At 44.4% G+C, this 72,089-nt stretch overlaps 1 protein-coding gene across 1 annotated transcript; it reads left to right on the forward strand.

Annotated features, from left to right (window-relative positions):
- Positions 1-26,870: 26,870 nt before the first annotated feature.
- Positions 26,871-52,765, forward strand: SNCG (synuclein gamma). The gene is made up of 5 exons (XM_077454613.1): positions 26,871-27,181; positions 35,909-35,950; positions 38,384-38,511; positions 50,306-50,377; positions 51,396-52,765. Exons 1-5 carry the CDS (start codon positions 27,061-27,063, stop codon positions 51,414-51,416), a joined length of 384 nt encoding a protein of 127 aa, XP_077310739.1. The 5' UTR covers positions 26,871-27,060; the 3' UTR covers positions 51,417-52,765.
- Positions 52,766-72,089: the final 19,324 nt, after the last annotated feature.

Below are 72,089 nucleotides of genomic sequence, written 5' to 3' on the forward strand. Positions count from 1 at the left end.
CCCAACCCACCCCGTCCCATCCTACATTCCTCCCCCCCCCCCCCCCCCCTCCCGTCCCTCTTCGACCTTTGCATAAGAATATGTGAATTTTACTTACGATTGACTATTCTTTCCTTCTATAATCAACGCCATGTACTGACGATCTGTAAAAGGATCGATAAGCTGAAGTTTACTAGCTTAGCTAGAGTTATATTTCACAAGAGAACTGTAATGAATGGAGACCTCACAATAGCATACATGACTCTTCTCCTTTATCCCCTCATTCATCCTTGTTCATGTCACGGATGTAGGGGATATAATCCGACCTGCAACGCTCTTGGGATTATCTCCTCTACATCTCTGTTTTCTATTCGAAGAGGCCAGAAGTCCCATTAGTATCATCATCAACCTCTACAGGAGGTCCTCTCCGGTCTAGATAATCCATCGTCAGTAATGCATATGAAACCTTACTATACCAATATATAACAAATTAATAAAGATGTACAATTTCTGTTTCTTTTGAACATGTTGTTGATTTCAGTTTATGTTTACAAATTGATTTGTAAGTGACTATGTATGCTACCCTATTTGTTCCAATAAAATCTTTGGAAAAAAAAAAAAGAATGGTCTTCCTTTTCCTTCCCCCACACCCAGTTCCCCCCCCCCCCCCCTACCCTTCTCTCACTCGATCCTTACCCAGGGGTTTCTTTTTAACTAACATTCCAGCATCTTCAAATAATTTTCAGTTTTTCCATATTGTATCCAAAGCCGCCACTTATTCTGGTACCTCCCCTCCAAATTATCCAATTTGTACATTGTTTCTTCAATAATTCGTGTCCTTTCTAATCTTTCTACCCACTCCTTCATCGAGGGAGGATCAGATCTTTTCCATCTTCGCGGTATCAGTGATTTAGCAGAGTTCAATAAACAAGAGATCAAAGAATACCCATACTCCCTCTCCCCTTTTTCCAGATCGTGAAATAAGCATACCCATGGATCCCTCCTAATCCTTTCACTTGTTATTTCAAAGATAGCTTCTATTATTTTCTCCCAAAATATCTGTATCTTGGGGCACTCCCACCATATATGAGCAAATTACCCCACCCCCAAGAAACCTCTCCAACATGTCAAGGGGGTCTCACTGCATATTTTATTTCCTTGTTGTGGGGTTATATACCACCTTGTTAAAAGTTTATACGACATCTCTCTTGTTTGTGAGTCTATAGCAACCGAGTAAGTTCATCTAATTATCCTATTTCTGTGATGGTCATTACTTAAGGGCCCAATTTCACTTTCCCACTTTTCTAAGTAGGGGGGGTAGTTTTGCTCTATTACTTCTATTAGGATTTTATATAGTTTTGAAATCCTTTTTTCAAGGCATTGACGGTTCGCTAATAGCTTCTCCAATGGTCTGAATTGTTCCTTACCCCGTAGTGGCTGTGATAAAGACTGAGTGAAATAATATAATTGATAATATCTCCATTTATCTAATGGCTTGTGACCCCATTTCCCTATGATTTCCTCATATGTGCATATCCTATTTCCTTCCATAACATCCTGTAATTTAATGTTATCTTTCTTAACCCATCTACTATAGTATAGATATTCCTCTTGACCTGGAATAAAAAATTTAGTGTCCAATAGTGGCATTAATGGTGAGTTGTGCTCCCAGTTATGTCTCTTATTTATTGTGTCCCAGATCCGAAGTGATTTTTTTGTCAGTGTACTTGTGCTATACCCTAATTCTCTATATTTTGCAGGTATCCATATTATTTCCCCTAATTCCCTTCTACTTAACTTAATTTCTAATTCCACCCAATCCTTTCCCTTTTTATTATGTATCCAATCTGGGATTCGTGAGAATGCTATAGCCTCATAATACTTTTTAAAATCAGGAATTGCCAACCCTCCTCTGTCTTTACTTCTTATCAAAGTGTTCAGGGCCACCCTCGCCGCTTTTTTTTTCCATATAAATCTTTTAATCATAGTTTTAAGTTTGCTTAAGTAAACCTGTGGTAACGCTATTGGGACCATTTGGCATGTATAAGTAAAAATTGGTAAGATAAACATTTTAACTACATTTATTCTCCCTATTAGGGATGAGCCGAACACCCCCCGGTTCGGTTCGCACCAGAACTTTCGAACGGACCCCAAATTCGAACGAACTTTAGAACCCCATTGAAGTCTATGGGACTCGAATGTTCGAAATTAAAAGTGCTAATTTTAACGGCTAATATGCAAGATACTGTCCTAAAAATTGTTTGGGGACCTGGCTCCTGCCCCAGGGGACATGGGTCAATGCATAAAATGTTTTTAAAAATGGCCGTTTTGGCGGGAGCACTGATTTTAATGACGATTAAAGTGAAAAAAAAAAGTGAAATATTCCTTTAAATATGGTGCCTGGGGGGTGTCTGTAGTATGCCTGTGAAGTGCCACGTGTTTCCCGTGTTTAGAACAGTCCCTGCACAAAATGACATTAAACGGAAATAACACCATTTAAAACTGCTTGTGGTTTTAATGTTATATCTGGTTCCTGCAATATGGTTGAAAATCATTGAGAAAAATGGCATGGGTAGCCCTCCCTGCCCATTACCAGCCTATTTGGGTCTTGTACGCATATTAAGGGGAACCCTGTACCCATATTAAAAAAAGGAAATGCGTGTGGCCCCCAGGCCCTATATACTCAGAACAGCAGTATACAGGCGGTGCAAACAAGACAGGGACTGTGTAGGTTTGTTGTGTTAAGTTGAATCTGTTTGTAATTTTCAACTGGTACATTTTTAAAGTGTAGCTCCAGTCAAAAAAACGATTTTTAAGCTTTTTGGAAAACATAGGGAAGGGTTATCACCCCTGTATAATTTATTTTGTCGTCCATCTTTTTTCATCTCACTTGCTGTTGTCTCCTTCCGTTTGCAAGTAGGAGATGTTTGTAAATTGGATGTTTGAAAGTAGGGGCCTGCCCTATATGCTCTGCAGAAATGGCGGAACAAGGTGTTGGTTTTGCCACAACATTGTAAGCCCTCAAAGTGACTCTTGGTGGGCGCTGGAGCGCCCTGCTGTGAACGATTATATCAAGAATTGTAATTACATGCCATTGTTGAACAGTGGTAGAAAAATTGACCTTTGGTGGTTGTGGTGCTGGTGCCACAACACTATAAGTCCTCACCGTTACTCTGGGTGGGCACAGGAAGGGGCCCTCCTGTGAAATATTATAATTGTATTATAATTGTAATTACATGTCCCTGTTAAACAGGGGCAGAAAAATTTGGCCTTAGGCACTGCTGCTGGTGCCACCACACTGCAACCTCTGCCATATACTCTAGTTTTATTGCAGGAATTAGCCCTGCTGCAAAGCATTGCATCAAAAATTGTACTTAAATGCCCCTGTTAAACAGGGGCAGAAAAATTGGGCCTTAGGCATCACCCAGAACCAGAAATGTTCTTCCAACATATCAGCGGAGGAGGAAGAGGATAGACAATCAACATAACAGGACAGTCACTCAGCATCAGCATAGGCAGTCTTGAAGGGATGTGATATTTAAAAAAAATTATTCTGTTACATCAGCTTCAGGTGCTTGGTAGCTGTGGGTGATCCAAGACTGATTCATCTTGATGAAGGTCAGTCGATCAACTGATTCGGTGGACAGGCGCACCCTGTGATCGGTAACAAAGCCACCAGCAGCACTGAAGGTGCGTTCCGAAAGAACGCTGGATGCAGGAAAGGCCAGTAGCTCAATTGCATACTGTGCAAGCTCTGGCCAGTGATCCATCCTCAAGACCCAGTAAGCCAGAGGATTTTCGGTGGGAAAGGTGTCCAAGTCTGACCTTGCCCCTAGTTATTCCTGCACCACGTAAATCAGACGCTGGCGATGGGTGCTGGAACCGATCATACCTTGGGGCTGCGGACTAAAAAATTGTCTGAAAGCATCAGTCAGACGGCCACCTTCTCCACCGCTCCTTCTGACCTATGCCTCAGCAACACGTTGTCCAGGACCAGGAGTTTGTAACCTCCCAGTCTCTGGGAACGCGTTGCACAGACCTTTCTGCAAGGCCTCCCGGAGATGTCTAATCCTCTGCTCCCTCTGCGATGGCAAGATAAGGTCGGCAACCTTACCCTTGTACCGTGGATCAAGGAGAGTGGCCAGCCAGTAATGGTCCCTCTCCTTGATCCGAAGAATACGAGGATCCTTCCGCAGGCTTTGCAGGATCAGGGAGGCCATGCAGCGTAGGTTAGCTGAGGCATTCAGTCCGGAGTCCTCTGGGTCACTAAGGACAACATGATCCGCAGCTACCTCCTCCCAGCCACGTACAAGTCCACGTGTTTCTTGGGACTGTAAATCATCCCTACAAGACTGCTGCTGCTGCTGCTGCTGCTGATGATGCTGAGTGCCAGCCTCCACCTTCATGCTGACACAATCATCCTCCTCCTCCTCTTCCTCCTCCTCCTCATCCTCTTCCTGTGTGATGGGTGGCACAGCAGGAACACTGTCTGGATAAAGGGGGCCTTGAGAGGCAAGGAAGTCCTCCTCTTCCTGCCTCTGTTCTGCCTCAAGTGCCCTGTCCATTATTCCACGCAGCGCATGCTCCAAGAGGTGGACAAGAGGTACAGTGTCACTGATGCATGCACTGTCACTGCTCACCATCCTTGTGGCCTCCTAAAACGGTGACAGGACAGTGCATGCATCCCTGATCATGCCCCACTGGCGTGGTGAGAAAAAACCGAGCTCCCCTGACCCTGTCCTGGTGCCGTAGTCGCACAGGTACTCATTGATGGCCCTCTGCTGCGTGTGCAGCCGCTGCAGCATGGCCAACGTTGAGTTCCACCTGGTGGGCATGTCACATATAAGGCGGTTCTTGGGCAGGTTCAACTCCTTTTGGAGCTCAGCCAGCCGAGCACAGGCATTAAATGATCGGCGGAAATGCACACAGACTTTCCTGGCCTGCTTCAGGACATCCTGTAAGCCGGGGTACCTGCCCAAGAACCGCTGCACCACCAGGTTAAGGACATGAGCTACACAGGGCACATGGGTCAGTTGTCCCTGTCGGAGGGCGGAGAGGAGGTTGGTGCCATTGTCACAAACCACCATTCCTGGCTTAAGCTGGCATGGCGTCAACCACCTCTCGGCCTGCCCCTGTAGAGCTGACAAAACATCCGCCCCAGTGTGGCTCCTGTCCCCCAAACAAACCAGCGCAAGCACGGCATGGCATCGTTTTGCCTGCGTACTTGCGTAGCCCCTGGAACGCCTACGAAGCACCGCTGGTTCTGAGGACAGAGCACTGGAAGAGGCCATGGAGGAAGAAGAAGAGGAGGGGGTGGAGGAGAGAGGTGTGTCACAACCAATAGTAGCATTTTGGAGGCGTGGTGGCGGAACAACCTCCAACACTACTGCACCTTGTCCTGCATCCTTCCCAGCTGCCAGAAGAGTGACCCAATGGGCCGTGAAAGACAGGTAACGTCCCTGTCCATGCCTGCTGGACCATGAGTCAGCAGTAATATGCACCTTACCGCTGACCGCCCTGTCCAGCGAGGCAAGGACATTGCCTTCCACATGCCGGTAGAGAGCCGGAATCGCCTTCCGTGAGAAAAAGTGGCGTTTGGGGACCTGCCACTGAGGAACCGCACATTGTACAAACTCACGGAAGGGGGCCGAGTCTACCAACTGAAAAGGCAGCAGTTGAAGTGCTAGCAATTTAGCCAAGCTAGCATTCAACCGCTGGGCATGTGGATGGCTGGGAGTGAACTTCTTTCGCCGGTCCAGCAGCTGGGGCAGGGACATTTGCCTGCTATAATCGGACGTGTGTGTACCGCTAGCAGAGTTCCCGAAAGCACTTGGCTGTGACACACCTAATTCTACACCTTCATTCCTCTCAGAGCAGGTTTCAGAGAGGACTGAAGGTCTAGTGGGGTTGGAGATGCCAGCTGATGAGGAGCAAAGAGAGGTCCGCTTTGTTCTTTGGTGTGGGTCTTTGAGGTACGCTTGCCAACGAGCTGCATGACAGGTCAACATATGTCTGGTCAAGCATGTGGTGCCCAAGCGGCTGATGTTTTGGCCACGCGAGATACGCTTGAGACATATGTTGCAAATAGCAGCGGTGCGATCTGCACTCATCTCAAAAAAGGCCCACACCAAAGAACTTTTAGAATGACGCGCAGAGGCAGCGCCCTGCACAGGCGGAGCTCTGCGGTGTGATTCAGTCAGTGTGCTGCCCCTAAGCTGGCCCCCAGAGGGCATCCTGCCTCGTTGGACATGTGCCTCCTCCTCCTCCTCCTCCTCTCTCCTTCCAGGCACCCACGTGGAGTCAGTGCCCTCATCATCCCCTCCCTCTTCATCGCTGTAGCATACCTGGCAGTATGCTGCAGTTTGTGGAACATGACTGCCAGATTGCTGTCCTTCTTGAGCATCCCCTCTCTCTGCGCTCACGCTACTGCCTTCCTCTAGCTGAGTGTCATCATCAGAGCCACACAAAACACTGGGCATCCTCCTGGAGCATGTACCCAACACTGTGCTCAAAGAGTTCAGGAGACTCCTCGGGAGGACGTGGTGGGTCTAGGGAAGGAGTCACTGATGATGACATTGAGAGGAGGGAAGACGATGCGTTGGCAGCTGTTTTGCTAGTACCCTGAGACTGGGTGAGAGAGGATGAGGAGGATGAAGAGGGCTTGGTCATCCACTCTACCAAGTCGTTGGCATGTTGCGGTTCAACATGTCCAGCTGCAGAAAAGAAGGACAAGCATGTCCCATGGCCACGTGCTGATGACAATGCACCGCGTCCACGACCAGCACTGTTGTCTCTAGACACAGAGCCTGCTTGCCCTCTTTTATCGGCTCGCGCCTGTCTGCCTCTCCTTGCTGGCCTTCCAGACATGGTAATGGCCTGAAGGGAGTTGGGTAAAACAGCAGTGTAATGGAGTCACACAACACCCACTAAGCCCTGCAGATGGCTCTATTAGAGAACAGCAATAAACGGTAGATACAGGTGTATATTGTGCTGGAGTCACACAACACCCACTAACTCCTGCAGATGCCTTTATTATAGAACACCAGAGATAAAGGGGTATACTGTAATTGAGTCACACAACACCCACTAAGCCCTGCAGATGGCTCTATTAGAGAACAGCAATAAAGGGTAGATACAGGTGTATATTGTGCTGGAGGCACAAAAAACCCACTAACTCCTGCAGATGCCTTTTTTATAGAACACCAGAGATAAAGGGGTATATACAGATGTATACTGTGCTGTGCTGGAGGCACACACAACTTCCAATAACTCCTGCAGATGGCAAGTGGGCTCAAATAGAGAAGAGCTATGTAGGTGGATATAGCGGTGTATAAAATGTATTCGCAATATCATCTGGCATATTTTGTATATCCCCCTCACCATTTCTCATTTTTGGGATAAAAGTTCTACTTTTCTTTTCCTTCACCCTCCTAGCCAACCATTTACCTGGTTTATTTCCCCACTGATACCTTTCTCTTCCCAGGATATGGTAGGCAGTTCTCCTATCCTGGAGTCCCCTTGGTCTCCTCATCTGCTCCAATCTCTGGATTTCCTCATACAGTAGGGTTTTCCTCCTCTCTCTCTCCCTCTTTTTCCCTGCTCCAATCCCTATTAATACCCCTCTTATTACTGCTTTATGCGTTTCCCATAATATAGGGCTAGAGGTTTCCGGTGTGTCGTTCAGTCTAAAAAATTGTTCAATCTCATGCTCAATCCTACCTACTGAATCCTCGTCCTGTAGCAGAGATTCATTCAATCTCCAATTCATCCTCGGTCCATGATCCTTCCCTATCTCCAACTGGATCATTACAGGTGCATGATCTGAGACTGTTCTTATTTTTATTTCTGCCTTCTTAAGTGCCCTTAGAGATGAATGTTCCAAAAAAATATAATCTATTCGGGAGAAGGAACCATGGACCGAAGAGAAACATGTATAATCCCTATCTTTGGGATGCAGTATTCTCCAGGTATCCTGTAGTTGGTATGAGGCTAACGCCCTTAAAAACATTCTCTGTTTGTATTCAGATGTCCTGGGTCCCACCCCTGTAGTATCTATTTTAGGGTTCATACTCCAATTAAAATCCCCTGCAAGGATTAATTTCCCCTCTTTAAAGTCTTCTATTTTATTCAGTACTTTCTTCAAGAATCTACCCGCATTCTCGTTTGGGGCATAAATATTAACAATTGTACATTTAAAGTTAACAGCATACCTTTTAGGCACAGGTATCGACCCTCCGGGTCCACTAGTCGCTCCTCTAGGTTAAACCCTGTTGTTCTCCTAAAGCCTATCGCAAACCCCTCTAGAGTAAGGGGATGGGGAGTCCCCATAAAACCATACCGGAAAATTAGCCGAATTCAATCTGACCCCAGAAGTGCATGTTATATGCGTCTCTTGGAGGCATACTATATTTTCTTCCATATATTGCAATTCATCGTTTATCCTATATCTTATCCTTTTTGTATTTAAACCCCTTACATTATAAGTAATAACATTAAATACTACCATACCTCCCTACCCGGGGTAATTCCCTCTCCTTTTTTGGAGCGTCCAGTGGATCCAGTGGTACCTGTCCTTACTAACCCTATGGGAGGACCGAGTGAGAGCCCCAAAAGCAACCAAAAACATCCCCCCTCCCTCTCCCCCCCCATCTCCCCTCCCCCCTCCCCCCTTGTCCTATAACGGAACGTCTTGTGAGACTGGGTAGGACTCCCCCCTTGCCGTTAGACCTATGGCACTGGTGGACCGATATTTGTGTTCGCCTCACCCCCATAGTATCCCTGGCGCTCGCACCCTTCTCCATCTGAGACTCCCCCAGCCTTCCCTCCCACCATCCCCCCCCCCCCCGCACTCCTCAGCTCCCAGCACATCCCATTGAGTCAACTCAACTTCAGGTATCTGCACCCACTTCCGGGATAGCTCTCTGCGGAAAGGGGCGTATAATACGCCCCTTTCCGCAAGTGCCCGCCCCTTTCCGCAAGTGCCCCGCTGCCTGCTGGGAAAACACACAGATCCCAGAGGCAGCGGGGACCGTCCTTATTGCGCAGCGCGGCTCGCGCATGCGCAGTAGGGAACCGGGAAATGAAGCCGAAAGGCTCCATTTCCTGATTCCCATACCCAAGATGGCGGCGGCAGCACCCAAGAAACGATCTACAGATCAGCTTCGGGTGCCGACATCGCGGGCGCACTGGACAGGTAAGTGTCACTATTTTAAAAGTCAGCAGCTGCAGTATTTGTAGCTGCTGGCTTTTAAAAAAAAAAAAAAAACGCGGAGTCCCGGTGGACTCCCGCTTTAACACCATATATTTTATTGCATTACTACAAGCTTAACGCCATTTATTTCATTGCATTACTACAAGCTTAACGCCATATATTTCATTGTGTTACTCCCAGTTTAACGCCATATAGTTCTGTGCGTTACTGCAAGTTTAACTCTGTATTGTTCATTGTGTTACTGCAAGTTTAATGTCATATATTTCATTGCGTTACTGCAAGTTTAACGGCATATAGTTCTATGCGTTATTGCAAGTTTTACGCCGTATATATTTTATTGCTCTACTGTAAGTTTAAAACCATATAGTTCTGTGCTTTCCTGCAAGTTTGATGTCGTATAGTTCATTGCATTACTGCAAGTTTAACGCTGTATATTTCATTGTGTTACTGCAAGTTTAACGCCTGCAAAGGACACTGATTTTAAGCTTTGCATTATCTGCTTTTACTGCAAGTTTAACGGTGTATAGTTCTGTATGTTACTGCAATTTTAACGCCGTTATATTTCATGTGTTACTGCAAGTTTAACGCTGTATATTTAATTACAAGCCTGTAAAGGACTTACACTGATTTTGAGCATTGCATTATCTGCTTTTACTGCATGTTTAACACCATATAGTTCTGTATGTTACTGCAAGTTTAACACGTTATATTTCATCGCGTTACTGCAAGTTTACCGCCATATTGTTCTATGCGTTACTGCGCATGTATATTGCAGTATAATATAATGTATCCATGGAGTGTGTCTGTGTCATGAATACTCAAATTAAAGTTCACCAAACACCCCTTTCCATTAATTAAAGTGCATCCACGTACACATTTACACATCTTTATTACATTTTGTTAATAAGCACCCCCACTCCCCCATCATGTCTTGGAGGAGAGCAAGTAGAGGCAGATGTTCCCATGGCACTGTAAAGGGGCCAGTAGCATATGTGTCCACAGGCAAAGGTGGAAGTGGTCACAGTCCTCAGGCATCATTTCCTCTGTTTAGTGATGTTGTCTGTGCTATCCAGCCACAGCATGCAGAGGAGGTGGTAGACTGGCTTACTAAAATGTCCTGATCCTCCTCATCCTTCGTCACCCAAGCAGAGACTAGTGCGCAGTCTCCTGCAGCTGCCAGAGTAGCAAAACTTGCCTCCTTGTCCACAGCTATACCTGCAATAGCCCCAGTATCAGGCATGGAGGAGTCAGCTGAGTTATTTGAACACAGCATCAGCCAATTGCCCCTTGACGATGCACAGCCATTACTCGATTCAGATGTTGGTTCTGACTCTGAGGTTCAGGAAGGCAGGAACATGACCCTACAGAGAGGGGAGAACACTGGTACACAAATTAGCAGTCATGTTCCCCCTAGCCACAGCGTATTGCCAAGTTATCTCCAGTGGTAATGAGCATGGAGGAGATGATGATGATAAGGTCACTGACTCCTCAACCTGGGTGCCGGATAGAGCAGAGGAGGAAAGTGAGGGTGAGGCACAGCCCCAACGAGGCAGCCATCATGGAAGAGTATAGAGCAGCCACCTTATTCTATCACATTGTGGAGCTGTTATCTCCCGGCCCAAGTCCCACTGCTCAGCTGTCTGGGCCTTTTTTAGTACATGTGCAGCCGATCGCACTGTTGCTATTTGTAAACTTTGTCTCAATCGCATCAAGTGTGGCAAAAAACACCAGCCATTTGGGTACCACATGCTTGATAAGGCATTTAACCTTCCAGCACTCAGCCCATTGGCAAGAAAACATAAAAGCCACTCAAAGGGGGCACCAATCTGTCCCTCCTCCTTACTCACCTCAGTCTGTCCCTGCTATACCTCATGACATCTCAGCAGCCTCCACTGACAGGGATAATGTTATAGCTCAGGGTGTCTCAGGTCCTTGTGGCACATCTCACAACAGCACACTACCAGCTGTAGACTATACCCAGGACATTTCTCTACCCCATCTGCTGTAGCAGCAAAAAAAAAAATACAGTTCCTGCCACTGACATGCCCAGCATCTAAATGCAAGATTGTCAAAGCTGCTGGCTCTACAACTTCTGCCTTTCCGCCTGGTGGATTCTAAGCCCCTTCTGTGAATTTTCAGAATGTGCTGTACCACAATTTCAGGTTCCCAGTCGCTATTTCTTTTTACGTAAAGCCATTCCATCTCTCTACCATCCCATGGAAGGTAATGTTGTGGCATTGTTGGACAAGGCAGTCAGCTGAAAAGTCCAAGTTACTGCTGACACGTGGTCCCGCAAGCATGGGCAGGGAAAATATATTTTGTTCACAACACACTGAGTAACTCTGCTAGCAACTTAGAAAGATGCAGGACAAGGGTCACTGCTGCAGCTTGTTGTGCCCCCACGTCTCCATACAGCTGGTGATGATGCCAGATTTGTCAGCTCTACCCCCTCCTCCTCCTCCTCTATGAATCTCAAGTACCCCCTAAGCGTTCAATGAGCTATTCAATGAGTCAGACTAAAAGGTGCCATGCAGTACTTTAGCTAGTGTATCTAAGGGACAGGGACCACACCGGAGCAGAGATTCTTACATCTCTGCAGGGACAAGCCCAGAGGTGGTTCACACCATGCCAGCTGGAGCCGGGAATGGTGGTGTGTGATAATGACACAAACCTCCTGTCTGCCTTTAGACAGGGAAAGTTGACACAGGTGCCATGCCTGGCACAAGTCCTCAATTTGGTGGTGCAGCATTTCCTAAACAGGTACCCAGGGTTGGAAGGTCTACTAAAGCAGGCCAGAAGAGTGTAGCCATTTTAGGCGGTCATACACAGCCAGTGCTCGGTTGACTGAAATTCAGCGGGAATTACACCTGCCCATAAACCGCCTGATTTTTAACATGCTCACCAGGTGGAACTCGACTTTGGCAATGCTGCAGCGGCTGCACATGCAGCAGAGGGCCGTCAATGTGTACCTGTGTGAGTATGGCACAATGACAGGCTCAGGCCGGCTCTGGCTTTTTTCCCCATGCCAATGGCTGCTCATAAAGGATGCATGCACTCAGGGGCAGGTTGGGCTGGGGGGCAGAGATGCAATTGCCACTGGGCTGCTCTGATATGCTGTGGCAAAGGCTGCTGTGCCGTCAGCTCAAGAGCACACATGCGCAGATCTTGAGCCGGCCGAGTCCAGTACTGTGATCCAGCGATGTCTTTATGTCAGGGCTGACAGTCTGTGTTACACAACACAGCACAGCCCCACCCAGCCCCTCCCTACTCCACACCATTGGCTGGCAGAGGCTGGACCTGCTTCTTTTCCCGCCCACACTCCGGGGCAGCCCGTGTGCTGTCTGTGAAGAGGATGTGTAGGCGGGAAAGTTCAATCTGAGCGGTCGGCTGTAATCCAGTGAGGCTCCTGGGAGGCTGAGACCATCCAAGTAAGCGAGCTCCACCCTCCCCTCTCTGCAGCCAAAGAGTTATTTTTTTCTAGCAGCCTGAGCAGAACCTTCTAGGTGGTATGATGTGGGCTCACACTGGCATGCTGCGGTTTGGCTGCAGTGCTGGTGTCCTGGCAGTCTTCCTGCATGTTGCCCCTGGTCCCATAGAGGCTGCACATTTTTACTGCATGTTCTGAAAGTGCACAAAACGTCCTACATGTTGCTTCTTTGGTGCAATTCCAGGAAATGCAGCAAAAATGTGCACCCTAAAAGAAGTCTGGGGGACTGTGAAAGCCGCCAGTTCACTCACACTGCAGCCAAACTGCAGCACACTAAAGGCTTGTATTAACTTGCAGCAGCCACTCCTCTAAAAAGTGATCCATGCTGAGGTCACTTTTCAGAGGCATTTGACAGGCAGTGAGGAGGTGATATTACATTTCATCCCTGCCTGTTTTAACCCTCTAAATGCCAATCCCTGTAGGTAATGATACGGTTCACTGTGAACTCCACCTCATTTCCATTACTCTCTGTAGGCATTAGATGTGCTCTCAACTTATTGTTTGCACATCTAATATCCAAGGGTACTTTCACACTGGGGCGGTGTGGGCAGTAGTGGTAAAGCACTTCTTATTTTAGTGGCGCTAGCGGGGCACTTTTAACCCCCGCTAGCAGCTTAAGAAAGGGTTCAAACCGCCTGTGTTGTTCATTTCAGTGGGCAGAGCACCTCTCCCAAACCGCCCCAATAATGCTGCTTGCAGGACTTTTCAGAATGTCCTGCAAGCGCACCACCCCATTGTGAGAGCACTCAGGCCTTTCACACTGGGGTGGCATGAGAGGCAGTTTACTATTTTTTAGCACTAAAACGCTTGTAAAGCGCCTTCAGTGTGAAAGGACCCTAAAAAGAGTTCTGGAAATAATGTGGAGATCAAAGTGAATTTCTACACCTAAGTGGAGCCCCCCTTTCAGAAGTTTTGAGGATATTATTAAACAGAGACTAATGGACTTAGGCCACCATAGACAGATTGAAATTCTGCCTGTTCAGCAGAAATTTCAATCAATCTATGTGCAGACTGGTTGCACAGAATTCGATCTATCAACTGACAATACAACCAGCGTGTCTTTATTTATTTTTTTGCAATCACTGCTGGCTGCTAAGCTGCTGGACACCCACACACAGCTCTTATGGATGCTTAGTAAATCAAGTGCCAGGCTTCCCTAGCATTACACCTGTGTGACTGCAACCAAGTCTGGGCACAAGCTAGCACAGGCATGGAAACACAGGAGGGTGGCTAGTAAGAGGAGAGCTGGGATATGACATTACTTGCCTCATATTCCTATACATCTGCAGCACCAGGCCCATGATGCCCTTAATCTGGCTGGTGCTCCGGTGTGCACCTGCATGTGCTTTTCTCACTACCCGCAATTGACACAGGAGGAGCCTGCATTCTGGTGAATCTGGTGGTCATGCCAGTGAGAAAGCAGGACTTGCGTGTTTAGCCTGCTGAACTCGCTGTGACTCTCGGCTACTCTGGTGGCTTGGCTTGCCCAGTGGTGTGGTGCTCACTCACCAGAGAAGCTCCAGACTCCACAGGTAGCACTTAGTGTGGCGGCAGTGACAGCACAGTCTTTAGTCTTCATCTTCCTGCAGTCTTATTGGTCTTTGTACTGGGTGTGGGGAAGGGACAAGCTCTTTTTCTCAGTCTCTCTGGGGGTAATCATGCAGTCTCTCTCTGAGAGATTGCTCCAAAATGATTGCCCCCACAGGGAGGGACTGCTTCACACTGCCTGTACAGAGAGAGTGACTGCTTCACACTGCCTGCACAGAGAGATTTACTGCTTCACACTGCCGGCACAGAGAGTGACTGCTTCACACTGCCTGCACTGAGAGAGTGACCGCTTCACACTGCCCGCACAGGGAGTGAACGCTTCACACTGCCTGCACAGAGAGAGTGACCGCTTCACACTGCCTGCACAGAGAGAGTGACCGCTTCACACTGCCTGCACAGAGAGTGACCACTTCACACTGCCTGCACAGAGTGACTGCTTCACACTGCCTGCACAGAGAGAGTGACTGCTTCATACTGCCTGCACAGAGAGTGGCCGCTTCACACTGCCTGCAGAGAGAGAGAGTGACCGCTTCACACTGCCTGCACAGAGAGAGTGACCGCTTCACACTGCCTGCACAGAGAGAGTGACCGCTTCACACTGCCTGCACAGAGAGTGACTGCTTCACACTACCCACACAGAGAGTGACCGCTTTACACTGCCTGCACAGAGAGTGACCGCTTCACACTGCCCGCACAGAGAGTGACTGCTTCACACTGCCTACACAGAGAGTGACCACTTCACACTGCCCGCACAGAGAGTGACCACTTCACACTGCCTGCACAGAGAGAGTGACCGGCAGTGTGAAGCAGTCACTCTCTCTGTGCAGGCAGTGTCAAGCAGTCTCTCTCTCTCTCTCTCTGGGGCAATCTGGAGCTGTCTCCCTCCCTCTCTGTACGGGGAATGTGGTGTAGATGGATGGTGAGCTCATTCGGGGTTCAGTGGGCAACTTGACTGGACTTGCCCCCCAGGCCTAAGGCTGCCAGCCCTCTCCTGCATGCAATGTACTGTCACCATTTTAGGAGGCCACAAGGATGGTGAGCTGTGACAATGCATGCACCCGTGACACAATCCCTGTTGTGTTTTTGCTGGAGCAGACTCTGTGTGGCATTATGGACAGGGCATTAGAGGCAGAGCAGCAGGACAAAGAAGAGGACTTCCTTTCCTCTCAAGGTCCACTTTATGCAGACACCATTGTTCCTATGCCACAGAACACACAAGAGGAGAGAGAGGAGGAGGATGCTGGCAGTTTTGGAGGCATTGAAGCAGAGGAAGACATACGTCAAACAGTAAGAGATGGTTTTCCATCCGCAGAACCCTTGGGAGTAGTACGTGGCTGGGAGGAGGCAGCTCCAGATACTATAGTCCTCAGTGACCCAGAGGAGTCTGCTTCTCTGCAAATTTGCAGTGCATGGGCTCCCTCATGCTTCAAAGCCTGCGAAAGGACCCAAGAATACACAGCGTAAAGGAAAAGGGTCACTATTGTTTGCCAACCCTCCTTGACCGCCGTTATAAGGGGAAAGTCTTAGAACTCACTACGTCCCCACAGAGAGTGCCGAAGATGAAATCTCTTAAAGGACACCTTAAAGAAAAGTTTATCGAATGATTTTCCTGACTCTGGTAGGTTAGTGTCATGGTAAACATAATTTTGAGGCTTCTGTTGGTCAAGAGAGGAGCGGTGGAGAAGGAGGCTGCCTAAGTGATGCATTTTTGCATTTTTTTAGTACTTGCTGCCCAGGGCAGTCAGCTTTCACATCCCAATTGGCAGCGTCTGCATCACATTGTGGACGATTATCTAGGGGAGAAAACAGAGCTGGAGAGCTTTCCAATTGACAATCCACTAGCTTACTGGGTCATGAGAATAGACCACTGGCCAGAACTTGTGCAGTATGCTTTTGAGCTGCTGGGCTGCCATGCATCCAGTGTGCTTTGCAAACAGGCATTCAGTGCTGCTGGAGGTTTTGTTTGTAATCATAGAACACTTCTGTCCACAGACTCTGTGGACCATCTGACTTTTATCAAAATGAATCAGTACTGGATTACAAGCAGCTATAAAGCCCCTGATGCCAATGTTGCTGATTCAGTGTTTTTGGGATGTGCGAACTCTGCAGGACTTCTAAGCTGCCTAGTATTGTGGGTGTTGATTTAATCTGGTAGAATGTTTTTAGTGTAGGTTTCATGGGCACAATTAACACCCAAAGACCAATTTTTCCGAACCTGTCAATATTATTACAATTATTGACAGCACGGCTAATTCTTTCTTTCATCAAGAGTACCTCTATAGGGTTATGGTGTGAAGGCACCACCGACACCCAAAGAACAATTTTTTCTGCACTTGTTTGACAGATGCATATCATTACAATTTTTGACAGCAAGGCCAATTCTTGCTTTCAAGAGTACCTATATAGGGTTATGGTGTGAAGGCATCACCGACACCCAAAGAACAAATTTTCTGCACCTCTTTGACATGTGCATATCATTATGATTTTGACAGCAGGGGTTAAAGTGTGAAGGCATCACCGACACCCAAAGAACAATTTTTCCACATTTGTTTGACATGTGATTTTTGACAGCAAGGCCAATTCTTGCTTTCATCAAGAGTACCGCTATAGGTCTACGGTGTGAAGAACGCCCAAAGAACAATTTTTCCGCACCCGTTACAGAAGTAGAAATCCAAAGTCTGTGGTAGAGACACCAGAATTTATCCAAAAAATCTCTAACCTTGTTCGCCGGGCACTACATTGTGACCTCATCATACAGACCTACAAAATAAAGAAAGCTTGCAGGGAGGGAATATGTCATTTTTTTGGGCTTTATAAATTCAACTATTGCTGCAGCAGCTTCTTTACACAGTATGGATGTGCCACTTTACAGGTGGACCCCCAGGCACTATATTGAAAGGAATATTTCATTTTTATTTTTATACAGTTTTTTTACAAACTTTTTTTTTATTGATACATGTCCCCTAGGGCAGTACCCGGACCCCCAGAACCATTGTATGCCCAATTACTTGCATATAAGCATTGAAAATGGGCACTTTTGATTTTTCACGTTTGGGTCCCATAGACTTCAATGGGGATTGTTATTCGGTTCTGAACATTCCAGATGTTTGAACGTTGTGGTGTGAGCCAAACAGGGGGTCTTTCGTCCTATCCATACTTGCAATACACCCCTTTCAGTACTGTAACTTCAGACCAGGCAAGGACAAAATTTCAATACTTTACTTAAGAAAAGTGCAACATACAAGTACAAGGTCTTTCCTATGTACTTACACTTAACTACAGGCTTGTGCTGCCCTTGCATACCTGCAAATGTGAAATCCAGAAATTATAGTCCTTCAGAGGCACTCTTGTGTAGATGTCAGTCCTTCAGACGCTATAGAGCTGGTGTCTTCAGGGCAAACCCCAGGTTCAGACTTTACATCCTGATGGTGATAGGTGACATTTTTCTGTTTCTTGCGGGTTTGATTCTTTGTCTCTCTCCCTTACGGGCACTGGTCTCAGCTCTCTTTCGGGCTCTCCACAGGGGGATAAGTCCCTGAACTTTCCCCAACTACCTCTCCCTCGCACTGGACTGTAACCGTTATATATCACAGGACCAGTGGGCAAGACCCAGAGAAGAACCCACCAAAAACCAAAGAACTGGGAAATGCATTCACTTTTACCCTTTTGGCCTGGACAGCGCCTAGCTGGCTATTTTATCCTGCTTACAAAAAATCTGATTTTCCAGCCTGCTTGCACCAGTATTTAATATTTATAAAAAAACAGCTGGAAGAGCATGTTTATTAATATACATGCAGTCTGAGAAGAGTGTGCTTTTTACTCTATATACAGCCTGACTGCATTACAGTAATAAATAATGAGGCTTAAATTGGGTTTTAATATGCACTGAAAAGGGTTTTATTTATTTTAATGTTAATATAATATTGTCTTTAAGCTATGTGTCCTTATCAGTCATTTAGAATTTAGGAACTAGTGTGTACTTAGGCTCCTCGGCAGGTTCACTCCCACTATTGCCCTTCCTCAGAACATAGACATAGACATTCTATGAGAGTTTCTTAGATTTCTACCTCACAGATAAGGAAATTAAGAAATGTACCCCTCTTTAAGGGAAGTTGGGGCTACTGGTTAGGAAACCTTGCAATTGTGGTGTCACCTTATTGAGCATGTGTCACTATTGGTTTCGGCCTATCTGTGTAAATTATGTGTGTATAAACAGCTTTATTTGGTTTATACAATACAACAGTCCAAAGAGCATTAGGTACATAGCAAGTAATAAGTAATTTCACTACAACTAACTGCTTGGCTACAATTGATGATGAGGTCCATTTGATTTGTTTTTAATGTTAATATTATATATAATCTAGAATGTGGGATTTTTTTTCTGTATAATACATCTTTTAATTGTCTATGATACCCCTCCCACTCTATATGACTGTATATGTGGCCACTTCCCCTTTACTATTTCCTCTGTGTTTTTGCTAATATCAGTAATAACATTTAGTTCCCGCTTTTATGAACTACATAAACTAGCTGGTGGGAGATGTGTGGGAGGGGCAGCCAAACATTTTTTTGTTTTCCAGACTGTTGCTGTGTAATGACAAAGCCTTCCTTTAAGCCTGACACTAGGAAGGATCCGGAGCTCCTGACTTCTGGTTAACATATTTGGCCACTCAGTATGCTTCCTGAAACAAAATGATGATATAAAGAAAATATGTGCATTGTCCATGCAAAACAACTGGTCTCTTTACTAATTTTCTTTGTTATGAGCGCTAAATGTATCGGAAAGGACAAAAAAAACAAAAAACTGGTAATATTAAGTATAAGGGAGAAAATTCATATCTCCCCCATGTGATTGGCCCAGCACTATCACATGGGGGCAGGAAGAGAGTCCTCAGCCCTGTTTAAATTCCAACAAAAGCGACACTGGGCTTAAACAGGCTTCCTTTTCCTTGTTTCCAGGGTTAGAGATGTAGGGAGCATTATGATTTATTTATTTATAGGCTTTATCCCCTTCCTGGATAAAGTACAGGTTTGCTTTAATCATCACAATGGAAACTGAAGGGTCAAACAACACTGTTGAGTTGATTGAATACTGTCATTGCTGACTTATAATTAATGATGGTGTGTACAGCTTTCAATATTAACTACTCTGATGTATTATAAGTATGAACCATATATCATTAGATTAGTAATGACCTATGTATCATATAAATAAAGTATCACAATTTTTAGAAGCTAAAAATGTAAAGAAAATCCACATTTACAGGACCTTTAAAAAAGCCTTTAGCAGGGATGTCATTTTCAGATATTCTACTAATACATGTAGCCATCTGAACCGATAGACAACCGCTTGCATGGAGAAGGTTTACCACACTATATGCTGGAAATGGATTTTAACCACATCTTCTGAAGCATTTGCTTAGTCACAAAGGTTTTATGTAAGAGATAAAGATGCAGCAAAGATACGGCTCCTTTCAGTGTAGTCAGTAGGTAATCAATATTGCTGGAACATCTGGAGTTGGGAAAGCTTAGAAGATCTGACCTTGAGAACGTCAATAGTCTTATACTGATGCTACTGACTAATGACAGAGTGAGGAAATTAACTCCCTTATGGGGGATCTTACCTAAATCACGTCACTGTGCATGCAAAGCCTGCTTTGAAAGCTGTCTGTGCACAAAATACTCAAATGTTTAATTTAATTTTGCTCACAAACATTATACAAGCACACAAATAAACGTTGTAACATTGAATAACAACAACACAGTGAATTTGAAATGCCTACATATTAATTAAATGCACGTTTACATAAAATACATAAAACAACCAATTTAAAACTAGCATTTCGTTGTTATGTGAAAGCTGGTGGACTGATACAGTCACTGGTTTCTTACAACTCACTGGGGCTCAAGGAGCAAATATCTTAGCCCTCGTACACACGGTTGGAGATTTCGACGGAATGTGTTTGATCGGACCGTTTTATCGGATATTCCGACTGTGTGTGGTCTACATCGGACTGTTTCCGTCGGAGTATCTGACGGACCTAGTTTTTTTTGTTGGTAAAATTTTCCGACAAAATGCTCCAATCGGACATACTCCAATCATGTGTAGAGAATTCTGATCGGACAAAGTGTCACGCATGCTCTGATCAAATTCCTACACCAAAGCTATTGGCTACTAGCGTGAACGTAGTCCCGTCGCAACGAAATAACGTAATCACGTCGGATTTTCCGACAACTTTGTCCGACCGTGTGTATGCAACAGTTTCAGACAAAATCTGTCGGACAAAATCCGACGGACAAAATCCGACGGATTTGGTTGTCGGAATCTCCGACCGTGTGTACATGGGCTTAGAGAAAGCTGTCATCCATTATTTTGATTTTGAAAAAAAATCTGCAACTTTATGACACATCTAAAGGATCTTCACCCTGCATTAAAAAAGCAGAGCTTTTTTTCAACTGGAACCTGGTGGAACTCAGTTCCTCCACCTTTGGCTCAGGCTCTCTGCTCCCTGCTCACTGCTATCACTTGTAAGCACAAAAGTCAAGCTTCTGTGTTTACAAGCGACAGCTTGTGGCACCAATAGCTTCCACACAGCTCCCACTGTGGAATGCAAGATGGGGTCAAGGGAAGTGCAGGTGCCCAGGGTGCAGTGTGGTCATGGGAAGAAGGGGGGATTGGTTGGTAGGCTGACCCCTCTGTGATCTCCATTTTTTCCCTAGTGCCTGCCCAAATAGAAAGTGCCAGGGCTGGGCTCAGCCCTCCCTTCTCAGTGCTCAGGTTGCACAGCTGTCGGTTAATTGCCAGCATCCATCATTCCACAGTGACTCACCTGGTGGTAATTTCCTGCTCGTCAGACAGCCCCTTTTGGCTATTTAAACTACCTACTTCATTCCTTCGATACCTTCACCTTTGGTCTAACATATCTGGAAACGCTCTGCTGTGTTCCTGTTGAAGACTTCCCTTCTGGTTCCTGATCCTGTCTGCTGCCTCCAACTATGCTGATCTTTGGCTTCCTGATTTACTGGTTTGTTCTGACTACCCACTTGGGCTACCAAACCCTGGCTATGTTTTGACTATGTTTATTATTTGTACCATTTTTGACCATTATATTAAAGGTGTGATTTTTACTACATTTTCTGTCTCCATCGTTTCATGGTTCCTGAGAGCAAGCAATTGAGCTGCAAGTTTGAAAATGACTTTCTAAGCTATTGCTAGACTTGCCAGGCTTCACAAATTTGTTGCACAATTGCAGAAAGTTTGCCTTGCATGACTCTAGATCAACTTTCCTTGCAAACATTCTGAAAGTCTGCTACAAGTTCTGGTTCAGTTATGTAGTGCAGTCTTATGTAGTGCAGTGACCCACAGGGGTCACCATGACTTACAGAGTTCTTGCTGTAGACTCACCACTGCAACTTTGCTCTTGCTAGAGAACTTGCCATGCAGATTTGCTACAAATTATAAAAGTGGCAACTAGAAGTTGTGCTTCAAGTGCTCTACAAGTGTACAACTTGCCAGTGAAAATGTGCAATGAGTTAACCTATAATACAACACTGCCACAAATTTGTGGAAAGTTATGATTGCTATCCCCACTAGATGATCTCACTGCAAGTGATAGAGGCAGAGCCACCTAAAGTGTATGGGGAGGTACTAGAGACAGCTGGGCGCTTTAGCTTAAAGCAGAGGGCCACCCTAAAAAAAAAAAATTATATTCTTAAAAAAATAAAAAATAAACCATTTGATTTTTTTTTAACTCACCAGAAACCCCTGTTGCTAGGCAGTCTTCCTAATCTGCCTCTTCCTATTCAGTGATGCTTCCTCCTCTTCGGCGAGCAGCCCCATTGCCTTCTGGGACATGTGTGTGTCCCAGAACACAACGGGGCCATTCACAAAGCAGCACGCGACTCGTGCATGAGCAGTAGGAAACGGCAAGGCTCCACTGCCTGTTTCCCTTTGTGAAGATGGTGGCGCCAGCAGCCGATTTGATAGACGGATCGGCCTCGGGGGGGGGGGGGCGACATCGGGGGCTCGCTGGACACATAAGTGTCCTTATTAAAAGTCAGCAGCTACAGTCATGGCCGGAACACCCCTTTAATATGGCAACAAAAGTAAGACATGTGTAAGATGGCAAAGCTCTGAAGGAAGAGGGGAATATGGGGCAGTGGAGGTGGGGGGGGGAGGGTTGGACGCAGAGGTTGTAGCTGAAAGAGGTGAAAGTGATATGGGTATGGGAGAATACAGAGGTAAACAGTTGTGGAAGAAAGCTAAACTACATTTTGTGTGTAGTGCACCCATGAACTCTGCACTCTGTACATAGCGTACCCCTGAACTCTGCACTCTGCGTGTAACCCCCCAAACTCTTCACTAGGTACCTAATGCACTTGGGGTGTTTAATGCCCCTTTACAACTCTCCCGCTGTTACTGAAATTTGGTTACACCCACTATTTAATGCAGTTTGGAGGGTGTGTGTGGCGGGAAGGAGGTTTGTAGGGAGTCATAGTTGAGTTCCTGCCCCTATTCCCTGAGAAAAAAAGCCCTGAAAAAAGTAAAAGTCAGCAGCTACAAATATGTAGCTGCTGTCTTTTAATAAAAGGACACTCACCTGTCCAGGGTTCCAGCGCCATGCTCACCCAAACCACTTCTTTGTTGGTCTTCAAGTCCCTGGCCCTAGCACGTTCACTGTAGGCAGCTGGCCATGATTCTTTGCAGCTTTACAGCCAGCTTCCCTCTGTGAATGGTCCCGCAGCCTTCTGAGACCTGTGGCATGTCCCAGAAAATTGCAGGGGGGGGGAGTGGGAGTGGGTACCTGTCAAAACCAGGTGTCAGCCCCTATCAGAAAAAAAAGTGCCAAGAACATAAGGGGGAGGGCATAACGTGATAAGGCACAACTTCCCCTTTAGGGATAAATTCTGCTCTAATATGACTCTGTTATTTAAAAAAAAGTAAAATGGAGGAGGGAGCCTGCCTGCCCATCACTATGATTAGTTACCTCCTTGACATACTGTATAGGAATATGTGTGACACAGGAGGGATGGTAAGCTCCATTACCACAATAGAGTGTATTCAGAATGGATGTAATTTGGCTTTAACAGATGCGAATAAGTGTTACTGCAGATATGTGCAGGTACCACAAAGTAACTGCACTTTAAAGCCCAACTCTGGGAAAACTAAAAGTCCCCCTTGCAAGTCACCCACATTGCAAGGGTTAACTGCTTATTTCTGTATATGGGTATGGACACTGCATCACTCTTGATGATTTCAGAGGATCTTAACTGCCAGAGCATAAGGGAGAACAGGTTTCAGGGACAAGAATAGAGCAAAGCAACCTGTGGGAACAAAGGATCAGTTAGTGAAACTGCTGTACTTGGTCCCCCAGACATAAACAAGCAAATAACCCTTGCATTGTGGACACAGCCCTGCTGCAAAGGGGACAAATCATTTTCCCAGAGTTCAGCTTTAAACCTAGTACCACTTCAACAAGCATAACAGATACTGTAAGTTCATGTTCTAGCTTAAGACATCAGAAGTGATCTATTTTGATAAACAATTAAGAAAACCTTTGCCTAGGACCTACTACTACAGTAGGCCCACCACTGTTAAAGGAAATCTATACACAGAGAAACATGGGGGCATTCATTCTTGACTCCATACTCATTCACATAGGGTGGGGACTGGGATCTGTGGGCCCCCTTATTAAAGGGGGCTCCCAGATTCCGATAAGCCCCCCGCCCACAGGCCCCGACAAACAACGGCCAGGGTTGTCAGGAGAGGCCCTTGTCCTCATCAACATGGGGACAAGGTGCTGTGGGGTGGGGGGCCATAGGGTTCCCCCCTTCCCTAAAGCACCCACCCCCTCATGTTGAGGGCATGCGGCCTGGTACAGTTCGGGGGGGGGGCCCTTGCTTGTCCCCACCCCCTTTCCTGACAGGCTGGGCTGTGTGCTCGGATAAGGGTCTGGTATGGATTTTGGGGGGTCCCCCACGCCGTTGTGACACCGCCCCTTGTCCTTATATAAGTGGCAGCGCAGCGCGTCCCTGGCATTGCGGCCGGAGAGAACGTCGAGCCAACATCTCCAGGAGAAGAAGAAGAAGAACGGAAGGCGGCGACAGAAGACCGGGCCACCGCCTGTAAAAGAGCTATAAGAAGGCGTGGTGGCCCGGCAGAAGAACCGAAGAGGGGGACAAGACCCCCGAAGTCGTAAGAAGAGGCCACGGCGACTAAGAAGAATGCCGGGCTCCTCCGCTAGTAAAAGAGCTACAAGAAGATAGCGGAGGAGTCCGGCGAGAAGACCCCCGAAGACGGAAGACCCCCGGAGCTGTGCAATAAATTATTTTATCTTGTGTGTTGTGTTTTTTTTTGTACTTTATTTTACAGGTGAATGGGTAGGGGTACATTGTACCCCATACTCATTCACATAGGGTGGGGGGCCGGTATCCGGGGGCCCCCTTATTAAAGGGGGCTCCCGGATTCCGATAAGCCCCCCGCCCGCAGACCCCGACAACCAACGGCCAGGGTTGGGGGCATGATCCCTTTCTCATGCTAGCACAGAAAGTGTGTTAGGACTACAGAACACCTTATCGATCTGCATATACGGTGTATTAAAGTATATCTAAAACTAAGCTTACTACTCCTTTTTTTTTTTCCAGGCTTTTTTACTTTTATTTTTACCTGATGATCAAAACAGTAAAATACTCCCTGTCCTGAAGTGACAACACTCAATGTACTGCATTTGAAGAGGAGCATTGTTCTTAGCATAGGGCAGGAAGTGTGTTAGAACTACAGAATATCTTCCCCTCGCCTCTTCTACGTTCTATAGTTTACTAAGATATCTAGGAACAATGCTGATAACAATGTAGCAGAGCAGACAGCACAGAAAGTTATCAGCTTACTGTATTTCTGTCAGGATCAGCAATTATAAAACAAATTATTTTAATGGTCTTTCAACAGACCAAAAAGGAGCAAAAAAAAAAAACATTATTGGGGTTCATATAAACGTTAATTTGTGTTTGGATATGCTTTAGAAACATAGATTTAGGAAAACCTAGATTCAATTAATATTCACATAGATCACCCTTAGGCCCCTTTCACATGGGGTGGATCCATCCAAGCGGATCTCTCTGATGATCCCTGCTGAGCAGGCGGATGACAGGTCGGTGTCCACCCGCTATGCAGAGTGGACTTGGGCGCAACCCACTCTCCTCTATGGGGAAATGCATGTCCATTTTAATCCGATCCACTGGACGGATGGTAAACATATCGCTATGCATCTGTTTTCAGTGTACTTTGTCGGATCAGATGCCCGGTGGGTGTCAGCACAACACATGTCCACTGGCATGTACCGCCCCATAGAGGACAATATGTGGTTTGATTGGGTTCGCCTGAAAAACTGATAGGCAGACCCAATCAGTCCACTGGTGTGAAAGGGCCTTAGACTGGTGTTTATTTTAGGAATAGATTTGATCAGATCACTAGCATATGATTATGTCTCAACATTTGATCTTCAGACAATTTAAAGGCATGATTCACAGGGCCGAAAGAATAAGGATTGTTTTTCACTGTTTAGGAATCCCCTTGTCCTCGAAATAAGGCAAAATATATTTTTAAGACATTCTTTCAATAATCGGCTTATATCTAGTATGTGCTTTTAACCTTCATTCAATTAAAAGCAACTTTGTTCACCAATGGGAGGCTCAGTTTTCTTGCAGAATGCATATATGACATCATTATGCAGCAAAAATGTATCTGACTTAGCAAATCTATATGATACATGCTTATACATTCACTTTTGGAAGAAGGATAGATTATGACATGCATATATAACTGCAGCATGTATTGTACTGACACTAAATGTACTAGTGTCCACATAACAGCAAAAGTATAGCTAGTAATTTATAATAGTTACTAATGATGTCAATACAGTTTCTAATTAAAAGCGAGGAACCCCCGAAAGAGTTCAGATTTATTTCCCAAAAATATTTATAATGAGTATAGCATTCACTGTATAAATTGGATCTGCAGAGGGGGTGGTAACTGTGCTAAGTGGGCGTTTACCGCTTTATCTTCTTGTAGGAATTGCAGAATCATCCACTGGTCAGTTGACTATTGGCCATTTCCTTTGAGCTATTATGCACTTTTACCAACAACTCACTTTGGCCTTGTGAATTAAACGTAGCGAAGATCTTACTAAGAAGAAGAGTAAAGAGTAAAAGCCCCTCTCTGCCCGACTATTAATGTAATAAACCTTTCTCAGACAGGGTACTTAATATGTTAGAGTGCCTCAGCTAACTTTTCTCTATTGAAATTACTGATGTTCCTTTTTTTACGCTAGTGCAATAACATATATGGATCCTGGATGCAATAGGTTAAAAGCACACTACTGCAAACCAGGAGCTGAATCCTCAAGCAGCTTGCAAGATGTGCCTGTACAGCATCTCTCTCTGTATCCGCAGCTTGCCCTTGAATGAATGTAGCATACTGCAGCACAGCACATCTCCAGCTTCAGAAGTGTCTGGAAATGTTCCAGTGGTCCTTTCCATTTCCAGATCCCCCCCTCTTGCTCTGCACTTACCCATCCTTTTTTTTTCAGCAGCCTGCTCCTCCCCTACAGTCCCCCTAACCCACCATACTGTACCACTCCAGCACATATCATTAATATTTTAGAGCTGGATACTCATGGTCATTGGTCAGACTGCAGTGCAGCACTTTGATAAGAAGCTGACGAAATCTCTGAAAACTATCACACTGCCACCGCCCTACTGAAGATCAGCAGAGCAGCTCAGGTGGGACGCAGGAAAGGCGAAAGGGTCTCTGAAACTTCCCCATTTTTACACAACTAGCATGGATGTCTTTAAGAAAGGTTTCTCCATGGCTAAGGAAGGTGTGGTGGCTGCTGCAGAGAAAACCAAGCAGGGTGTGACTGAGGCTGCAGAGAAGACCAAGGAGGGGGTCATGTACGTAGGTGAGTGAATAAAAGTTGGATAAATGCACATTAAAAAAAACTATGTTACATACTGAGCTTAATTAACATTTATCTCACTTCCTCTGCTTTACTTTGCCCAAGCATGCCCTAACCCACCTGCAGAGTTCATATATAGGGCATAACTGTCAAAGCTCAGTGATAGTAATAATTACTTGCTGAAAAATGTCTATATGAATTTTTGAAGAAATAATAATGTTTAATGTGATAAATTATAAAGCTTTCATGCTCAAAAAGAATGAAAATACAAGAAACATTATGAATATAGTAGATCACTGTTCTGTGATAGTTCAATTCTTTATTATTTTTCATATACATACCTAGGCTGGGACCAGTCAAGGCTAACACTTAACAGAGATGATAGCAAACATAGAGCATATAGATTTGTTCCATTGTTTAAATTACAAACTTAGTGCAGTAAGTGATAAACGATACATTTAATTAACTAACGACTTATAAATATGAATAAGGTCACAATGTACCGTGATTAGATACTTATATAATAGGACATCCGAGGTTAAATGAATTGCTGGTAATTGGAGACAACCCTGCCCATCCTTTTAGTGTTCTGGAGAGATTATAGAAGATGCTTCATTGATGCGAACAGATCAATACTTTAAATGGCATTTCCCAGCACAAGCTTACAGTCAGATCTAGATCTTATAGATTGGGCCTATTATTATTTGTTATAATATGAGCTGTCCATAGTGCTGATCTCTACCATCATATCAGGCATTTTCCACTTAAAGGGAACCTCTACTAACATTTATCTGTAGGTAGCCATTGTTATTAACATTATTATTATTTTTTATTCTATCTCTGGCTTCAGTAGTAGTAGAGTCTTTGACCTAGGAACAAGTATGCAACCAATAAACTAACAGTAAAGTCAAAACTCCTGATCTACATACCGCACTTGCTCCAGATCTATAAGCATTGGATCAGTATTAGAAACAGGCAACTAACATTTTCCAAAGGAATGGCCAACTAGTTTCTTAAAGAAAAGCTGCAATGGCAGAAATATACATTTTCTCCTACTGGAAATATTAGTTGCCTGGCTGTCGTCCCGACCCCATGACTTCAACAGTTTCACTGACCCAGAACCAGAATGCAGATTAGGTGTTTTGACTGCACTGGGTGCAGGCTTGTTCTAGTCAGCATTAAAATAATTTCATAAGAATGACAGCAAAGTCAGCAACAGTGACCTATGTATTTTACTCAGGTTACTTTGAGCCTGCAATTAAGCTTTTATTTCTTCTAAATAACTCTGATACATCAGCACATTTCTTTTATGCTCGAATTTGCTAGCTTTAGCCTATTAGTTGCTATCAACTACTTTTTTGGTACTTTCTACAAGGAAATGTAAAGTTGAAGAATGTTGCTAGTATTCATACTGCACAGCATGACTATACAATATTTTAACACTTGGTGGCAATGTCTTTATACAGTTAACAAGTTGCATGCTGCTTGGTATGCTATAAAATAAAATATCAAGGTAAAAATAGTATAAGCTGGCCTACAACTATATATTAACTGCAGGATGCCTATAAAGTAAATATGATTTTGCAAGAGTTTTCACTGCTATGTGAATTTTTCTCTTTTAATTTTTATTGTCTGACAATTTGTATTCTCGGTTAACACTATTAAGTAGCTACACTTTACTTACAATAGCGTTAAAAAAGATAAGACCGAGGAATCTGCAGGTTTCTTGTTTTGTATAGAATAAAGCAATGTATACTTTTTTTTTTTTACAAAGACTATGCATCAAGTCCTGTGCTGTACATCATACAGGCAGGTTCGTATCTGTTGTTGGGTGGGGCTCAGAGAGAAACAATGGCCGATGTGTGTAAAGCTGGGTGTGTCTGCATCACTGCAGTAATAATATTCTTTTTTTTTTTACATCAGAAATTTTCCACTGTGATAAAACCTTTATCTGAACTCAATACATCATAACTAGTACATGTTCAGGGACATTTAAAGGCCAAACACACTGCCATCCCATGGAAAGCACATTTAATATGCAACAACTAAGGCAGAAAACAGCAATGCTTTCAATGTGCAGTCATATATTCAGTCATAAAGTTTAAGTGTGCTTTTTCCTCATCAGTACAAATCTATTGCAAGGCATCACTTACGTACATAAAACCATTCTCTATATTGCATGTACCATGTACCAACAAGATTATTTTTTCTGACTATTTTATTATTCTGTATTGAGTTCTAGTGAAAAGACGATGAGATGTACATACATATAATCAGCTTATAAGGTCATAATTCAAGAATTTATGGAAGGCAGCAATATGGACAGAACAGGGGTAATTTAATATATTTTTAACCTTAGCGCTTTATAACTAAGATTGCTGAATGACATATACAAGACATTGGGTGTGTATGTGAACATTTAAGATATTAGCAGTTTCTATGCCTATCTTATAGGCATATGTTTCCCCGACACTATTCCAAACGAGTGGTACTACTGAAAAAAATTATTGGGGGGATGATGATAACATTTAATATCGCCAATTAAACTAGAAAGTCTAAAAATCAATATTATTTATGTAGTAAAACATAATAAATAGGCCTAGCCTAGCTCTGAGGAAGGGGGTGCGCCCCCAAAACACATTAGCTGTACCCCGTGTTCTGTGCATATCCATGCACTGTGTTTATGGCCTTTTGTCAGTTGCATTTTGTGAGTACCCACTTTTATACAAAAATGTCTTATTATTAAATTATCTCTGGTAATGCACTAGGTGTGCACACCTTACATTTCTGTTTTTCTTGTAGTTCCTTTCGGATTACCCCATCTGAGGAAGGCAGCATCCACCTAGTTTTGGGATACCATATATACCTTTCACGTCACCATTTTATCTGACATCAGTTACGCCACACCTTGGAAGACCTATTAGCAGTGGAAGTGACTGTGTTTTTTGTAAAATCATAACACTACAAACTTTAAAGCATGTGATGCCACATCTGCCCCATACACATTATTCAGTATTATCATTACTAGAATCAACGAAGATTGCTGAGAGTCTTTGGAAGGTGTATCTTGTTAGCCCCAATGACTATGTCAGCAATGCTAAACCACAAGAATGATTTGTGCTGAGTAATGCCTCAAGGAATCCATGCAATGAGTATAGTCACCTTGGCAAGAATTCAATAAAGCTTATGCATTAGTAGTAATTGTGGTAGATTACTAAAATAAGGTTTATAGTTATTAGCTTCAAATTCCTCCTAGATGGTTGTAGTGTATTTTTAATATGTTATTGTAAGTAGAGGTACGCACTAACCAAATGTAGTGTCTGATATCAAGTGACGCTCTTCTTCTCGGGAGGTCAGATAGTTAAGCAGGCATTAAATATCTGATCTACTGATAGAGAATGCACTTAGCTATCTATTCTGTGACTTTGTCTTGAATTATCGCTAGCTGGGCTCTACTCATTGCTTTATTTGTAGCTTAAATCCCAAAATCAATTCATGTCAAAATATGCTTCATGACCGGACAAGCCAGTTCAGGCGTCTTGGTGTTGGCTTGTCAGAGTATACTGCAGAGAATTGGGTGTGGCTACCATGCCCTGCTCAGTTCAATTATCCCCACACCTTAAGAAAATCTCATTAGTCTGGGAAAGTATAGCAATACAGGGCAGGGCCAGAATGGATGAGAATTAAATGCAGAAACTAGTTACACCTCTGGGATATCCTGCTGATACTTTTGGACATTCATTATATAATTAGACTGTCCTCATTAAAATTTAGATGGAATAAATGCACAAAAAGTCCCGGCGGAGGGTATATTGTTATCATGTGGTATTTTAAATTTAATATAAAATGTGCCCATATAAGAAATGAATTGATCTTACATCTTTGATTTTGCACTCTTCCACCAATAAGATGCATTTTCAATAGATGAGATTTAGGCAAGCCAGCAGACAGTATTGTTTTTTTTTCCACAATAAATTTTTTTTTCTTATTTATCTTTAATAGACTGTATAAAATTAGTATTGGTATCTGGATTAAAAATGACTGTTTACGCCTACGCCACATGTAGGCCAAGTCTGGCCCTCAATACTTTAGAATAGGGTTCAATACACCAGTCAGGTTGCCCTGAGCAAGAATCTTGATCACAATGGATATTCTACTTTTCTTATAAATCCATACATTTAGAAACATCACAAGCACACCACTGAGAAGAACGACGTATGTGATTTGGGTTTTGATCATCACCTGTGTCTCAGGTTCTTGCAGGATCCCTTTTTCACAGTGCAACCCACAGAAACAGTGGCAACTGTTCAAAGAATGGATAACCAATGAAATTTGATGGAAAATGTGTGTCATAATGACATCATAGCTTAACTACACCTCACAACCATGTCACAAAAGCCAATACATAAAAAGATATACAAAAATCGTACAGCTTGCAACAATCGTACAGCTGCCCCATACACAATAATGTGTATGGGGCAAATGTGGCGTTAGAGTTTGTAGTATTATGTTAGTCTAGGCCTCAGTCAAGCCTCCACCAGAACCACAACATAGCGGAAAGGGCACCAGTGGCTGATAATGGGATTCCTGTAGACATTTTTGGTTCAAGCTTGACTGGATCATGTGGCAACTGTTCAAAAAATGGATAACCAATGAAATGTGATTAAAAAATGTGTGTCATAATGACATCATAGCTTATCTACACCTCATAACCATGTCAAAAAAGTGAATACATAAAAAGATATACAACAGTCATACAGCTTGCATACATGTTAGGCTAGGCCTCAATCAAGCTTTCACCAGAACCAAATAATGGAAAGGGCACCAGTGGCTGACAATGGGATTCCTGCAGTCATTTTTGGTTCAAGCTTGACTGTATCACGTGTCAGCATATGCCCTATACAAGCTTGTATCAGAACCTAGTTTGTCCTAGCACAAAATACAGCATTCAAACCTATAAACATGTATGGGTTAAAAATGCAATATGCTTTTACATCCACAACATAGCCACCCCTCTTGAAACCTTTTAAACAATTTGATATCTTTGAATACATAGAGACATAATGGGGAACTAGAACACACTCAAGATAGGGGCAAAGGATATTACACAGGCAAGGTTGGGAGGTGAAGACAAGTTGATGTTAATTCAAAAATGTTATTAAAGCCTACAGGAATAGTGAACAGCATTCACAATGCATGCTTTATATGGCCATTGTTATTTGTCTTTAGCTTTTCAAACATTCTTCTAATGATTCTCCTCTTGGGTCCCATTATGGTAAAGTTTTTTTTTATTTTGGCCCTTAAAATAAAAAGTTTAAGAACCCCTTCTGTATGGGGCTTCATATAGGAGTTTTCCTCTCATTTTTTATCCCTAGTAAAAACGAACTTAGGACTTTAAATGAATGGAATAGGTGCCTCCATCCTGGCCAATTGAAAAAAAGGGGGGAATATGGGACTTTGAATGATGCAAATGAATGGAAGTTAATGTAGAATTAAAAACACAGTTTTTTAAAATCAGGTACACATGACATAATACAAAGTACAGCAAAGCTAAACATGTATCATATTTATGGTTGATCATCAACATATCAGTATTCCACAAGAGGGCACCAGTATGTGAAATTGTCAGCATAAATGAACATAAAGAATCAGGAAAAACCATAAAGTGATCATAACAAGGCAAGGGTAAACATATAATGAACATGTAGTGAACCATATCATATGTAAAAACATAACAAATAAGCATCACAGTAGGCTTGACGCATTTCGGGGACAGTAACTCCTCATCAGGAGCGGACACATATGGATTATCTGTAGAAAAATGTATATATGTAAAAAAAAAGCCAATATGTCATGTGTATCTGATTAATAACACTGCTTTTTATTCTACATTAGCTTCCATTCATTTGCCTCATTCAAAGTCCCAAATTCCCCCCTTTTTTGTAATTTTTTATCCCTAAGACACCAGGACAAGAAGTGAGAGGAAAGAGGCTTACTAGTAGGGATGATTAGCAAAATACACGTAGCAGTTTCCTGGTGGGCTTGCGCAGGTGGGTTCAGACTAGGATCCAGACACATCCAAACTCATCAACTATTCACTCAGACAGGAAGGCAACCCATAATAAAACCTCACATATGTATTATCTTTTCCCCACTCCACTAAAAAGTGCTTTTGTTGATTCCTTTGTCCCCATTGAAACACTTTCCCACCATTTCCTCTCCCTCTGGCCCCCTGTTACTGGGAGTGGGACATAATAGCAACAAAGCAATTAATACCTGACACTTGTTCTAACTCTCCTTTATCCAAAAATAATAATAATAATAATAATATATATATATATATATATATATATATATATATATATATATATATATATATATATATATATATATATATATATATATATATATATATATAACTTTATGGTAGAGTTTTTTTTTGCCTTTTCAGGAAGCAGAGTACCGTATTTGCCGGCGTATAAGACGACTGGGTGTATAAGACGACCCCCTATTTTTCAAGTGAAAACATTGGTTTTGGGCAATACTCGTGGTATAAGACTACCCCCCTTCTGAGGCAATACCATTAAAAAAAAACATTAGAACGATTAAAAAATACAAAGCAAGAATGCCAACTACTCATCCGCCATGCTGTGTTATGTCATAAAGTAAATCAAACAATAATAACACAAACAGAGATCTATTGAATGCCACAACTCTGGAAAGTAGAATTTTTCACTAACCAAACCTATACCACTTTTGGGTTACATTCTATGGGAATTGTCCACCAAAATGCATTTAATAACCCCCCTGTCATATGTCCCAGATTTACCTGTCCCTCTTGGGTGCCTGAGACCTCAAAGGCAAATAGCAGGATGTATAGTAGTAGGAGATCAGTGAATGGATTTACCCAGGGAAGTATGGTGAGCGGTGTATTATTTTAATGAATACAACGCCTGCTTGGATTGGCAGAGGCTGTAGCATCATCAGCCCTTGCCTCTCTCTCTCGCTCTCTCTCTCAAAGCTAATCCGAGCAGGCTACTCTATGTAACCTGCTCGGATTGGCAGTGGTTGTTACTCCAATCCAAGCAGGCTCTGTATTCATTAATGGAATACATCGCTCGCCGGGATTGGCTCAACGACGTATACTGTTTGTTGCTGAAGCCACATACAATATTAGCAGACATTTGGGGGCTGACATCCATCGGGCAGCATTGTATACCTGTATACCCGGCGTATAAGACGACCCCCAATTTTTGGGCATTTTGTTTAAGTGTAAAAGGTAGTCTTATACGCCAGCAAATACAGTATATCTATGGAGTTGAGAAAAAATGCTGCTTGGAGTGAAGATGTAATGGTGGGAAATATAGATACGTCATGACATATAAAGAGAGCTTTGTAGGCAGGGTTGGGGATTCACAGCCATTCACAGATTGGTCTGATATGTTGTTCAGCTGGGACCTGGCTGAATTTTGATCCTTGAATAGGCACCCTGGTTGTAATGCCCTGGTTGAAGTAGATTCTGTTCAGGGGTGAAACACTGAAAGAAGCCACCCTCTACTGTGCAAGTTGCTAGCCATGGGAATAAATTCATGGTGCTGGTGTGGGGACTGGGGTTTACTAGAGAAAAGCATTAAACCATGAGATGGAGACTATTAGTGATTATCTCATTTGAATTTCATTTTATTATCAAATTTACTGACACCAAATTCAGGAATTTATTTAATAGATTAGATAGATATTAATTAGATTAGATAAATATTTTTTGTCATTGTGTCTATTATTATTATTATTATACAGGATTTATATAGGGCCAGCAGTTGGTGCAGTGCTTTACAAAATTAGGGCAGACAGTACAATTACAATACAATTCAATACAGGAGGAATCAGAGGACCCTACTCATTAGAGTTTACAATCTATTTAAATTACAAAATCTAATATTTTCTTGTTCAATCTTTTTATTGAGTTTTATACAGGAAAAGACAAATAATGTCTAGAACATGAAATGAGAATAAACTACAAGCATGGGATATGATACAGAACAATATAATCAGAACTTCTTAGATATAATCACATTTGAGCAAATATAGATATAATATTTGACAACTAATATACAAAGAAGAAGGAATGTTAATATAACTTTAAATAAACATCTCTGAATTCCCAACCACACGTTCACCCCAATAAAATCTCATATTTTCAACAAAGATCGCCCAACTTTTTTAAATACATAGTTTGCATTTACATGCGTGTAGTGTATAAGCATAAACTTTTTGCTTCTGGGCTCCTTAGCAATTGTATATTCTGCTATGGCTGTAGTTATATCTCTCTACGACATATCTTTAAATACTTGAGTTATAAGGGGGTTGTTTGGTATAAAAGAAAGATATTGTGGTTTTCCATTATTATTTCTGTAAATGATCCAGATTTATTGTGTTAACAGTAGCAGTGTACAACCAGAATAGAAATGTGATTGAAACCCTAAATCTTAAAAATAATAAGCAATGTTTTCCTATACCATGTTATGGGAATACAGATGAGTAAGCACTAAGGTGTGTAAGTGAATGAATTTTGCTAAGTGTATGTGGCAAACGTGTAAATAATGAATATTGTTGCATGATCAGCCCTTTTTCAGTTTGGGTTGTCACCTCCAATTAGATGTAATTCATGTTTCAGAATTCAGAACATCTTACACAACAATGATGACACAATATATCAATTTTGTTCCACAGGTGCCAAGACCAAGGAAGGTGTGGTGCACAGTGTTAGCACAGGTAAAGCATGCATCTTTTATAGCTCTTCTAAGGTACAGTCTCAAGGTGTAGCTAACTTACTACATAAGTCTTAGGCTGGCCATAGGCAAAGATATTTTCTTTTCTGCAACCTGCTTTATTCCCCCATCAACACAGTCAGTGTTGACACGGGAATCCCTCCCGAGGGGGCATCTCCACAGGGAGAATACAGTGATTATTGCTAGCAGCTATAACAGCCGCTAGCAATAATCGCATGTGACCGCTGTAGCAGCAGGGAGGGAGCTCAGCTGCACTGAAAAAAGAGTGTCCATATGCACACTTCAATCTTCGTGCGTCACTGCACAAATTTATACAATGGATATATAAATTCATCACCTACACTGACATTTGTTGTGTGGAGGCACGTTGGAATTCTAAAGAGTGTCTTATGCCGCATACACACAACCGGACTTTCCGGCAGACAAGGTCCGACGGAATCAGAAATCATTTCAAATCTGTCCGATGGACTCAATTCCTATCGGGAAAACCATTTGTCTGTATGCTGGTCCGACAGACCACATACTACGCAAGGGAAGCTATTGGCTACTGAACTTCATTTTTTAGTCCCGTCTTACGTCATCACGTTCAAAACGAACAGACTTTCCAATGGAGTCTGTTTGTGTGTGGCCAAATCCGTTCATTTGGAAGTCCGTCGGAACTCTGTTGTGAAGACCGCCGGACCTAGTGTGCCGGAAAATTCGGTTGTGTGTATGAGGCATTACAGTTTTCTTCCCTGTTGTTCTTGCAACCAATGTTACTGGAACAGAAAGCAAGCAGTAATCCAAGATTCCAAGTTATCAGGGTAAGAACAGAGAATAAATGGTCCAATGGGGACACTTGTTCTGGTGACAACTGTTTGTGGGGATTTTCCTCAGAATGATGGATTCATTCTTGGGGAAAAACAATAGCGATCAACAATAAAAATCTGACTCGTCAGATCAGCACTCCTGCCTACAGGGCATCATAAATTGATCATTGATCATAAATGGTCAGAATAAACAATTATTGATATCCGTAGGCACCTTTAGGACCTGTATTATGTCAGGTCAGTCCTGTTATATATGCTATATTACCAAAAGTATTGGGACACCTGCCTTTACACGTACATGAACTTGGCATCCCAGTCTTGGTCTGTAGGGTTCAATATTGAATTGGCCCACCCTTTGCAGCTATAACAGCTTCAACTCTTCTGGGAAGGCAGTCCACAAGGTTTAGGAGTGTGTCTATGGGAATGTTAGACCATTCTTCTAGAAGTGCATTTGTGAGGTCAGGCACTGATGTTAGACGAGAAGGCCTGGCTCACAGTCTCCGCTCTAATTCATCCCACAGGTGTACTATCAGGTTGAGGCCAGGACTCTGTGCAAGCAAGTCAAGTTCCTCCACCCAAACTTACTCATCCATGTCTTTATAGACCTTGCTTTGTGCACTGGTCCAAATCATTTGGTGGGGGGGGGGGGGGTTATGATGTGGGGTTGTCTTTCAAGGGATCAGCCTGGCCCCTTAGTTCCAGTGAAGGGAACTCTTAAGGCATCAGCATACCAAGATATTTTGGACAATTTCATGCTCCCAACTTTGTGGGAATGGTTTGGGGATGGCCCCTTCCTGTTCCAACATGACTACCCACCAGTGCACAAAGCAAAGGTCCATAAAGACATGGATGAGCGAGTTTGGGGTAGAGAAACTTGACTGGCCTGCACAGAGTCTTGACCTCAACCTGATAGAACACTTTTGGGATGAATTGCAGCGGAGACTGCGAGCCAGACCTTCTCGTCTCACAACAGTGCCTAACCTCAAAAAAGCTCTTCTGGAAGAATGGTCAAACATTCCCATAGACACACTCCTAAACCTTGTGGACCGCCTTCCACAAGGTTTAGGAGTGGTTTAGCTGTTATAGCTGCAAAGGGTGGGCCAACTCAATATTGAACCCTACAGACTAAGACTGGGATGCTGTTAAAGTTCATGTGTGTAAAGGCAGGTGTCCCAATACTTTTGGTAATAAAGTGTATGTTAAAACTTGTAATATCACTATTTGGCTTTGTAATGAACACATTATCTGCACAGAACTGGGAATTTTGGTTGAGACATCTTGCCATTAGAGTCCCAAGAAATAAAAAAAAAACATAAAAAATGTATGTAAAGGTAAAAAATTGGTTTTGAGTAGAGTTAGTCATTAGCAATATTTTTTTGATATTAAAAGTCAAAAGGCAACTGCAACATTCTGTAAAAGTTTTCCAAATGTCATGTCACTATTTCTGTCTTTGTTGTAAGAATAACACTATTTTACAACACCATGCATAAAATAGTAAGGGAAATCTGTGTCAGTCAAAACATATTGTTTGAGGATGAAACCCGCTGAGTGTTGAGGAAGTAATTTCTTCAATATTTACTTTTTGCTTGCTTTGTTGTCATTTTTAGTTGCCGAAAAGACCAAAGAGCAGGCTCATGTTGTGGGAGGAGCTGTGGTTACTGGCGTAAATCAAGTTGCCACGAAGACAGTAGAAGGAGCAGAAAATGTTGTAACTGCAACCGGTGTTGTAAGCAAGGTAATTCTGTCATAGTGTTCCCTTACATACACAAACATCCTACCGTATTTCATAATATCAAATATTGGGATAGTGAGGTGGGTATTACACCTTCGATATTGTGTATTGCCAATATCAGTAACACTAAAGTTGGGTTTGAAAAAGAAAATGATTCAGGTATGTATTCTTGATCGAAAAGTACCTTTTATTGCTCTCAGCCTCTTCCAAATCTCCAAATTCCTTTTTTTTTGCAAAAAAAGGTATTTTTTCTCCTTCACTGATGTGAGTTGATGAGGCTGCACTGATGGGCACTGTTGGGCACTGATGAGGCGGCACTGATAGGTGGCACTGATGAAGCAGCACTGGTGGGCACTGATAGGTGGCACTGATGGGCATTGATAGGTGGCACTGATGGACACTGATAGGCGGCACTGAAGGGCACTGAGAGGGGCCACTGATTGGCAGCACAGATAGGTGGCACTGATGGGCACTGATAAATGGCACAGATAGGCACTTGTAGGCAGCACTTATGGGCACAGATAGGCAGCACTGATAGATGACACTGATGATAAGGCACTAATGTGCACTGATTGGCAGCACTGATGGGCACGGATAGATGGCACTAGTAGGCACTGTTGGGACTGCACTGATAATCAGGACACTGATTAACAGCGCCCTGATTATCAGTGGGGATGTCCCTTTAACACAAACCGGTTATCGACTCTCTTCTTCTTTCCTCACATTGTCAGCATGAGGAAAGAAAAGCTGATAACCGGCTTGTGTTTACATGCTGTAATCAGCTGTCAATGGAGAAAGCTTATCATGTGATAGAGGGCCACTGTGATTGGACTATTACCCTGATCTGTGACTAGGTGATCACAGAGCGTGCCATCCACATGCCTCAGGGGTGCACAGGTAGCACGATCACGGGAAAATGTCCATGTATGCCCTCCTGGCAAAGTAAGCCTGCGGTGTAGTCGTCTTTTGTGGTTACTTTTATAGTGGTTAAGTAATAAAACACAGCTTGCTGATTATAATCAGTGCAATAAAAAAATTTTTTGTTTAGAAATCATGTAAAAGAACACATGATTCTCAGACCAGGCCACCTTCTTTCATTGCTCTGTGGTCCAGAGGTGATGCTCATATCCATTGTAGGTGCATTTGGGTGTGGACACAGGTCAGCATGAGAACCCAGACTGGTCTATGTAGCCCCATGCATAACAAATGTGTCTTCTGACCCCTTTCTTCGAATGAACCGGACTCCGCGAGCCAGCCTTCACTCTATACATGCATCAGTGTGCTTTGGCCACCCATGACCCTATTGCTGGTTTTCCTTTCTTGGATCAATTTTGATAAGTCCTGACCCAGTGGTGGCTGGTGCACAATTTTTTTTGTGGGGGGCGGGGGGGGGGGGGTGCACAAAAAATGTTGAAGCCACTGTGCCATCAAAAGCTGCCATGGTGCCCATCAAATGCTGCCACAGTGCCCATAAAACGCTGCAACTGTGCCATCAAATGCTGCCACTGTGCCATCAAATGCTGCCACTGTTCCATCAAACGCTGCCACTGTCCCCAATCAACACTGCCACTGTGCCCTCAAATGCTGCCACTGTGCCATCAATTGCAGTCACTGTGCCAAACACTGTCACTGTGCCATCAATTGCAGTCACTGTGCCAAATGCTGTCACTGTGCCCATCAAACACTGCTGGTGTGTCATCAAACGCTGCCACTGTGCCCATTAAATGCTGCCACAGTGCCCATCAAACACAGCTATTGTGCCAAACGCTGCCACTGTGCCCATCAAATTCTGCCACTGTGCCATCAAACACTGCCACTGTGCCCTCAAATGCTGTCACTGTGCCATCAATTGCAGCCACTGTGCCAAATGCTGCCACTGTGCCCATCAAATGCTTCCACAGTGCCATCAAACGCTTCCATAGTTTCATAGTTTCATAGTTAGTAAGGTTGAATAAAGACACCAGTCCATCCAGTTCAACCTGAGTGAATGTCTACCCCTATCCCTGTACATTGCACACTCACATTGGTCCCTACCCTCAAGGAGCTCACAATCTAAGGTCCCCATTCATATACTAAGGCCAATTTTTGTACAGAAGCCAATTAACCTACCTGCATGTCTTTGGAGTGTGGGAGGAAACAGGAGTACCCGGAGGAAACCCACGCAGGCACAGGGAGATCATGCAAACTCCAGACAGGTGGTGTCGTGGTTGGGATTCAAACCAGCGACCCTTTTTACTGCTAGGTGAGAGTGCTAACCACTATACCACTGTGCCGCTCACTGTGCCATCAAATGCTGCTAGAGTGCCCATAAAATGCTGCCAGTGTGCCCATCAAATTCTGCCAGTGTGCCTATTAAATTCTGGCAGTGTGCCCTTGAATGCCCGCCAGTGTGACTCCCATCTGCTCGCCACTTGCCCGGGCACTTACCCTGTCTTGGTGGTGCAGCGGGTGACGGCAATGAGTGGGGTCCTCCATGCGTCTCCTGCCATCCTCATCTCCTGTCCTCTCCTCCTGATAGGCGTCCAATAGCAGCGCCTGTCATTTCAGCCAATCAGGTGACAGGTAACAGACCCAAGCACCTGATTGGCTGAGAGGCAGTTTAGGGTTAGGAAAACGAATAGCATAGCTCCCAACTGTCCCTGATTTCGAGGGATTGTCCCTGATTTGGAGAAATGTGCCTCTGTCCCTCATTCCTCCTCATTTGTCCCTCTTTTTGGTCTGATCTATGTAGATGTTTTTAAAATGCACTTTTTTAGCTATCAAAAAGTGTTTTCCAGCACTAAACCTTTCATGTGATTTCTAAATTGCTGCCACTGTAAATTCCAAAAGCCAATATAAAGGAATAGTAGTGATAGAAAAGCACTTGTGGGTTTAACCAATCTTGTTTTTTTTGTACAATTCTCTTTTAAGGGGGTGTGGCAAGGGGTGTGTCCTATGCCTGAATTCTTTTGCTGGTAGGTGTCCCTCATTCCCATCTCACAAAGTTGGGAGGTATGTGAATAGTCATTCGCTTTTCTAACACAGCTAAGTGACAGCTATTGGTGATAGAGGGGGTGGCAGAAGAGAGGGGGCAGCGCCTGCACCCTTAATGCATGGGCAGCCACTGTCCTGACCACTACATTCTGGTTTTATGACCCAGTCGTCTAACTCTTACAATACAGTCCTTGTCAAAGTCACTCAAATCCTTAGGCTTGCCCATTATTTCTGCTTTCAAGACATCAGGGACATGTTCACTTGCTGCTATATATATCCCACCGACTTTTAGATGCCATTGTAACGAGATAATTAATATTATTCACTTTACCTGTCAGTGGTCATACTGTTATGGCACTGATCTGATCAGTATATATATATATATATATATATATATATATATATATATATATATATATATATATATATATATATATATATATAAGCATATCGGATTTTGTTATGTTTCATGCAGGACTTTTAGATTTCAGACAAACATTCAAACATTTCAAAGTTCCGCTGTTAGCATACAATGCTAACTCCTTCATCCACCTCGCTTGTGTGGATTGAGGAATCCATTTTTTTTTTATTTCACTCAGCAGAAACGATTCATCTTTGGCCAGCTTAAGCAGTAGCTGAAGTGAATATCTTGAAAAGAAATGTAAGGCTTGGCATTATTCTTTATGAACAATAGAGGGCAGTATACATCAATATAATGTAAACAGCTTTCAATTCAAAGGAAAAAAACATCATATGTAACACTAAACAAAGAAAAATGCACCAACGTTTTTTATATAGCATGAGTTTTCACATTTACACCAGTAAATAATACACTTTTTTTTTTGTTTTTTCTGATTGGTAGCTTTTTAGGTCTCGTCCATAGCACACTTTTTTGTGCAAGGCTTCCTTTTGAAAAAAGTGGATATTTGCTTAAAGGGGGTTTTCATTTTATATTAGGGGGGTACATTGTTTTTATTTTGTGTTGCTGGGGGTCTTTATTTTAGGTTGAACAGCTTTTTTTGCGGCAAGGCTTTCCCTTCCCAATTTCAGACTTCCCAGTTTCAGACTGCTCATTTTAGTGAGACAGCTGCGTGACCCACTTACCATTCTGAGTGGTCCTTTTTATATATTTTTATTTTGTTTTTGTCCAGGTGCTCCCCTTAGTGTGTACACAACAATTTTGGTTGAATTGTCCATAGTTAAAGTGAAGACTGCAGAAAGAAAGTGCAGAACTAATGAAAATGGCTTTGTAACACATGATCACTGTGACCAATCACAGTGATCCTAAATTTAAACAATGCTGTGATCACATTTGTGAATGAGATCACATGCTTTAAATACAGGGCATGAGAGTGACTCTACCTTGTGATTGCTGTGGTTGGTCACAACAATCACACAGTACAGAGACACTTTCATTGGCACTGTACAAGTATAAACACTGGCTGCATTGTGCACCTATCTCTCCCCTTTCTGTTACACACAAAGCTCTTATTACAGCAGGAAGCTAAGTGCTGATCCACAGTGTATCCCAGTTTGCAGATCATAGTGGGTGCAGTGTGTCCAAGTGCATCTCCTGAAAGCAAAGTGCCTGTGTACAAGATCATGTGCTGAGCACCTTTTCTGTGCTCAGACTCATTTTAATCAATATCTAAATAGACTAAACAATATGTAATATTAACAATACGAATAAGGGTAATCTGCCTGGTTTTATAGCTAAAACTTCAAAACAGTGTGAACCTGATGAAAAAAAAAAAAATACTGCTAGAGGGCAAAGGAAGAAATGCCCCAGCATCATTGTGAGTAAAAAAAATGTCCTTGCACTAGTGGTGTTACTGGATGAAAAAAAATGCTCCTGCATTGGTGGTGTCACTGGAAGGTAAGAATATCCCCGCATTGGTGGTGTCACTGGAAAGAACAAATGCCCATATGTCAGTGGAAGAAAAAAAATGCCCCTGCATCATTGTCAATGGGAGAGTCCACAAAAAGGAGTAAGCAGTACAGAGAGGGCAATTGGTGAGGGCTGAGGAGGACAGATAATGATTCTACAGTCACCACAGAGGGGGCAGTTGATGGTGGGGGCAGGCAGTACAGAAAGAGGCATTTAATATTGGAAAACAGGCCCTACGTAGGCCAGGAGGAAGCAGTACACAGAGGCTCCATCATTGTCCTGAAGTCTTAATTGTGCCCCATCTTTGCCCCTACATTGACCTGGTCCTTGGGTTTCTGACCCTCAGAAACTGGAAACTGATTTAGAGTTTATTCCTGGTCTCTAGAGCTGCTCTATCTCTCCTGCCTTGACTCACATAGGTGCGGGGATGGAGCTAAAGTTCCAGGCTGACGATCCACCCAGTAAAATTTACCTACTCAAAAGCCTACAATTTCTCCTCTCCAAGCTGCACTGTCTAATCAAGCAGTGGGGAGGAAAGAAATCCAGTGTGGCAGCTACTATGCCTAGGCTGAGTGTCTCCTGGCCATACACAAAACTACTCTGAGCTGTATCCGCAATTGACAAGTGCGGCCAGCAGCTCAGGAGACAAGACAGTATCGCAGCTGTGAATAATGTTCGCAGTGAGTTAGTATATAGTCGGACTCATCCTCCTTGGGAGCTAGGGAGGATATAACACTGTCTTCGTTTCCAGATCACGCAAGTGCCAATGCTTCCAGTTTCCTGATCACAGCAAGTGCCAATGTTGCCAGTGTTTCCAGTTAGCAAAAGTAGTAATTCTAATGCCCCGTACACACGAGCGGACTTTTCGACATCCAAACTCCGACGGACTGAGTCCGTCAGACTATCCGATCGTGTGTGGGCTGCAACGGACTTTAGCTTCGCTAAAGTCTGACGGACTTTAGAAATGAAGCATGCTTCAAATTTTCCCGACGGAACTCCGCCGGACCCGGTCCCCTTCGAATAATTCGCTCGTGTGTGTGCTACTCCGACGGACTAAAACCGATGCTAGGGCAGCTATTGGCTACTGTCTATGAACTTCCTACGTCGAATCCAGTCGTACGTCATCACGTTCGACTCCGTCGGAGTTTGGTGTGATGGTGTGTGGTCAAGTCCGTTCGGTCGAAAAGTCCGCCAGAACTCCGTCGGAACTCCGGCGGAACTCCTTTGGAGGTCTGTCAGACTTAATCCCTCTCGTGTGTACGGGGCATTAGTATTCCCATTGCTGTATGTAAGAAATAACTTAAATTGACAGCTTTGCAAAAAGAGTTTCTATTTCTTTCTTAATTTTCCCAAAATATTCGGCAAAAAAATAGATCTTTAAAAGAATCACCAAAACTTGGGATGTCTACTTTCCAAAATGTGATAATTTTATGTGTGTTTCTGCTATTCTAGCACTTTATGTGTGATAGGTAGTCAGGAAACCGAAGAAAAAACAGCGCCAATCTAAGTGCAGTATTGTTGAATCAAAGACATTTAATTTGTGAAGTTATGCACTCACACTCTACCAGAAGGTTTCAGGCACATCATGTATCTAGAGGGCATCGCAGGGCTCTCGAGGAGAAGCGGTAACTCGTTCGGCTGTATCTCTCGTCCGGTGGCGCCGGTGGTTCCCAGCGTCGCACGGCTTGGTGTAACAGCGTCAGGGAGGTCCGTTCGTCCGTTCGTTGTTATGTTGATGCAGGAGCACGCATGCTCCGAACGCGTGCAACGTAAACCACAACGAAACGTCATCGCAGTGCGCCCCTCAACATAACAACGAACGGACGAACGGACCTCCCTGACGCTGTTACACCAAGCCGTGCGACGCTGGGAACCACCGGCGCCACCGGACGAGAGATACAGCCGAACGAGTTACCGCTTCTCCTCGAGAGCCCTGCGATGCCCTCTAGATACATGATGTGCCTGAAACCTTCTGGTAGAGTGTGAGTGCATAACTTCACAAATTAAATGTCTTTGATTCAACAATACTGCACTTAGATTGGCGCTGTTTTTTCTTCTGTTTATATGTCTTTTACAAGGTACCTTCTATCCTTGAACATGCTGCCTACCTGCCTGTGCTAAAGAAATCATCCCCTTTCTATGACTATTTTCCACAACCAGTAACTGTGGACTATAATTTGTGATCCTGCCAGCTATCCATTACTTCTGCTGCATTTACTGACATACACAGCAAGGATTGCAAAACTCTGTGATAAGCAGACTTGACATCCCTAAATCCGCCACACCAATTTATCAACTTCAGCGGTTTTTTTCCCCCAAACCTTTTTCCCCTCCCCCATAAAAAACCCCCTCTTTTTTCCTTCCTCACTCCCCCCATCCAGGACATATATAATCCAGCAGCGCAACGCACAAAAAAACAATTTTTTCTTAGTCAGGAAACCAGCTGCTTAATTTGTGCCCTTTAAAAGCTTTTAGGTGCTCCTTGGATTTTGAGCCCCCCTATGCAGATAAGCATTGAAAAAGTCTCACATGTGGTATCCCCATACCCTGGAACAGTAACAGTCTTTTTTAAATTCAGAAAAGTCAACTATGTCATCCTCAAATCACACAAGGCATTTTGTATATCCTTAGTGTCCCATTACAAGACTAGCATGTACATTAAAAAATATTTTCTCCATTGTCAGGCCATGTGAAGAGGTGTAGCCCATATCAGGGTTAACTTATAATATGCTAGATGGTGCATTTCTAATAAAATGTGCACAGCCACTAAATAGGTAACACTGTAACATTTAAAGAATAATTTCACTTTAGTGGGGAAACATATAGCAAATAAAAAATAATATACAATTGCTACACAAGCCATATTGTAATTGAATGTTATTGAAAATTAACTTTGCTTTTCAATTTGCAGTGCTGTGATTTTCTGTAAAATTCAATGCAATATGGCAACCTGGAAGTCTTCTTTACATGGTTGTTGTACAGAACTTCCCCAGAGATGTAATTTCCTGCTTTTGTGATTGGATCACTGATATTCCCAGAAGTCTGCACTAAGATGCAAGTCAGATTTTAGGCCCCCTCTGTAACAAAAGCTTCAACTTTGGCCAGATACTACCAATTACTTTTAAAGGGATGTAGACCCTGCAACTTTTCTAATTTTAACACTGCAAGTGCATCAACTGAATTTTAACGAAAAATTCACCCCCAATTCATATTCACTTCACACACAACAAATATATTTTTATTCAGGGCAGAAACTGGTAGGAATTTGCAACAAAGTTTGTTAAAATTTTTGTAATGTTTATTGATCACCAGTAGGGGATTGTTGTTTTTTTCAACAATAGTGGTATTACTCTTTATTGGGAAAATGCTAACTTATACACGTGTTAAATGATGACCAGGGCAAGATTTCTGCACAGTTTGCTCTACTATTTTTCAGCCTGTCTGCCCCCAGACTGAATGTGTCTTGTCTGCTATAAAGTATCACACTGCCTGTTAGGAAAAATTAGAATAAGAATTATTGATTATATACAATGCCTTGAAAAAGTATTCATACTCCTTGCAATTTTCCACATTTTGTCATGTTACAACCAAAAAAGTAAATGTATTTTATTGGGGTTTTATGTGATAGACCAACACAAAGTGGCACATAATTCTGAAGTGGAAGGAAAATGATAAATGATTTTCATTTTTTTTTACAAATAAATATCTAAAATATCTGGCATGAATTTATATTCAGCCCCATTTACTCTGAGATCCCTAACTAAAATCTAGTGGAACCAATTACCTTCAGAAGTCACCTGATTAGTGAATAGAGTCCACCTGTGTGTAATTTAATCTCAGTATAAATATAGCTGTCCTCTGAAGCCCTCAGAGGCTTGTAGGGAACCTTAGTGAACAAACAGCACCATGAAGGCAAAGGAACACACCAGACAGGTCAGGGATAACGTTGTAGAGAAGTTTAAAGCAGGGTTAGGTTATGAAAAAAAAAATATCTCAAGCTTTGAAGATCTCACGGAGCACTGTTCAATCCATTATCTAAAAATGGAAAGAGTATGGCACAACTGCAAACCTACCAAGACATGGCCGTCCACCTAAACTGACAGGCAAGGAAGGCATTAACCAGAGAAGCAGCCAAGAGGCCCATAGTAACTTTGGAGGGGCTGCAGACATCTACAGCCCAGGTGGGAGAATCTGTCCACATGACAACTATTAGTTGTGCACTCCACAAATCTGGCCTTTATGGAAGAGTGGGAAGAAGAAAGCCATTGTTGAAAGAAAGTCATAAGAAGCCCTGTTTGCAGTTTGCGGGAAGTCATATGTGGGGCACAGCAAACATGTTGAAGAAGGTGCTCTGGTCAGATGAGACCAAAATTAAAATGCTTGGTCTAAAAGCAAAACGCTATGTGTGGCAGAAAACAAACACTGCACATCACCCTAAACACACCCTGAACCACACCATGAAACATAAGCCAAATACAGGGCAATCTTAGAAGAAAACCTGTTACAGTCTGCAAAAGACTTGAAACCGGGGCGGAATGGTTTAGATCAAAGCATATTCATGTTAGAATGGCCCAGTTCAGACCTTCATCTAATAGAGAATATTTGACAAGACTTTTTTGTTCACAGACACTCTCTATCTAGTCTGAGGGAGCTTGAGCTATTTTGAAAAGAATAGGCAAAAATGTCACTCTCTAGATGTGCAAAGCTGGTAGAGACATCCCCAAAAAGACTTGCAGATGTAATTGCAGTGAAAGATGGTTCTACAAAGTATTTACTCAGGGGGGCTGAATACAAATGCACACCACACTTTTTATATATTTATCTGTAAAAAATGTTTAAAACCATTTATCACTTTTCTTCCACTTCACAACTCTGTGCCCTTTGTGTTAGTCTATCACATAAAAGCCCAAGAAAAAACATTTATGTTTCTGCTTGTAACATTACAAAATGGGGAAAATCGCAATGGGTATGAATACTTTTTCAAGGCACTGTATATCCCCAGAAATTCACCAGTCACGCACCTAGTGTGAACAAGCCGGGAATAATCAAAAAGAAGCTGGTTTCTGTAGAAAATTCCACAGCTTTGAGAAGTCTTGCAGAAGGAGTAATGATATAAAACACACTAAGATGAAATAAACAATGAAGTATCCCAGAGTCATGTGGATATAATATTGCATAAATGGCATACTAATTTGTACCATGATGAAATCCTGTGGGATTACTGTCAGTTTCGGATAACCTGCTTTAAGGAATTTCAGGTTTCATTTACACAAGTCTGTGCTAGAGGAACAAGAACAGGAGACAACAGCTTCACTGGTATACTGCAAATGTATATGATGATGACATGAACATTTGACAGTATTCAGTAATTCCTCATTTATTAAAGACGTGTGGTAATTTGTGCATAAATGAGAACACTATATAAACACCAGAGATGCTGACAAATATCTCTTTTTGTTACAATGTTGGGTCTGGTTAACACTTTTGTGGCTCTACGAGTCATGTTTCACACAGGCACAGCAACCCATTCATTTGAATAGGCTGCCATGCCTCCTGTAAACACAGGGAAAAGGTCCCTGCTCTATTTTTGAAATCGCAGCTCACATGGAAACCATGGATTTCCAGCATGTGATGGTACCATTAGGATTAAAGGCACCCACACATGTCTCCTGCATTTCCTGTACGGGTGCTTATGACTGCAGACCGCAGCAGGAACCACCAACACAAATGTGAACCAGGGCTTAGACCATGCAGCAATGCTGACCAATTAGAATCTGTCTGGTTCATTTGGGCAGTGCTGGACAAAGAGGACAGAAAGCAGCAGGGATTTCAAATTCCTGGACATGTGGAGCTGCTTATGGGATCCCTGACAGCTTAGGATCATGGGAGACAAGTGTAACGTTTGCAGTTGTATAACTCAAGTTTAGCGCCCACTAGCGGCTACAGTCCATGCAAAATATTTACATTTGAGGGCTTGTTGACCCACTTTTATTTAAAGGTAAGTTCAAACAAAGTTCCAGAAAGGGTAATCCATGGATGTCCCAAGCAGGGGGCTTTACCATTAACATAAAAACAAAATATTCATCTTCCTGCCTCACTTTAGTAAAGAAATAGTTATACAGCCTCCTGGCCTACACATACCACAGATCTGCTAAGACCTTCCAATTTAGACCCTGGTCTGTCTCCCACAGACAATTTCCTTGCCTACACTGTCCACATAGATAGCAGCCCCTCGCTGCTCTGACCCTCAGGCTTGGGCCTCTGACTCTTCCAGTGCACACATGCACTCCTCTGGCTTCCCCCCTGAACATCTGGACTCCTCAGAAGGGTGGAACCCAGAATAATGGCCATGTCACTATTAATAGCCCCAGTCAGTGTGCTGGTGGTTCCAAAAACCTGGATCCTGGATTTAAGACTTCCACCCACCAGGCTCTCTAAGAAATTTCCAGGCAACAGGTTCCAAAGCATACTCTACAAAACAATGAGGAAACTGAAAAGCAAGCAAACCCTCTGGAGCCCCTCAACCTGCCCGGTTGAGAATCCTGGGTTATAACCACTGTTTGGCCCCTAGCAGTGTACTGCACTAGAAGATGAATTGTTTTCTTTAACTTTCGTTGTACTTAATTGTTTATTAAGAACAGTAGATTTAGCCAATATGGGCAGTTACTTGCAGATGATAAAATCCCCTACTAAAGATTCTTTCACAAGGGCACCCAGGGGGGAATGGGGCAGTAAAAACAGCAGGCTGATCAGTGGTTTTACCTTTTCCCCTGATCGCCCACTCAAATGCTAACATTACATTCTATTACACCATTCCAAATTTCCAGGAGGCTGGAAAATATGAACTGATGGTGGTCTGTATAGACTTAAGTTGAGAAACACTTGCATATAAATATCTATAGATCTTAACCCGTGTTTAACCTTATACAATTATAGGACGACCTTGCACGTCCAGGCGAAGCTGCTACAGAAGAACCATCTATGGAGGCCACAGAGGAGGCTGAGCAGGTAATTAAAAAAAACAAAACACATATATTCTGCACCTCGTCATCTGTCTTTACACCCAAACTTCTGCGTACTGAGGCACTGTATGTTTGAACTTCCTTCATATCCACTTCTCCTAACCAAATACTTTTCACAAGTATTTTTATTCACAAGCTAACACCATATTTGAGCAGTCCAAAAAAAAAAAAAAAATACAATCATCTAGGCATAATCTCCACCAATTACATGACACTTCACTATACTTTTCAATCAGAACCCCCCTTGACAAATGATCCACACATCCAAGCACAGCAATATTTTTTCTCCTAGCAGAAATACCTTTTATTGCCCTCCTACTTGAGTGCAATACGTTGGCATAAATAAGTAATGGCAGGAACTCTCATTAAAAATAGACTTGTAGTGCTAAGGAAAAGATGTTTCATCAGGTCTGGTAGTTCATAGGGTGCACTGGCCAGCACAGTCAAACTCTGGTGCCTTCTGGATGTTATAGACAATTTACACATATCGCACAGCTGCTATAACAGGAATGTGGAGATAATATTACCAAATAGCTATTTATGTGATTTTAATGAAAAAAGAAAAAAACAAAGGGTTAAAAAAGAAGCATGTACTGTATATGGTCATGTCTTTAAAACATCCATAAAACAGGTGGACCATGGGTCAAGAGCAGGAGGATGCTCATAAGTCATCTTTTTTAGTGGCTAAAGGAACTATTGAAAATAGGCTAAACATGTATAAAATCCAGTGGGCTTTAAAGTAGAATAAAGCACAATACTGCAACTGAACTTTGACATCTACACATTCTATTTTTTTAATTAATATACATATTTGTTTCCATTCTACATATCTATCATGTTTGCAAGTGTTCGGGTGTACAAACAGATATACGGATATAGATGTAGTACAGGTTGTATTACTTTTGTATTACTTTTAAAACTGCCATGTTCAGAAGTGAGAAAGTTAAAAACAGTATATAACAAAGTATTCATTTGTGGTCTTTAATCAACTCTGTCTTTTTTAGGCCGTTGAAGGTGAAAATTAGTCAACTGTCCACATTTTCTGCTGAAAATCCTTGAAGATTTTATTTATGAACACAGCAGGGAAGCCATAAAGGCCACAATAGGCACCCACTATCCATTGTACAGTTCATCATGTCTCTGTAAAGATTCACATCATTATGTGTTCAGCTAAATGAGTCAGCTCTTTATACCTCACTCACCACACATTGGTTTTATTTTTTGAAATGTTGAGTTCATTTGAGTTTACTTCCCATAATGTCTTGTTACTCAAATCCTATTAAGTTTTTTTATTGTCTTTTAAACCAAATAATGGCTTAATTATATGCTGGGAAGTTTGATGTTTTTTGTGCTTTTTCATCTTGTCAGTTTTGATTTCATTGTCATTCTCATATTCTCTGGTGTGAAAAAGTTTGAGAACCCTTTAGAATTTTCTACATATATGCATAAATGGCTCTCCAAATGTGATCTGACCCTTATCTAAGTCCACTAAAAACAAACATAACATTTTACACTGCCATATTCTTTGAACAAATGCTTTAAACAGTGAATTTCTTTGAAGTTAAAGCTGTAAATGCAAACCTTTACTTTTAGTAACTAGTGAAAACTGAAAATAACCTCAAACAGAAGGTCTCTCCAATTGCTGCTAAGGGAGGCAAAGTGACTGGGAAGTACTTGACCAACACTTGTATTCTGTTCATGTATATATACTTAGGATGCCATGTTTTATTGGCCTAGGAGTGATGTCCTACAGGAATACCCGCACTGGCTCCAAATAATCTGGGGCATGCAACTTAACAAAGATCTAAGACACAAGAGTAGATACTGTATATAATGCTACAACATTTGTAAACTGTAGCTGTAGACCAAAGGGGGCTCATGTTCTCAGAAATTCTTTGTCATTTTTCCAGGCATATAAACTTCTGTTGTGAACAATGAATTGCCAAAATGAATGTAAAACCCGCACCTGAATTGAGTGGAATGCATGAATTTTACCTTCTTTTTAGAACGTTATTAATCTAAAAGCTCACATACTTTTTCCACTGATTACCTTAATTGATCATACTATTTGCTCAACAAAGTTATGGCAATTTAATGTGCTCTATGTGCTGCTTATAAAGACCATAAGTATATATACCGTATGAATAAAGATCAGACCACATTTGTAGAGCCATCCATAAAGAAACTGAAATAAATTCCTAGTGGTTTATACACTTTTTCCCACAGTTGTATGCCTGTCTTCTAACTGTGTCAAAACTATGTCTGTCATCAAATCTTTCATTGTTGTGTTTCTTTCTTGGCATACTGGCACTTTATTTTTTTCTTGTAAATTATATTTCTTACCAACATGAATAAAACTGAGTTTAAAGCGTAATTCTTACTGCAGATCAAATGAAAACAAAAATGATGAGAATTTATATCTGTACAAACGAGGTATGGTTTTATGGACCAGTTATTGATGTAAGTTTAGAAACCTGTAAAATTGAAATGTGCACCCAATCACCAACATTTTATACAAAATTTAGTATGGTAATGTAATTTCAAACGTAATTTTAAATATTTTTAAATCTTTAGCTTTTGTTAAAAAAATACCTAATAATTCTGTCATGTGGATAGGGTGACAATACTTTGTCCCTTTCTTCTAATGCCCCATACACACCTGCGTATTTTCCGTTGGAAAAAACTTGGATGTTTTTTCCAACGGAATTCCGCTCAAGCATGGCTTGCAAGGCCTGCACGGTGGCCTTGCATAGTGTGTTGCGGGCAGCTCAGAGACAGATAGGCAGAGACAGTGTCTAAATTTCTTTTGAACCTAGCGCAGTTCCAGTCGGTGTATTGTGCCCCCTGCACAGTGTACACTTGAAGCTACCCCAATTGCTGGTGTTGTTCTGGTCCTATACCACAGGCAGCTGCAGTAATTACAGTACAGTAGGTGTATTGTGCCCCCTGCACAGTGTACACCTGAAGCTACCCCAATTGCTGGTGTTGTTCTGGTCCTATACCACAGGCAGCTGCAGTAATTACAGTACAGTAGGTGTATTGTGCCCCCTGCACAGTGTACACCTGAAGCTACCCCAATTGCTGGTGTTGTTCTGGTTCTATACCACAGGCAGCTGCAGTAATTACAGTAGGTGTATTGTGCCCCTTGCATAGTCTACACCTGAAGCTACCCCAATTGCTGGTGTTGTTCTGGTTCTATACCACAGGCAGCTGCAGTAATTACAGTAGGTGTATTGTGCCCCTTGCATAGTCTACACCTGAAGCTACCCCAATTGCTGGTATTGTTCTGGTCCTATACCACAGGCAGCTGCAGTAATTACAGTCAGTTTATTGTGCCCCCTGCACAGTGTACACCTGAAGCTACCCCAATTGCTGGTGTTGTTCTAGTCTGATAACACAGGCAGCTGCAGCAGTTACAGTCAGTGCATTGTGCCCCCTGCACAGTGTACACCTGAAGCTACCCCCAATTGCTTGTGTTGTTCTGGTCCTATATCACAGGCAGCTGCAGCAGTTACAGTCAGTGTATTGTGCCACCTGCACAGTGTACACCTGAAGCTTCCCCCAATTGCTCGTGTTGTTCTAGTCCTAAACCACAGGCAGCTGCAGTAGTTACAGTTGGTGTATTGTGTCACCTGCACAGTGTACACCTGAAGCTACCTCCAATTGCTGGTGTTGTTCAGATCCTATACCACAGGCAGCTGCAGTAATTACAGTCAGTGTACTGTGTCATCTGCTCAGTGTGCACCTAAAGCTACCCCAATTGCTGGTGTTCTCATCTCCCTGCATGCCATTAGTATGCCTGGAAGGCCAACAAGGAGAGGCAGACAGTCACGAGTCAATAAAAGAGGGCAAGCAGGTGTCTGGAGGCAACAGTGCTGGTCGTGGATGCGGTGCATCATCATCAGCACATGGTCATGGGACACGCTTGTCCTTATTTTCGGCAACTGGATGTGTTGAGCCGCAAACATGCCGCAAACTTGGATGACCAAGCTCTCCTCATCCTCCTCATCCTCTCTCACCCAGGCTCAGGGTACTGGCAAAGCAGATGCCAACGCGGCCTCTTCCCTCATCTCAATGGCATCAGTCACTCCTTCCCTAGACCCACCATGTCCTCCTGAGGAGTCCAAAAGTTAATTGGTGTGGGCCTTTATTGAGATGAGTGAATCAGATTGCACTGCTGCTATTTGCAACATATGTTGACGTTCCATGCAGTTCGTTGGCAAGCGTACCTTAACGACCCACACCAAAGAACAAAGCGGACCTCTCCTTGCTCCTCATCAGCTGGGATCTCCAACCCCACTATACCTTCAGTCCTCTCTGAAACCTGCACTGAGAGAAATGAAGGTGTAGAATTAGGTGTGTCACAGCCAAGTACTTGCGGGCACTCTGCTAGCAGTACACTGACGTCCGATTGTACCAGGCAAATTTCCCTGCCCCAGCTGCTGGACCATCAAAAGAAGTTCACTCCCAGCCATCCACATGCCCAGCGGTTGAATGCTAGCTTGGCTAAATTGCTGTCACTTTCACTGCTGCCTTTTCAGTTGGTAGACTCTGTACCCTTCCGTGAGTTTGTGCAGTGTGCGGTTCCTCAGTGACAGGTTCCCAAACGCCACTTTTTCTCACGGAAGTCGATTCCGGCATGTGGAAGGAAATGTCCATGCCTCGCTAGAAAGGGCAGTCAGCGGTAAGGTGCATATTACCACTGTCTCATGATCCAGCAGGCATGGACAGGGACGTTACCTATCTTTCATGGTGCATTGGGTGACTCTTCTGGCAGCTGGGAAGGATGCAGGACAAGGTGCAATAGTGTTGGTGGTTGTTTCGCCACCATGCCTCCAAAATGCTACCACTTGTTGTGACACACCTCTCTCCTCCACCCCCTCCTCTTCTTCTTCCTCCATGGCCTCTTCCTGTGCTTTGTCCTCAGAATCAGCGGTGCTCCATAGGCGTTCAAGGGGCTATGCAAATACACAGGCAAAAAGATGCTATGCCGTGCTTGCGCTGGTGTGCTTGGGGGACAGGAGCCACACTGGGGCAGATATTCTGTCAGCTCTGCAGGGGCAGGCTGAGAGGTGGTTGATGCCATGTCAGCTTAAGCCAGGAATGGTAGTTTGTGACTATGGCACCAACCTCCTCTCCGCCCCCCGACAGGGACAAATGGCCCTGTGTGGCTCACATGCTTAACTTGGTGGTGCAGCGGTTCTTGGGCAGGTACCCAGGCTTATAGGATGTCCTGAGGCAGGCCAGGAAAGTCTGTGTTCATTTCCGCCGGTCATAAAATGCCAGTGCTCGGATGGCCGAGCTCCAAAGGGAATTGAACCTGCCCAAGAACCGCCTTATCTGTGACATGCCCACCAGGTGGAACTCAACGTTGGCAATGCTGCAGTGACTGCACACGCAGTAGAGGGCCATCAATGAGTACCTGTGTGACTACGGCACCAGGACAGGGTCAGGGGAGCTTGGTTTTTTTCCCCACGCCAGTGGGCCATGATCAGGGATGCATGCACTGTCCTGTCACCATATGAGGAGGCCACAAGGATGGTGAGCAGTGACAGTGCATGAATCAGTGACCCTGTACCTCTTGTCCACCTGTTGGAGTACACGCTGTGTGGAATAATGGACAAGGCACTTGAGGCAGAACAGAGGCAGGAAGAGGAGGACTTCCTTGACTCTCAAGGCCTCCTTTATCCAGACAGTGTTCCTGCTGTCCCGCCAATCACACGGGAAGAGGAGAAGGAGGAGGATTGTGTCAGCATGGAGTGGAGCTTGGCACTCAGCATCCGCAGCAGTCTTTTAGGGATGATTTACAGTTCCAAGAAACCCGTGGACTTGTACGTGGCTGGGAGGAGGTGGTGGCGGATCATGTCGTCCTTAGTGACCCAGAGGACTCCGAACCCGAAATCCTCAACTAACCTATGCTGCATGGCCTCCCTGATCCTACAAAGCCTGCGGAAGGATCCTCGTATTCAGCGGATCAAGGAGAGGGATCATTACTGGCTGGCAACTCTCCTTGATCCACGGTACAAGGGTAAGATTGTGGACCTTATCTTGCCATCGCAGAGGGAGCAGAGGATTAGACATCTCTGGGAGTCCTTGCAGAAAGGTCTGTGCAACACATTCCCAAAGACTGGGAAGTTACAAATTCCTGGTCCTGGACAACGTGTTGCTGAGACTTCGGTCAGTCACAGAAGAAGCGGTGGAGAAGGTGGCCGTCCTGGCCGATGCGTTCAGACAATTTTTTAATCCGTAGCCCCAAGGTATGATCGGTTCCAGCAACCATCGCCAGTGTCTGATTTACATGGTGCAGGAATACCTAGGGAAAAGGTCTGACTTGGACACCTTTCCCACAGAAAATCCTCTGGGTTACTGGGTCTTGAGGATGGATCACTGGCCAGGGCTTGCACAGTATGCAATTAAGCCACTGGCCTGTCCTACATCCAGCGTTCTTTCAGAACGCACATTCAGTGCTGCTGGAGGCTTTGTAACTGATCACAGAGTATGCCTGTCCACCGACTCGGTTGATCGACTGACCTTCATAAAGACGTATCAGTCTTGGATCACCACCAGCTACCAAGAACCTGAAGCTGATGTAACCGAATAATTTTTTTTGAAATGTCACATCCCTTCAAGCCTGCCTATGCTGATGCTGAGTGACTATCCTGTTATGCTGACTGACTATCCTCTTCCTCCTCAATGAACCTGCTGATAGCTTGGAAGAACATTTTTGGTTCTGGGCGCTGCCACCAGTGGCTAAGGCCCAATTTTTCAGCCCCTGTTTAACAGGGGCATGTAATTACAATTTTTGATGCAATACTTTGCAGTAGGGCTCATTCCTGTGCTCCAATTAGTGTATCTGTGAGGGGTTGCAGTGTCGTGGCACCAGCACCAGTAGCTAAGGCCCAGTTTTTTAGCCCTTGTTTAACAGGGGAGTGTAATTACAATTTTTGATGCAATACTTTGCAGAAGGACTCATTCCTGCTCTCCAACTAGAGTATCTGTGAGGGGTTGCAGTGTCGTGGCACCAGCACCAGTGCCTAAGGTCAAATTTTTCAGCCCCTGTTTAACAGGGGTGTGTAATTACAATTTTTGATACAATACTTTGCAGCAAAGCTCATTCCTGCTTTCTAACTAGAGTTTCTGTGAGGTGTTACAGCGTTGTGGCACCAGTGCCTAAGGCCTAATTTTTAATCCCCTGTTTAACAGGGGCATGTAATTACAATTCTTGAGATAATATTTCACGGCAGGGCCCGTTCCAGCGCCCACCGAGAGTAACTGTGAGGACTTACAGTGTTGTGGCACCAGCACCATCACAACCACCAAAGGCCCAATTTTTCTACCACTGTTCAACAATGGCATATAATTACAATTCTTGATATAATAGTTCACAGCAGTACATTCCAGCACCCACCAAGAGTCACTTTGAGGGCCTACAGTGTTGTGGCTAGTGATGGACGAACTTCCGACGGGACGTTTCGCGAACGCGAAACGCGAACGGACACAAACGTTCGCGAAAACGACCGTTCGCCGCGGGCTCCATTGACTTCAATGGGAGGCGAATTTCGCAAACCTTTAGGTCGAATTTGCGGCCACGGGGTAATTATTAGGGGGTAGCACGTAGTCCCACCACCTGGACAATAGCATAATACATGTATGAGGTGAATTTGGGATCGATAACTACAAGCATTTTTTTTTTATTTGGGAAATTGTTCTGACAATTCAGGACTATGGAGCTAATGAAGGCAATGGAGGAGAGGGAAGGTCAGGGACCAGGGTAGGCAAACAAGAGGGTGCAGGAGATACAGAGCACTGACAGCAGCACCGTAATACAGAGCACTGACATCAGCACCGTGACATACAGCGCTGACAGCAGCTCCGTGACATACAGCGCTGACAGCAGCTCCGTGACATACAGCGCTGACAGCAGCTCCGTGACATACAGCGCTGACAGCAGCTCCGTGACATACAGCGCTGACAGCAGCTCCGTGACATACAGCGCTGACAGCAGCACCGTGACATACAGCGCTGACAGCAGCTCCGTGACATACAGCGCTGACAGCAGCTCCGTGACATACAGCGCTGACAGCAGCTCCGTGACATACAGCACTGACAGCAGCTCCGTGACATACAGCGCTGACAGCAGCTCCGTGACATACAGCGCTGACAGCAGCACCGTGACATACAGCGCTGACAGCAGCTCCGTGACATACAGCGCTGACAGCAGCTCCGTGACATACAGCGCTGACAGCAGCTCCGTGACATACAGCGCTGACAGCAGCTCCGTGACATACAGCGCTGACAGCAGCTCCGTGACATACAGCGCTGACAGCAGCTCCGTGACATACAGCGCTGACAGCAGCTCCGTGACATACAGCGCTGACAGCAGCTCCGTGACATACAGCGCTGACAGCAGCTCCGTGACATACAGCGCTGACAGCAGCTCCGTGACATACAGCGCTGACAGCAGCACCGTAAGCAGCCCCAGGAGGAAGTCAGCACAGCACAGGGATGGTGTGATCCCCTCATAATAAGAACCCCCAGGAGGAAGTCAGCACAGCACAGGGATGGTGGGAGCCCCTCATAATAAGAACACCCAGGAGGAAGTCAGCACAGCACAGGGATGGTGGGAACCCCTCATAATAAGCAGCCCCAGTAGAAATATGACACCGCTCAACCTCTTCAAAGAGGAGGGTAGGGGCATATAGTACGGTGTGCTTTTTTGGGTCAGGGAAGTGAGCCAAATGAATTAAGAAGGTCTGTGTGCTTGATTCCAAAAATTGTTTATAGACATATACATGGTCTACTGATCACATGTGTTGAATTCCTCCGAGATCCATGCCTCATTCATTTTTAGAAATGTGAGGTAGTTAACACTGTGGTGAGCTAGGCGAGTACGCTTATCGGTCACAATCCCCCCTGCTGCGCTGAACGTCCTTTCGGACAGGACACTGGATGAGGGGCAAGCCAACAGTTCGATTGCAAATTGGGCAAGCTCTGGCCAGAGGTCAAGCCTGCCCACCCAGTAGTCTAGGGGTTCATCACTCCTCAGAGCGTCCACATCGGCCGTTAACCCAATGTAGTCGGACACCTGACGGTCTAGGCGTTCCCTGATGCTGGATCCGGATGACACCTGTCGATGGGTCGGCTGAAAGAATGACCTCATATCCGAAGTCACCAACACATCTTCAAACCGGCCTCTTCTTGCAGGCGCTGTTGGATTGGTACCCGCAAATCCTTCTCTGGGAGTGGGAATTGCTCCTCTGCCAGCGCACGCAAAAGCAGAATGCAGCATTTCTCGAAGCAAGGCCTGGAAGTGCTGCATTCTGACAGCCCTCTGCGACGGCGGTAACATTTCCGCCATTTTGTGTTTGTACCGGGGGTCTAAGTACGTTGCCACCCAGTACTGGTCCTTGACCCTCATGCTTTTTATACGGGGGTCCCTATTAAAACACTGGAGCATGAAGGCCCCCATTTGCACTAAAGTGGAAGCGGTGTGGTGGCCTGGCTCCTGCTCATCATCCAGGATAATGTCGTCCTCTTCATTCTCCTCTCCCCATCCTCGCACAACAGGGATCCCAGAAAGGTTTAAAGCATGCTCTTCTTGCTCCTGCTCATCCGCCCCGGCACCATCCTCCTCTGACTCCTCATCAGACTCCTGTTGTTGACTTGTCTCAGATAGAGTAGCCCCCCCTGGGAATTCATCCAGCATTGCGACTTCCTCATCTTCCCGCTCCTGCTCCTCCACAGCCTGATCAATGACACGACGCAATGCACGCTCCAGAAAGAAGGCATAAGGTACCATGTCACTGATGGCGCCATGGCTGCGACTGACCAGTTTGGTGATCTCCTCAAATGGCCGCAGAAGTCTGCATGTGTCGCGCATGAGCAGCCACTGGCGCGGTGAAAAAAAACCCAGCTCCCCAGAACCGTTTCTTTCGCAGAGTTCATACAGGTAGACGTTAACTGCACGTTTCTGCTGGAGCAGCCTATCAAGCATATAGAAGGTTGAGTTCCATCGCGTCGGGCAATCGCAAATAAGACGTCTGACCGGCAGATGGTGTCGCCGCTGAATGTCAGCAAGGCGAGCCATGGCCGTGTAAGATCTTCTGAAATGGGCCGAGATTTTCCTTGCCTGCCGCAAGATGTCCTGGACCCCAGGGTATTTGACAAGGAATCGCTGCACGACCAAGTTTAAGACGTGTGCCATGCACGGCACGTGCGTGATTTTGCCCTGTTTCAATGCGCTAAGCAGATTGGCACCGTTGTCACACACCACTTTACCAACTGTCAAATTGAGCGGTGTTAGCCACTCATCTGCCTGTGAACGCAAAGCTGAAAGGAGTGCCGGGCCAGTGTGGCTCTTTGCTTCCAGGCACAACAGACGCAGCACGGCATGGCAACGTCTCACCTGGCATGTGGAATAGGTTCTGGGGAGCTTGGGCGGTGCAGTGGAAGAGACGCTAGCAGCGGAAAAGGAGGAGGCAGCTGAGGAGGAGAGGGAGGAGGATGGAGTAGGAGGAGGAGAAGAAGAGTCAGGCCTGCATGCAATCCGTGGCGGTAAAACCAAATCTACACGGGTGCCACGGGTTACATGCTTGACGGCCGTCAGAAGGTTCACCCAGTGGGCAGTAAAACTGATATACCTTCCCTGCCCGTGTTTGCTAGACCACGTGTCTGTGGTCAGATGTATCTTGGCACCGACACTGTGTGCCAGAGATACATTCACTTGCCGCTGAACATGGCCATATAGCTCTGGGATGCCCTTCTCTGAGAAATACTTCCTTCCTGGGACCTTCCATTGTGGTGTTCCAATGGCCACAAATTTGCGAAAGGCCTCCGAGTCCACCAGTTTATATGGCAGTAGTTGGCGGGCTATGAGTTCTGACAAGCCAGCCGCCAACCGTTGGGCAAGAGGGTTATCCGGCGTCATCATTTTTTTACGCTCAAACATTAGGCCCACGGAAGCCTGCCTTTTTGCAGAAAAATGTGAGCTTGGCGTGATGGAAGGTGGAGTGGAGGACAATTGTGAGGAGAGAGGAGAAGGAGAAGTAGAAGACGAGGCTGGACGGTGAGAGCCTGCAGTGTGGCTTTGTGTGTTCCGTTGCTCCCACTGGGCTCGGTGATGGCTGCTCATGTGCCTTCTTAAGGCGGTCGTCCCTAGGTGAGTATTGGGCTTACCGCGACTAACGCGTTGACTGCAAAGATTGCAGATGGCAACGCTATTGTCAGCAGCGGACACGTTAAAAAAAGCCCACACTGCGGAGCCATGTGCCGGTGTCCTGGGAGCGCCAGATGTGACCGTACATGGTCGATGACTCGCTCCTGATACATTTGCAGTCTGCTTTGTCCCTGCTGTGCAATGTAAGTCATTGCTGCTTCTCCTCCCTATCTGCTGGTCCATATCTCCCTCTGAACTCCCCTCCTCTTCCTCTCTTGTGGGCACCCACGTGACATCACTAGACACGTCATCATCAACGTCACCTTCCCCACCGCTATAAGTAGAGTAGGCAGCAACACCGGGGACCAACCTCCTCCTTGGGCTGATCTGGGTACTGGCGTCAGACTGCTGAGTAGCGCTTGTTGCTACCTCCTCTTCCTGATCCAATACCAAGAGTGGCTGCGCATCAGAAATGTCCTCTTGATATGGATCGGAAAATAATTCCAGTGACTCAAGCGGAAGGTATGTGGTGGTGGTGGTGGTGGTCGTGTTGTTGGTGGTAGTGTCTTTGGGGGTGCACATAGCAGAGAGTGAAGAAGAGGGTGCAGATCGAGAGGATGAGGAGGGTGCAGAAGAGTAAGGCTGAGCGAGCCACTCAACCAAGTCTGGTGCATCCTTTAAAGTAATTGAACGCACCTTCTGCAACTTCCCACTTTGGCTCAAGCCTGTTGCTCCTGCCCTACCCCTACCACCCCTGCGGAAGGGCCTGCCTCTTCCTCTGCATGTCATTTTTTAAATGACCCTGTGACAAAACTCTTAGTCCCTATACCGCTGAAGGACTGCTGCAGTATAGGTGAGCGGTCAGCAGTGGTGCACGTCAACCCTATCTATTGTGGACCTATAGCGGTCCTTACAGAACAGCAGACTGTACCGCACTCAAGCCTATGTACCGTAGCACCCTATACCAAGTTACCAGTCCTTATAAGAACTTTTGTGGACCAAGCAGGTTGTGTATTAGTGTTTAGCAGACTGTACGTCAGTCCCTATACCGCTGAAGGACTGCTGCAGTATAGGGCAGCGGTCAGCAGTGGTGCACGTCAACCCTATCTATTGTGGACCGATAGCGGTCCTTACAGAACAGCAGACTGTACCGCACTCAAGCCTATGTACCGTAGCACCCTATACCAAGTTACCAGTCCTTATAAGAACTTTTGTGGACCAAGCAGGTTGTGTGTTAGTGTTTAGCAGACTGTGCGTCAGTCCCTATACCGCTGAAGGACTGCTGCAGTATAGGGCAGCGGTCAGCAGTAGTGCACGGCAACCCTATGTATTGTGGACCGATAGCGGTCCTTACAGAACAGCAGACTGTAACGCACTCAGGCCTATGTACCGTAGCACCCTATACCAAGTTACCAGTCCTTATAAGAACTTTTGTGGACCAAGCAGGTTGTGTGTTAGTGATTAGCAGACTGTACGTCAGTCCCTATACCAATGAAGGACTGCTGCAGTATAGGGCAGCGGTCAGCAGTAGTGCACGGCAACCCTATGTATTGTGGACCGATAGCGGTCCTTACAGAACAGCAGACTGTAACGCACTCAGGCCTATGTACCGTAGCACCCTATACCAAGTTACCAGTCCTTATAAAAACTTTTGTGGACCAAGCAGGTTGTGTGTTAGTGTTTAGCAGACTGTGCGTCAGTCCCTATACCGCTGAAGGACTGCTGCAGTATAGGGCAGCGGTCAGCAGTGGTGCACGTCAACCCTATCTATTGTGGACCGATAGCGGTCCTTACAGAACAGCAGACTGTACCGCACTCAAGCCTATGTACCGTAGCACCCTATACCAAGTTACCAGTCCTTATAAGAACTTTTGTGGAACAAGCAGGTTGTGTGTTAGTGATTAGCAGACTGTACGTCAGTCCCTATACCAATGAAGGACTGCTGCAGTATAGGGCAGCGGTCAGCAGTAGTGCACGGCAACCCTATGTATTGTGGACCGATAGCGGTCCTTACAGAACAGCAGACTGTACTGCACTCAGGCCTATGTACCGTAGCACCCTATACCAAGTTACCAGTCCTTATAAAAACTTTTGTGGACCAAGCAGGTTGTGTGTTAGTGTTTAGCAGACTGTGCGTCAGTCCCTATACCGCTGAAGGACTGCTGCAGTATAGGGCAGCGGTCAGCAGTAGTGCACGGCAACCCTATGTATTGTGGACCGATAGCGGTCCTTACAGAACAGCAGACTGTAACGCACTCAGGCCTATGTACCGTAGCACCCTATACCAAGTTACCAGTCCTTATAAGAACTTTTGTGGACCAAGCAGGTTGTGTGTTAGTGATTAGCAGACTGTACGTCAGTCCCTATACCAATGAAGGACTGCTGCAGTATAGGGCAGCGGTCAGCAGTAGTGCACGGCAACCCTATGTATTGTGGACCGATAGCGGTCCTTACAGAACAGCAGACTGTAACGCACTCAGGCCTATGTACCGTAGCACCCTATACCAAGTTACCAGTCCTTATAAAAACTTTTGTGGACCAAGCAGGTTGTGTGTTAGTGTTTAGCAGACTGTGCGTCAGTCCCTATACCGCTGAAGGACTGCTGCAGTATAGGGCAGCGGTCAGCAGTAGTGCACGGCAACCCTATGTATTGTGGACCGATAGCGGTCCTTACAGAACAGCAGACTGTAACGCACTCAGGCCTATGTACCGTAGCACCCTATACCAAGTTACCAGTCCTTATAAGAACTTTTGTGGACCAAGCAGGTTGTGTGTTAGTGATTAGCAGACTGTACGTCAGTCCCTATACCAATGAAGGACTGCTGCAGTATAGGGCAGCGGTCAGCAGTAGTGCACGGCAACCCTATGTATTGTGGACCGATAGCGGTCCTTACAGAACAGCAGACTGTAACGCACTCAGGCCTATGTACCGTAGCACCCTATACCAAGTTACCAGTCCTTATAAGAACTTTTGTGGAACAAGCAGGTTGTGTGTTAGTGATTAGCAGACTGTACGTCAGTCCCTATACCAATGAAGGACTGCTGCAGTATAGGGCAGCGGTCAGCAGTAGTGCACGGCAACCCTATGTATTGTGGACCGATAGCGGTCCTTACAGAACAGCAGACTGTAACGCACTCAGGCCTATGTACCGTAGCACCCTATACCAAGTTACCAGTCCTTATAAGAACTTTTGTGGACCAAGCAGGTTGTGTGTTAGTGATTAGCAGACTGTACGTCAGTCCCTATACCAATGAAGGACTGCTGCAGTATAGGGCAGCGGTCAGCAGTAGTGCACGGCAACCCTATGTATTGTGGACCGATAGCGGTCCTTACAGAACAGCAGACTGTACTGCACTCAGGCCTATGTACCGTAGCACCCTATACCAAGTTACCAGTCCTTATAAAAACTTTTGTGGACCAAGCAGGTTGTGTGTTAGTGTTTAGCAGACTGTGCGTCAGTCCCTATACCGCTGAAGGACTGCTGCAGTATAGGGCAGCGGTCAGCAGTAGTGCACGGCAACCCTATGTATTGTGGACCGATAGCGGTCCTTACAGAACAGCAGACTGTAACGCACTCAGGCCTATGTACCGTAGCACCCTATACCAAGTTACCAGTCCTTATAAGAACTTTTGTGGACCAAGCAGGTTGTGTGTTAGTGATTAGCAGACTGTACGTCAGTCCCTATACCAATGAAGGACTGCTGCAGTATAGGGCAGCGGTCAGCAGTAGTGCACGGCAACCCTATGTATTGTGGACCGATAGCGGTCCTTACAGAACAGCAGACTGTACCGCACCCAAGCCTATGTACCGTAGCACCCTAGACAGACCAAGTTACCAGTCCTGATAAAGAGCTTTGTGGAACAAGTGAGTTGTGAATGATTAGCAGACTGCAGCAGAAGGGCAGCAGTCAAGTATAATATTCTTTCTATATTTGGAAGAAAGAATATTATACGTGTACAAGCCTATTACCGTACCACTGATACCAGTCCTGAAAAGAACCTTTGTGGAACTAATAGTAACAGCAAGTCTTTAAAATTATCCTCACTGCCTGACACACTGCTTCCTGCCTGTCCCTATACAAATTGGCAAAAAAGAGTAGGCTGGAACGATTAGCTGGAACAGCTCTTTTGTGGACCTGATAGTAACAGCTAATGATGATGATGATGATGATGATGAAGAAAGACTAATCTGGCTGAGCTGTCCCTAAAATAGCAGCATACAGCGCTCTGTCCCTTTATCTAAACTGACAAAAGAAACTCAGGCTGCTGACCTAACACCTATACCAGTCCTGAAAAGAACTTTTGTGTACCAAATAGCTAGCGTTTTCTCTGTCCCTACTCCACACAGGATCCTTTCCCTACAGTGACAGAAGAAAGAATGTAAAATGGCCACCGGATCGGGTGTATTTATAGGTTAGGGGGAATGTCCAAGTGTCCATGAGCTGTCATGTCTCAATTGGTTGTCCTGTAACACATGATAAACGTGTCACGAAAGGTTAAAGTTCTTGTATACATTAAACACGTAAGTCCGCCGGGGCGAACGACGGAAAAAGGCGTTCGAACCCGCGGACGGCGAAAGTCGGAAATTCGCCGCGAAACGACCGCCGGGCGAACCGTTCGGCCATCACTAGTTGTGGCAACACCAACACCTTAGGCCCGAATTTCTGCAGAGCATGTAGGGCAGGCCCCTACTTTCAAACATCCAACTTACAAACGTCTCCTACTTGCAAACGGAAGGAGACAACAGGAGGTGAGATTAAAAAAGACAGAAGGCCCAAAAAAAAAAATGATACATGGGGTGATAACCCTTCCCTATGTTTTCCAAAAAGCTTAAAAATAGATTTTTTTGACTGGAGCTACACTTTAAAAAGGCACCAGTTCAAAATTACAAGCAGATTCTACTTAACACAACAAACCTACACAGTCCCTGTCTTGTTTGCACCACCTGTATACTGCTGTTCTGATTATATAGGGCCTGGGGGCCCCACGCCTTTCCTTTTTTTAATTTGGGTACGGGGTTCCCCTTAATATCCGTACAAGACTCAAAGGAGGGAGGGAAGGGGGGGAGAGGAGGGGGAAGATGGGGAAGGGGATAACGAAAGTATTTGTAGACCACCCCAATAATTTAGGAATATATCAGGGTATAGAGGAAACCGTAAGGCTTAGATGGTAGGAACCATTTTTATAATGTAAAAGGTCTGAACACGCCAAAGAGGCATAAGATCCTCACAGAATTAAAAAGATATCAGGCGGATATTGTCGCTCTGCAAGAAACGCATCTCTCCCTAGCATCGAATACTAGATTATATTCCAGGCAGTTTCCGACCTGGTATTATAGTGATACAATATCTACAGAAGTAGAGGAGTAGCAATAGGCTTCTCAAGAAAAAACAGGTTTCAATTAATAGACAGAATGAGCAATGCTGAAGGGAGATATCTGTTCCTTAAAGGCAAACTAGAGGAGATGGATTGTACAATAGCCAATATCTATGCCCCAAATTGGAATTCCATTGGTTATATGAGTGGAGTTTTGAGGACATTGATGGAGTTTAAGAGTGGATGCGTGATCTTGATGGGTGACATAAATTTCTGCATGGACCCGAGAGTGGACAGTACATCCTGGGTGCAGAGGAGTAGAAATGAACATCTTAAAAAACTGGGGAAAAAATTATACACTAATCAACTGGTAGATGGTTGGAGGATTATGAACCCAAAAGCTCGGGATTACTACTCTCCGGTTCATGGGTCATACTCGCGTATCGATTATATATTTATTGATCATGCCCTATTAGATTGGGTAATGGAAGCAAAAATTTAAGTGATCACTCTCTCAGATCATGCACCAGTGAAAATTAAAATAAATGTTCCAGGGAGCAGGGTTAGACCTCCGTCATGGCTGATTAACGAAGATCTAATACAAGATGAGGAAGGCAAGATTAAAATAAGTAGAGAAATTGATCAGTACCGTATATACTCGAGTATAGGCCGACCCGAGTATAAGCCGAGGCCCCCAATTTACCCCCAAAAAACTGGGAAACCTATTGACTCGTGTATAAGCCGAGGGTGAGATATGCCTGTCCATCCCTGTGTGTGTGTCCATCCATCCATCCATCCCTGTGTGTGTGTCCATCCATCCATCCATCCCTGTGTGTGTGTGTGTCCATCCATCCATCCATCCCTGTGTGTGTGTGTGTGTCCATCCATCCCTGTGTGTGTGTCCGTCCATCCATCCATCCATCCATCCCTGTGTGTGTGTCCATCCATGTGTGTGTGTGTGTGTGTGTGTGTGTGTGTGTGTGTGTGTGTGTGTGTGTGTGTGTGTGTGTGTGTGAGGCCTTGTGTGTCCAGCCTACCTGTGTCCCCAGCCTCCGTCCGGTCCCGAGCCTCCGTCCGGTCCCGTCCCGTCCCGAGCCGAGCCTCCGTCCGGTCCGGTCCCGTCCCGTCCCGAGACTCCGTCCGGTCCCGTCCCGTCCCGAGCCGAGCCGAGCCGAGCCTCCGTCCGGTCCCGTCCCAGGATCACCGCTCTTCGTCGGCGCCCATTTTCCTGTTCAAATGCCGCGCCTCCCTGTCTGTGATAGGCGGAACACAATTTCCCAGCAGTCTGTGTTCCGCCTATCACGGCCATCCTTTCATCCTCGTCCGTAGTACGAGGATGAGCGGATGTCCGTGATAGGCGGAACACAGGCTGCTGGGAAATTCAGTGTTCCGCCTATCACAGGCGAAGGCGGAGCCGGAGGCGCGGCTTTTGAATTAGAATAGAATGGCCGCTGTCTGTCTGCTCGACACGCTGATCGAGCAGGCAGACAGCGATGACTCGAGTATAAGCCGAGGGGGGCACTTTCAGCCTCAAAAAAGAGGCTGAAAATCTCGGCTTATACTCGAGTATATACGGTATTTTGTAACAAATGAGACGTCGGAAACAGCAGGCCACATAGTCTGGGATGCGCACAAAGCCTACATCAGGGGAATCCTAATCGCCATGGGGGCGAAAAGGAAAAAAATGCGAGCCGAGACTATGAAAACACTGGTGGAGGAGATCCATAAGCTAGAACAAGAACATAAAAAAGGGCAGAATCAAAAAGAGGCGCAATATAAAAAATTAGTAGAGAAGAGGGAAGAACTGAAGGGCCTCTTGGAACAAGAAACTAATAGGGTTTTAATGGTCTGGCGCGGGAACGATATCGTTGGGGAGACAAGCCGAGCAGATTCCTAGCTAAGATGCTCAGGAACAAAAAACAAAAAAATTTAAAATTTAAAATTTTTTGGCAAAATTCTAAATAAGGAAGGTACTATGGTTCACACAACAAAAGAAATAGCGGAGACGGATCCTCAGGGAGTCAGGATAAAGTTAGAGAAAAAAACATTTGTGCGTTTTTGCAAAAAGTGAGACTTCCCAAAATAACCAATCAAGACAGGGACACTCTTGCAGGGCCAATAATGGAGGAGGAAATTAATAGGGCAATGCTAGCATCAGATTCGGGGAAATCTCCCGGACCGGATGGGTTCACAATATTATACTATAAAAGATTTAAAGAAAGTTTGATTCCAAAAATATGCCAATACATGAATGGCTTGGGGGAAGAGTATAAAATGAGTAGGGAAACTCTGTTGGCCACAATCACCCTAATTCAGAAGGAAGGGAAAGAGTCAACTCAATGTTCCAGCTATAGGCCGATTTCCCCGCTCAATGCGGATACGAAATTATATGCAAAAGTCCTGGCTGAAAGGATGAGGGGTCTAATGACCACTCTAGTCCACCCGGATCAGGTGGGGTTTGTACCAGGTAGGGAGAGAAGAGACAATGGGATAAGAACACTCTTGTTGCTCCAAAAGATGCGAAGAGGGGGGACCCCCAGTCTGCTACTGTCGACTGATGCGGAGAAGGCCTTCAACAGAGTAGACTGGGGGTTCATGTTTCAGACGATAGAGAGCATGGGATTAGGCCCGAAAATGTTGCAGAAGATTAAAATCTTATATTATTATCCTGAGGCACAGATAAAAGTTAATGGAGTCGAATCGCCCTATTTTGAACTGAAAAGGTGGACAAGGCAGGGGTGCCCGCTGTCTCACCTCCTTTTTGTATTGTCCCTAGAACCTCTCCTTGCAGCGATTAGGGAAAACCCAGATATTTTAGGGGTAAAAATCAGAACGGAGGAACATAAGCTTGCAGCATTTGCGGACGATATCTTATTTTATGTCTGTAACTCCAAGAATAGTATGCCTAACTTAGTAAAGATGTTAAAACAGTATGGCGATCTCTCAAATTTCAAAAAAATTGTTTGAAATCGGAAATGTTAAACGTTAGTACTAGTAAAGCCGAGGAACAACCGCTTATGAGAAAATGGAAGTTCCCCTGGCGAAAATAACTTAAGTACTTGGGCATCAAACTAGCTAACTCCGAGAAGAAAATGTATAGAATTAATTATATACCACTACAACATGAAATTTAAGCGGAATGCAAAAGATGCGGAAATAGACCATTATCTTGGTTAGGACTTATAAATACAGTAAAGATGATAATATTCCTGAAAATTCTGTATGTTTCAGATGATGCCGATTCCCCTTCCTCAGGTATACTTCATGAAATTAAAATCAGTTTTAACGAAATTTATTTGGAAGAATAAAAAACCCAGAGTAGCATTAGCCAGCATCCGACAACCGAAAATAAGGGGTGGTCTAGCAATGCCAGACATACAATTGTATTACAACGCGGCCGTCTTGTCAAGAACGACTGAATGGACTAAAAGGGAGAACAAAGAAAAAAGGTGGGTAAACTTAGATCACGCTAGTTGTAAGGTACAGTTAGGCAAGCAGATATGGAATCCCCCGCACAAGAGGACAGTGGTCCTAGATGGCAATAATATAACACGTAATACACTTAGGATATGGGAAAAGGTTTTTTAAGCAACTAAATGGGAAATATACCTCACCTCTTATCGCTCTAAATGAGAACGAATATTTTTTGATAGGTTGTAAGGAGATTGGAGGTAATTGGGTGAAGACAGAGGCACAGTTAAGAGACGTAATCACGGTCGGAGGTTTGGCACCGTTTCACGATTTAAAGCAAAAAATAAAAATGATGGCGATTGACGAGTGGAGATACACTCAGCTCTCTCTCTTTATAAAAAAATTACCCCAACCGATTTGATCGGGAAAGGAATTAACACCTCTGGAGCAGCTAACTATAACTCAGAAGCTACAGGGGATAGTCTCAAGGTGGTACAAGTTGTTGCTGGCGGGAGAGGGGCCGGGTGTCCCACCATTCGTCAAAGCATGGGAGAGGGAACTGGGTACACATATAGATATTGAAATGTTAGGTAAAATGTTCAAACTGGTTCATGAATCGACGGTTGATTCCAAGACGGCAGAGATGAGCTATAAGCAAGGTGGTATTATACCCCAGATCGGAGCCGCAAATTCCACTCAGATGGCAGTGGGGAGTGTTTTTTTGGCGGGGTTGTAAGGAAGTAGGTACGATGGCTCACCTGTGGTGGGGCGGTCCAAAAATTAAAAAAAAATTTTTATTTTATTTTATTTTATTTATTTATCTTATATCAAGGAGATAACTAAAACCGAGGTGGTGTCAGAGCCCTGGGTAGTATTATTCCATGGTATACAGGGCAAAACCAAACAGTATAAGGCGTCACTAGTCCCCCACTTATTAAATGCTGGAAAAAAATTAATCCCTAAAAATTGTTAGGAGAGTGAAGCCCCTACAATGTGGGAATGGGTGGATGCTGTCGAAGAAACTTATAGGATGGAGTGCCTAGAGTGCAATCTTGAGGAGAAGAGTAATAAAAATATTATGCAGAAATGGAAGAGCTGGCGTGCTTTTAAAATAAAATGGTACACAACGGAAAGGCCAATAGGGGTTTCGTAATAGCTTAGAACGGGGTGGTCTACGGGGTGAAATGGGGGGAGGGTAAGGGGAGGGGGAGGAAGTGGAATAAATTTACTTTACAAGACTGATTTGATATATTTTCATAGGTATTGTATGAGAGATATTAAATTAAAGCGGGAGTCCACCGGGACTCCGCGTTTTTTTTTTTTTTTAAAAGCCAGCAGCTACAAATACTGCAGCTGCTGACTTTTAAAATAGTGACACTTACCTGTCCAGCGCGCCCGCGATGTCGGCACCCGAAGCCGATCTGTAGATCGTCACTCGGGTGCTGCCGCCGCCATCTTGGGTATGGGAATCAGGAAATGGAGCCTTTCGGCTTCATTTCCCGGTTCCCTACTGCGCATGCGCGAGTTGCGCTGCGCAATAAGGACGATCCCCGCTGCCTCTGGGATCTGTGTGTTTCCCAGCAGGCAGCGGGGCACTTGCGGAAGGGGGCGGGCACTTGCGGAAAGGGGCGTAATCTACGCCCCTTTCCGCAGAGAGCTATCCCGGAAGTGGGTGCAGTTACCTGGATTATCCATAGCCTGCGCCCATAGCCAGGTGGGTGTCTTTCTGTCTTTGCATGCCCTATTGACAGCATGTCAAAAGATATGCTTGTGACGTGTGGTCAATCAATGTGTTGTAAAACAATATTATTGTAC

The sequence above is a fragment of the Lithobates pipiens genome, unplaced genomic scaffold, assembly GCF_037356315.1.
Source record: "Lithobates pipiens isolate NorthernLeopardFrog02 unplaced genomic scaffold, aLitPip1_a1.2 Scaffold_25, whole genome shotgun sequence".
NCBI classification, from domain to species: Eukaryota; Metazoa; Chordata; class Amphibia; order Anura; family Ranidae; genus Lithobates; species Lithobates pipiens.

Excerpts from the sequence above, each read along its gene's own strand:
- SNCG (XM_077454613.1), top strand. The coding sequence starts at position 27,061 with ATGGATGTCTTTAAGAAAGGTTTCTCCATGGCTAAGGAAGGTGTGGTG. Across the intron at positions 27,182-35,908 it reads GGAGGGGGTCATGTACGTAG|GTGCCAAGACCAAGGAAGGT; the intron begins GTGAGTGAATAA and ends TTTGTTCCACAG. Across the intron at positions 50,378-51,395 it reads CCACAGAGGAGGCTGAGCAG|GCCGTTGAAGGTGAAAATTA; the intron begins GTAATTAAAAAA and ends TGTCTTTTTTAG.